A 72,089-nucleotide genomic window follows, 5' to 3' on the forward strand; every position below is an offset into this window, starting at 1 on the left:
GGCAGGTCTTGATCATAGGCTTGGGGCTGAGGTGATGAAGAGCCGCTGCCTAGAGAAGGAGCTTGGCGAGTGAAGGCCACCCTCCTAAAGGAGAGCAATGAGCACGATGCCCTACGCGTCGCTGTCTAGCTAGTCTGTGACAACCTTGAGATGGCCTCAGCATAGGAGACGAGCTCGCACATGGTCCGCATCGTCTGGATCACAGATTAGTCACGTGAGATGGTGAGGGACGCACTCTGCTTCAGCATTCATCGGTCGTTCGTGATCGCTCGTTCTCACTATGAGAACATTGATCTAGAGACGATGAGCTAGGGCTTCACACCCGGTTACTCCAACGCCAAGCTAGAGGACATCAAGAAGGAGGTGGCCCCTCTAGTGTAGGATTTATCTGCCAAGATAGAGGATGAGATCATCCTCCAAAAAATTAGTTAGTTAGGCCAAATAGTGACCTTGTTATAAATGGACAGATTTTAATTTCTACTATGGTTGAACAATCTTTTAGTTCTTCATGCTTTCTTTTTTTATATAAAAAAATTAATGTGTTCCAACTCTTTCCGTGGTTAAGGCTATAAAGCTTGTAATACGGGGGAAACAAGTCTGATCACGCTGGTGAGCAAAAACGCCGTAGCCGCTGGGGCGTAGGTTTCTTGCAGTCCGACCAGTTTTACTCAGGGTTTGTTTCCGCAACCTTTACTTTGCGATCTTAATGTAAGGGGGTGGGGCATAGAGAATGTCTCTAAGTAGATATACTCTTATTAGCCCCTGAGTGATGCCTGACCCCCTACCGTTGCCGGGGTCGGATGTCACTAAAGATAGAGGGAACGATAGCAAAATCGATAAGAGAAAACATTTTCATATTTTAGAAATACCATTCTTAAGTATACACATAGGCTAGGGGTAAAAGCAATGTAGCTACTCGATATTCCATGTGTTGGCAAAGACCTTGCCATCAATGGTCTTGAGCTTGTTGGTGCCTGGTCGGAACACCTCCACGGTGGCGTACGGTCCCTCCTACGACGGAGAGAGCTTGTGACGGTTTTTGTTGCTCTAGACGATGCAGAGTACTAGGTCCCCGACATTGAAGGCCCGACCCCGCACTCGATGGCTATGGTATCGGCACAACACCTGCTGGTACTTGGCTAAGAGGAGGAGGGCAATGTCACGCGCCTCATCGAGCAGATCCATGGTGTCTTCGAGGGATGCCTCGGCTCCCTACTCATTGTATGCCCTGATCCTCGGTGCCCTATAGTCAAGGTTGGTCAGGAGGATAGCCTCGAAACCGTAGACCATGAAGAAGGGTGTGTAGCTGGTGGACCGGCTGGGGGTTGTCCTCAAGCTCCAGAGCACTGCAGGAAGCTCCGTGACCCAACATTCGCCAAAATTGTTTAGCCGGTTAAAAATCCTAGGCTTGAGACATTGTAGGACCATGCAGTTCACGTGCTCGACCTGCCTATTCGTGCGGGTGTGCACCATGGTGGCCCAATTAATATGGATGTGGTATTCATCATAGAATCGGAGGAACTTCTTCCTAGTAAACTGTGTGCCGTTGTCAATGGTAATGGAGTTTGAGACTCCAAAGCGATGGACGATGTCGAGGAAGAATAATACGGCCTACTCAGACTTGATCACAGAGATCGGTCGAGCCTCTATCTAGTTTGTAAACTTGTCCATGGCGATAAGCAAGTGCGTGTAGCCCCCGGGTGCTCTTTTGAGAGGTCCGACCATATCGAGCCCCTAGACCACAAATGGCCACGTGATGGGGATCATTTAGAGTGCTTGGGCCAGCAGGTGGGTCTGCTGGGCGTAGTATTGACACCCTTCATAGCTGCGCACAATCTGCTCAGCGTCAGCCACCATGATCGGCTAGTAGAAGCCCTGTCTGAACGCGTTTCTGACTAGGGTTCTGGGTGTGGCATGATGTCCGTAGACCCTACTGTGAATGTCCTTCAGCAGTTGCCTCCCTTGTTCAGTGGGAATGCAACGCTGTAGGATCCTGGTGTGGCTTCGCTTGTAGAGCTCCTCCTTGATAATGATGAAAGACTTGGCTCGGCATGCGATCCACCGAGCCTCCATCTTGTCCATCGGGAGCACTTCGTGGAGAAGCCAATCGAGGTACGGTGTCCTCCAGTCAGCTAGAGGGTCGGGCTCTGCCACTGGACCTTCACCAAGCTCCATGACCAAGGCAAGCAGCTTGTCCTTGATCTGTCCCCATTCCTCATAGTGGACTGAAGGCTTGTGCTAATCACTAGTGAAGATGCCTATCGGCACCTGCTATCGGCTAGATGCCATCTTCTCTAGTGTGTCGGCCACCTCATTGAGTTGCCTTGGGATGTGATTGAGTTCGAGGCCACCGAACTTGCCCTCTAGCTGGCAGACTTTTTGGTAGTAGGCGGCCATCTTGGTGTCATGGCAGCTTGACTCCTTCATGATTTGACTGATGACCAGCTGTGAGTCGCCTCAAACGTTAAGTCATCAAATGCCCAACTCAATGGCAATGCGCAGGCCATTGATGAGCGCCTCATATTCGACCACATTATTGGAGGCAGGGAAATGGAAGCAGACTGTGTACTTCATGCGTATCCCGAGGGGCGAAATGAAGACCAGCCCCATGTTGGTGCCTCTCTTCATCAATGACCCATCAATGTACATCATCCATGTGGTAGAACCGCCTAATTTAATGCCTCACAGGAGTGCTTGTCTTCCATTAGACACTAAGCACTCAGGGGAGAACACTATATTACTCGGTTCCGTCGGACACACCCTAGGGGAGAACCTAAAAATCCACATTTTTGCCACCAAGATCACAAATGAGAGAATAAAGCTTACATCCTTCTTAACCATTTCTTACATCACTTTACGTGTACATCAGAATATAACATTTATTAATATAACAGCGGAATGAAATCATATTATCAGAGTTATAGACAATTTAATTGAACAGCGGAATAGAAACATGTGATTAGAATTACAGCGGAAATAAATATCTAATCATGGCATGATGAATTATTGATACGTAAATTATGACACAGTGGTAGTACTTTCATTTATAAAAGCATTTGGTGAGAGTTATAAATGACAACTACGATCGCATCGTAAAGGAAATCCTCTCTGAGCCCACCAGGAGGAATCCACACATAGAGGTCAACTCAAGCCTCCACTTGTTACCTGCAATAGGGGGAATGAAACCCTGAGTACTCAATTGTACTCAGCAAGACTTACCCGACAGGAGAAAAGAAAAGACTCCAAGGATATGCAAAGCTATTTGGCTTGTGGGTTCATTGCATTTGCAAGAAGCATTACTAAACGTGCGTCCTTATATTCGATTTTTATTAATAGCCGCATTGGTTCATTAACTAACCATTCTATGTAAGCACCTGTGCTACTTTCAAGCAGGTGGTAAGCAATCAGATTTCCTTTGTCCATCTTCCATCTTTCAGTTCTTACTACGATGCTAAACCGTAGACAAGCCGTACCGGATAGCCCGGCGATTCGCGAATCAATGCCCCCAGCTGGGTACCCCGAAAACACACACCCTACTTGTACCTCGGGCACAAGCAGGACCAACCCATCACTCTCCTGTCCCGGGTGTCCAGGTCCCCATCCAAACTGGGACTCCAAGCCCCCGCCCCTGAGTCCCGGACTCAGTGCGGTGCAAGGACCTCCTCCACCAAAACAAAACCCTGACAGTCGGTCCGGAAAGAGCCGGATCCATGACAAGAGAGTAACAAGTCTTCCAAGCGCCCATACACAAATATGTGCTCGAGATAATAAGTCTATGACCTGCCTAGAGTCATATGCAACGATCGGTCCTTAACCGACCAGACAGGGAAAAACGGTGTAACCAAGCTATGACCCGCCTCCGCGGCGACACAACTTCTTACACCCACCAATACCCAAACCACATCCCTGCCTGGTCACCATTTTCCTTTCCACCATTTTATATATTCCAAGTGATAATCATATAGTAACATATCTCCTATATCTCGCAAGTGACAGGCAATCACTCGACTTCTACCGGAGTCCTGTAGCATAGCAGTCTACACGATCCTGTCATACTAGTAAGACTCATAGGATAAAGATATATATGCAAGTGGGTTTCATTCAACTCCTTGAAACTTAATGCACAAATATAATTTAAACTGCAGAAAAGTAGGGGTTATGCACCGGGGCTTGCTTGGGAAAAATATAATCAGAAGTTAGCTTTCCATCATGGCGACATGATCTCCAAAAGCACCAGTTCTCCAGCAACTCCCGATGACTCCGTGATCCATCGACATCCCTACCATGATTTGCAATGTAACGAAATGCAAGGGTATGATCAACTGACTGCAATCGTGACTCGTATAAATACGCTCTATGTCTCTCAAGTGAACGAGCTAGTTCTAACGACGACCGTACTTAGGCTACATATCAATATTGTTGTATAAGACGTTATTTCTCAACAATTCTTTTAGTTATATAAACCAACGTTGTTTCTTCATTCCTTCTATCTGATATACTATATTCGGATTAGGACCTCATTGTCTATCTAGCAACTAATTATTGCTAGAAATCTACTGTCGAATTTTCAGAGCTAACACTATTACCAATTTACCCGAGAAATTCCTACAAGTTCATCTTGTACAATATTAAGCATTTTAAAATAATTATATAGCTCCCAAAAATATTACCAAACTATGTGAACAAAATATACTAACAGGTAGAGCATGATGTTTGGAGACTAACAAAACTGGTTTTGCTATTTTTGGACTCCTATGCTATGTTATATTGCTTTTACAACTTTAATTTCAAAACTAATTTAACAAATGCTTTAGAAAACTAAGAGGACCAGTGGGCTGGCAGCTCGAACGAGTAGGCAACGGCCTAGGCTGATGGGCACGCGGCGGCCCAGATGGCGAGCAAACCGAAGCCCAGCAATGCAGGCGGCGGCCCAGCAGGCGGCAGTGGCCGGCCGGCCCAGCTGCAGGCAGCCAACGGCCCATGCGCGGTGGTCCAGGCACGCAGTCACGGCAGACCGGCCCAGCGAGCCAGCCCAACACGGTTTGGGCACAGTGGCGACGACATAATTGTGAAACGACCCCTACGCTTTTCTCTAATCAATCCTAGGTCCATAGTACTGTTCAATGAGTCATGTATTTTGCAAAAAGGACCCCGTATAATTCTTTGACTTGGATTCTCACCCCTCACCTTCCTTCCCATTTCCAGAAACAAAATGCACAGAGCAGAGGAGCGCCGGGACGGACGCGGCCGGCCCAAATCCCGACCACCAGCATGGCATGGCTCTCGGTGGGCGCTGCGGAAAGGGCGAGCCAGAAGTGGAGCAAGGACCCGCGCAGGCACAGCGCACGGAAGGGCGGCTGTGCCGCTACGGGGCGTGGTGACCAGCGAAGATGGCCCGACGGCAGCGGACCAGCCATGGCCACACGGGCAGCAGCGGGGCCGAGGGCGTGGCTAGCGCGGACCAGGGTAGAGCCATGGAGGTCCATGTTCACACGTGCACGCATGGCCGGCAACGGTGTACGGCCCCGTGGGTGAGCAGCGCGCGGGCAAGGGACGTGCCTGGCCACGGTGGGGGACCAAGGCCGAGGGGGAAGAAGATGGATGGCGCCATGGGTCTCGCACACGGTAGTGGAGCGGGTCGTGGGTGGCGTGGTGAGTTGCGGAGCTCGGCGCGAGGAGGTGCGTAGATGCGACCTAGGCGGTTGCTTGGCCGGGCGACTCAGGAGCGCCGGCGCGCGACATGAGAGAGGTAGCGCAGAGGGCAAGGGGTGCGGCGGTGGAGCGACTGTGACGTGGTCGTGCGCGGGCTGAGGGCATGCGCACGGGGGACCAGCGGGGACCGGAAGGAGCCGCATGGCATGGAGCATGCGCGAGCAGCAAGAAAGAGCGAGGGGGGGAACCGGAGCTGAGGTGTCGGGGAAACTGATGACGGCGGACGTAGCCAAAAAAATGCGAAGCCAATGATGTAGGCTTGGGAGGACGGCCCGGGCAGTGCGGCCAGCAGCACGAAAGAAAAAAAAGGCGAGGCTTGAGCTAGTGCAGACGAACATGTTGTCCGGTCGGCGTGGAAAAACAATCGAAGACAGACAAGACAAGCGAAGCGGAGTGAGAGCAGCAGCTTTGATTGCTTGACATGCCAGGCAGCAGCTAGTCGTGGCCAAGCCCCCTCCAAAAGCACCACGTCTCGGTGCTTTCCATTAAAAATATTTGGACAAGACCAGCACACACAGCAGCAGCAGTAGTTAGGCCTTAGCGTTGCATCGCACAGGAAAATTAGTACATGGCAACAACAAGGACTCGCAACGGAGACAAGAAAAGGCAGACATAGATATTCATGACGCCACAAAGGAGCAGGTCAACAAGCACTGCTACACGTTCTTTATTAAAGTTACTGCCGTAACGTGCGTGTATATATATACATACATATATATACATACATACATATATATGTATATATACATATATATATTTATACTACTTTAGTCAATTTGCAACGTCTAGGCATAGGAAAAATTTCAGCAAGCTCGAATTTAAATTTGATTCTAAAGCTATATATATATATGTATATTGTTCTATTTATTAATGGATTTTATTTTATTGATAAACGTTGCTTTTCATGCTTAATCTAATAGAACGAACCGTTCGTTATCGATTGGCCAGAATTGTCGTTCAGCAATTCCTAAATATTTTTACGCACTGAAATTTAACCTGGACGTTTATTTGAGTCCGCGAAACTACGTCACACAGGATTCGTTTATCGCCTCAAGTACGTTTTAAATTAAAAATCCGATAAACTCGTTTCGAAGTTTTACTTACACCTAAATCACGGCGCTAAATAAGATCGTAACACCGGGGTGTTACAACCAACCCCCCTTAAAAAGAATCTCGTCCTGAGATTCGAAACTAGAACCAGAAGGGGAAAACACGATTACATTTCGTAGATCGGGGATTACACGACTTCGAATACTACCACACGGGGATCTAGGGATACATGGTTAAGAGCAACCTAATACAACCGAGACTTAATCCAGAAGTCGAGATAGACGAGGGCAATGGAGAAACAACAAGATAATGATTATCCAATTCATAGCGTAGCACCAACAAATCCAGAAACAGTCGACTGAGAAGTAAAACATCGTGAATCCTAAGGCCAACTAACTAAGGGAACTTGAACTTCTTCGACGAACTAGATCCTTTCTTCTTCTCAGATCACACCATCACCTCAGACAGACGAACTTAGCTTCACAACGTGTGACAGCGAGAGGGATTGGGATGAATAAGAAGAGCAAGGACCAAGGGTATTTATAAAGGCGAATGGAGAGGGGAAACAACGCACCGGAGGTGGAGGCAGAGTGAATGGGATACACAGATGGTTCATGCTGTGGGGATAAGCACCGCCATGGTGTGCTTCTTGCGTGGGGGGCGGAGGGGGAAATAAAGGAGAGTAGAGGGGGTCCGCTCGACGAGGTAGGCGTGCGGGCGGTCGCGTCACCAAAAGAAGAAGGAAAGGGAAGGGGAAATGGGGGGTCTGGTACGAGGGACAAGGCGTGAGAGTCGAGAGCCGACCGGATGCTGGGAAAAGGAGAAGTGCACAGTGCACAAAGATGGCGAGCACTGCACGATGCCACGGCCATGCGAAAATGGGGAGCTAAAGACCCGATACAGACAATGTTCGTAGGGCACGCAGCGAAATGACCCAGCATGCGAAGCATGGTCAACTAATAACAGGGTTGGGACATGATGTCCACTCTGACTTTTGCAACTACTCCTGACTACCCAATGCTAACCTTCCTCGACCACATCCGTCTTTTCTGTAAACCCAGATCATGTCATACCTTCTTTCTCCAAACCATCTCTTGTTTACCTTGAGAGAACACTTCTGTATCACCCCATTATGGATTTCCCGTTTGAACACCTGAACATTTCCAAGGAGAAAATTTTTAAAACAAAATGGTACGACGGTGTAACTCGGCAAAGGTACTTGGTTAACAACCTCGATACCAGCACATGCCGAGCAGCGTCACATGTGGCAGCTGTTCCACAGGGAGCCCTCAGTTTCATCGCGGCACCATAAGCTTTTAACCAGGCAACTATTACCAACTTACACGCCCAGAAGGCAGTGGGGTCATAGACCACAGAGTAAGGGGTATCGCATGGGAAAAATTCAAACAACAAAAGTTCCCTTCACAACAAGGGACAAGGAGTTCAAATCCAACGACGGATTTGTTTTAAAGAAATTCGAGTGTTCTGCTAGGGCATCCATAGTTAGTCAATACAGTGTCCAATAACATCCAATCACGGCTGATCTGCTTGGTATCCGAATGGCAACTTCTCTTGTAACTCACTTAACATCACCCTTAAAAACTTGGAGCACGTCTAACGAGACTTTAAAGTAAATGAATGCAATAAACACAACGAAATAATTTAAATGCATGTTCCAACGATCTTATACGGGTATAACGTATAGGCATTCAGGCTCACATTCACGGCATAGCATTCACCTACGGTCGAACAATCTCAACACTACGGATGACAACAACAGCAAGAGTACAATACCGGAGGATAGTGATGAAAAACACTACTACTATGGGCACAACGTCCCAAGGCAACTAGTCTACATCCTCGCGGGGCAACGGCTGAGCGAGAGGAATCAAGGGTTCTTCTTCGGATACTTTCGAGGGTGGAGGTGCGGGCGGTGCTGCAACACTTGTTCTTCTTCTTTCTAGCGGGTGGATAGGGATCCCTTCCAAAATCGGGGCATCCTGCCTTTCAACAGCCAGCGTCCTCCGCTTGGCCCTAGTGACAAGATAGGCCACCCATAGCTGAAGGACATGCCGATCTTCGGCCTCCTTTAGAGTTTCCTCCATGGCAGCCTCTCGGCTTTCAATAGCTGTAGCACTGGCATGCGCTTCAGCGAGCTGCACCTAGAGCATCCAGTTGAAGATCTCGGCTTCCTCGACACGCCGAAGGCACACCCTCAGCTCCAAGGCTTGACGGTCGTACTGCTCATCCAGAGCGAGTAGGTACGTGGTCAAGTGCACCACGGTGGGACTGTCCTCTTGCACATCTCATCCTTGCAAAGCCTCCATGCAGGCCCTCCATGCCCGCCGATTCTTGTCCAAAGGAGGAAAGAACCGCATGGGGGTACGAGCAATGGGCTCCTCATAGATCTGGCAGAGGTACCGCAAGGCTTTGCGGGCCACAACCTGGTAGGTGTCGACGAAGCGAAACCCGGTTGCGATCACACTCCAGGCTTCGGTGATGTCGGGGAACTCTTCACTCTTCCCGGTGTAGACGGTAACCTCACACCGCTCGGTGCCATGCTCCTCATACTCACGGCCCTCATACTCGGGGCGACCATTGACTCCGAGCTTTTGCAGGGTGGCATGCAGGATTCTGGGAAAACCCTCAACGTTCATGGAATAGGTACTAACCCAGGCTCCTGCCATCTTTGGCGGTGGTTGCAAGGAAGGCTGAGCGAAAAGCTGGCTCAAAGGAAAAGCTAAGCGAGCTAAAGTGCGCCGAGTGGTGGTACCAATGGCTAAGCCAGGCTTTACTTATAAAGGCAGAGCGTTCAGTGGTCCTAGCACGGTTCACAAGGGTTCCCATGCGAGATCACTACGGCGGATCAACCAAATTCCACGAGTTCGAGGCGAGCGACGTGCAATGCCATTACTGACTAGTACGACTGCAGGGCAAGGGTCCGACAAGAGCACAGAAAGGGATACGGGGAGACGTGGGTCACGACCGGCGTGAACCACGGGCGAACGTGAAACACGAAGCCACAGTTCAGACCTAACTCTAGAATAGGACGAGACAATCGTGCACAATACAACACGCGTGACACCTATGGATGGCGTATCTGCAAGCAACACGGCACGACAATGCACAAATAGGATATGCATGAATGCACGTCCTATACGTCCTTTCACTGTTGCCAACATATAGGGCAACCGTTCTCAGAGTTTTGGCACATCATTCTCTCCCTGTAACTAGCCGATACTATCGAACTATGCTCGAGTCAGTGTACCTACAGAAACTTGATCAATTCTATCTATGTCAGCAGAGTGCCATCTATCCTAGATACATAACCATAGTAATAGGGCTACTTATATAACTTCGCATACAAACATCCTAACTTTTTGCAACAATGGGTTGTCAAATTTTAGTTTAGAAAAGGTTTTTCGAAGCCTTGTTTACTCATTTGTGCTCTGATACCACATGTGGCAGAACCGCCAAATTTAATGCCTCACAGGAGTGCTTGTCTTCCATTAGACACTAAGCACTCAGGGGAGAACACTATATTACTCGGTTCCGTCAGACACACCCCAGGGGAGAACCCGAAAATCCACATTTTTGCCACCAGGATCACAAATGAGAGAATAAAGCTTACATCCTTCTTAACCATTTCTTACATCACTTTACGTGTACATCAGAATATAACATTTATTAATATAACAGCGGAATGAAATCATATTATCAGAGTTATAGACAATTTAATTGAACAGCGGAATAGAAACATGTGATTGGAATTACAGCGGAAATAAATATCTAATCATGGCATGATGAATTATTGATACATAAATTATGACATAGTGGTAGTACTTTCATTTATAAAAGCATTTGGTGAGAGTTATAAATGACAACTACGATCGCAACGTAAAGGAAATCCTCTCTGAGCCCACCAGGAGGAATCCACACACAGAGGTCAACTCAAGCCTCCACCTGTTACCTACAATAGGGGGAATGAAACCCTGAGTACTCAATTGTACTCAGCAAGACTTACCCGACAGGAGAAAAGAAAAGACTCCAAGGATATGCAAAGCTATTTGGCTTGTGGGTTCATTGCATTTGTAGGAAGCATTACTAAACGTGCGTCCTTATATTCGATTTTTATTAATAGCCGTATTAGTTCATTAACTAACCATTCTATGTAAGCACCTGTGCTACTTTCAAGCAGGTGGTAAGCAATCAGATTTCCTTTGTCCATCTTCTATCTTTCAGTTCTTACTATGATGCTAAACTGTAGACAAGCCGTACCGGATAGCCCAGCGATTTGTGAATCAATGCCCCCAGCTGGGTACCCCAAAAACACACGCCCCGCTTTTACCCCAGACACAAGCAGGACCAACCCATCACTCTCCTGTCCCGGGTGTCCAGGTCCTCGTCCAAACTGGGACTCCAAGCCCCCACCCCTGAGTCCTGGACACAGTGCGGTGCAAGGACCTCCTCCACCAAAACAAAACCCTAACAGTCGGTCTGGAAAGAGCCGGATCCGTGACAAGAGAGCAACAAGTCTTCCAAGCGCCCATACACAAGTATGTGCTCGAGATAATAAGTCTGTGACCTGCCTAGAGTCATATGCAACGATTAGTCCTTAACCGACCAGACAGGGAAAAATGGTGTAACCAAGCTATGACCCGCCTCTGCGGCGACACAACTTCTTACACCCACCAATACCCAAACCACATTCCTACCCGATCACCATTTTCCTTTCCACCATTTTATATATTCCAAGTGATAATCATATAGTAACATATCTCCTATATCTCGCAAGTGATAGGCAATCACTCGACTTCTACCGGAGTCCTGTAGCATAGCAGTCTAGACGATCCTGTCATACTAGTAAGACTCATAGGATAAAGATATATATGCAAGTGGGTTTCATTCAACTCCTTGAAACTTAATGCACAAATACAATTTAAACTGCAGAAAAGTAGGGGTTATGCACCGGGGCTTGCCTGGGAAAAATATAATCAAAAGTTAGCTTTCCATCATGGTGACATGATCTCCAAAAGCACCAGTTCTCCAGCAACTCCCAATGACTCCGTGATCCATCGACGTCCCTACCATGATTTGCATTGTAACAAAATGCAAGGGTATGATCAACTGACTGCAATCGTGACTCGTATAAATACGCTCTATGTCTCTCAAGTGAACGAGCTAGTTCTAACGACGACCGTACTTAGGCTACATATCAATGTTGTCGCATAAGACGTTATTTCTCAACAATTCTTTTAGTTATATAAACCAACGTTGTTTCTTCATTCCTTCTATCTGATATACTATATTCGGATTAGGACCTCATTGTCTATCTAGCAACTAATTATTGCTAGAAATCTACTGTCGAAATTTCAGAGCTAACGCTATTACCAATTTACCCGAGAAATTCCTACAAGTTCATCTTGTACAATATTAAGCATTTTAAAATAATTATATAGCTCCCAAAAATATTACCAAACTATGTGAACAAAATATACTAACAGGTAGAGCATGATGTTTGGAGACTAACAAAACTGGTTTCGCTATTTTTGGACTCCTATGCTATGTTATATTGCTTTTACAACTTTAATTTCAAAACTAATTTAACAAATGCTTTAGAAAACTAAGAGGACCAGTGGGCTAGCAGCTCGAACAAGCAGGCAACGGCCCAGGCGGATGGGCACGCGGTGGCCCAGATGGTGAGCAGACCGCAGCCCAGCAATGCAGGCGGCGGCCCAGTAGGCGGCAGTGGCCGGCCAGCCCAGCTGCAGGCAGCCAACGGCCCATGCGCGGTGGTCCAGGCGCGCAGTCACGGCAGACCGGCCCAGCGAGCCGGCCCAACACGATTTGGGCACGGTGGCGACGACATAATTGCGAAACGACCCCTACGCTTTTCTCTAATCAATCCTAGGTCCATAGTACTGTTCAAGGAGTCATGTATTTTGTAAAAAGGACCCCGTATAATTCTTTGACTTGGATTCTCACCCCTCACCTTCCTTCCCATTTCTAGAAATAAAACGCACGGAGCAGAGGAGCGCCGGGACGGACGCGGCCGGCCCAAATCCCGACCATCAGCATGGCATGGCTCCCAACGGGCGCTGCGGAAAGGCCGAGCCAGAAGTGGAGCAAGGAGCCGCGCAGGCACGACGCATAGAAGGGCGGCTGGCAGGGCGGCTGTGCCGCTATGGGGCGTGGTGATTGGCGAAGATGGCCCGGCGGTAGCGGACCAGCCATGGCCACGCGGGCAGCAGCGGGGCCGAGGGCGTGGCCAGCGCGGACCAGGGCAGAGCCATGGAGGTCCACGTTCGCACGTGCATGCATGGCCGGCAACGGTGTGTGGCCCCGTGGGTGAGCAGCGCGCGGGCAAGGGACGTGCCTGGCCACGGTGGGGGACCAAGGCCGAGGGGGAAGAAGATGGATGGCGCCGTGGGTCTCGCGCACGGTAGTGGAGCGGGTCGTGGGCGGCGTGGTGAGTTGCGGAGCTCGGCGTGAGGAGGTGCGCAGATGCGACCCAGGCGGTTGCTCGGCCGGGCGACTCAGGAGCGCCGGCACGCGACATGAGAGAGGTAGCGTAGAGGGCAAGGGGCGTGGCGGTGGAGCAACCATGACGTGGTCGCGCGCGGGCTGAGGGCACGCGCACGGGGGACCAGCGGGGACGGGAAGGAGCCGCATGGCATGGAGCATGCGCGAGCAGCAAGAAAGAGCGAGGGGGGGGGGGGGAACTGGAGCTGAGGCGTCGGGGAAACTAACGACGGCGGACGCAGCCAAAAAAATGCGAAGCCAATGATGTAGGCTCAGGAGGACGGCCTGGGCAGTGCGGCCAGCAGCGCGAAAGAAAAAAAAGGTGAGGCCTGAGCTAGTGCAGACGAACACGTTGTCCGGTCGGCGTGGAAAAACAATCGAAGACAGACAAGACAAGCGACGCAGAGTGAGAGCAGCAGCTTTGATTGCTCGACGTGCCAGGCAGCAGCTAGTCGTGGCCAAGCCCCCCTCCAAAAGCAGCACGTCTCGGTGCTTTCCGTTAAAAATATTTGGACAAGACCAGCACAGACAGCAGCAGTAGTAGTTAGGCCTTAGCGTTGCATCGCACAGGAAAATTAGTACACGGCAACAGCAAGGACTCGCAACGGAGACAAGAAAAGGCAGACATAGATATTCATGACGCCGCAGAGGAGCAGGTCAACAAGCACTGCTACACGTTCTTTATTAAAGTTACTGCCGTAACGTGCGCATATATATATACATCCATATATATACATTCATACATATATATATATATATATATATATATATATATATATATATATATATATATATATATATATATATATATATATATATATATAACGGTTTACTACTTTAGTCAATTTGCAACGTCTAGGCATAGGAAAATTTCAGCAAGCTCGAATTTAAATTTGATTCTAAAGCTATATATATATATATGTATATTGTTCTATTTATTAATGGATTTTATTTTATTGATAAACGTTGCTTTTCATGCTTAATCTAATAGAACGAACCGTTCGTTATCGATTGGCCAGAATTGTCGTTCAGCAATTCCTAAATATTTTTACGCACTGAAATTTAACCTGGACATTTATTTGAGTCTGCGAAACTACGTCACACATGATTCGTTTATCGCCTCAAGTACATTTTAAATTAAAAATCCGAGAAACTCGTTTCGAAGTTTTACTTACACCTAAATCGCGGCGCTAAATAAGATCGTAACACCGGGGTGTTACAATCCAGTACTCTTGGTCGATGGCTGCTGGCAGCATCTAGACCTCGGTCCATTCCGCAACGACATCGGCTAGCGCTTGGGACTTGATGGTCATCCGAGGGGCATACAAAATGCCCTGACCCATCAGCTTGAGTGCCCACTTGACGATTCTTCCTTTGGCATCCTAGTTTGGACGACCTCACCAAGAGGGAAGGATATCACGACCGTCATCGGGTGTGACTCGAAGTAGTGACATAGCTTTCTCTTGGCGATCAGAACGGCGTACAAGAGCTTCTGGATTTGTGGGTAGCGAATCTTGGAGTCGAACAACACCTCGCTAATGAAGTATACTGCGTATTGCACTTTGAGGGCGTGTCCCTCTTCCTCCTGCTCTACCACTAGGGCGGTGCTGACCACTTATGTGGTGGCCGTGATGTAGAGCAGGAGCGGCTCTCCATCGATCGGGGGGGGGGGGCTAGGATCCGGGCTTTCGTCAGGATTTCCATGACTTTGTCGAGTGCCTCCCGAGCCTCGAGAGTCCACGCAAACCGATTGGTCTTCTTCAGAAGTTGATATAGTGGGAGGCCTCATTCACCGAGGTGTGAGATGAAATGGCTAAGCGTGGTGAGGCACCCCGTGACTCGCTGCACTCCCTTTAGATTCTAGATCAGACCCATCCTCGTGATGGCTGAGATCTTCTCTGGGTTGGCTTCGATGCCACGCTCGGAGATGATGAACCCAAGCAGCATGCCCCTTGGGACCCTGAAAACATATTTTTCAGGGTTGAGTTTGATGTCGTTTGCTCGTAGTTTTGTGAAGGTCCACTCTAGGTCATGTATGAGCTGGTCGGTCTGTTTGGACTTGACCATGATGTTGTCTACTTAGGTCTCAACGGTTCGCCCGATGAGATCTTTGAAACACTTGAGCATACATCGCTGGTTTGTAGCTCCTGCATTTTTCGGACCAAAAGGCATCATGATATAGCAAAATGACCTGAACGGAGTGATGAAAGAAGTCACGAGCTAGTCCGACTCTTTCATGGCGATCTAATGGTACCCGGAGTATGCATCAAGGAAGCAGAGGGTTTCGCACCCTGAGGTCGAGTCGACTACTTGACCTATATGTGGCAAAGGAAATGGATCCTTTGATCACGCCTTATTGAGACTTATGTAGTCAACACACATTCTCCATTTCCCATTTTTCATACAAGGATGGAATTGGCTAACCACTCAGGATGATACAGTTCCTTAATGAATCCGGCTGCCAAAAGCCTTGTGATCTCTTTGCCGATGGCCCTACGCTTCTCCTCATTGAAGCAATGTAGGTGCTGCTTCATTGGCTTAGAGTCTGACCTGATCTTCAAGGCATGCTCGGTGACTTCCCTCGGGATGCCTCGCATGTCTGAGGGTTTCCACGTGAAGATATCTCTGTTGGCGCGGAGGAAGTTGATGAGCGCGCTTTCCTATTTGGAGCAAAGTGTGGTGCCAATGCGCACCACTTTGCCCTCGGAGCTACTAGGGTCTACGAGGACCTCCTTGATGTCCTCTGTGAGCTCAAAGGATCCGACCGACCGCTAGGAGTCGGGTGCCTCCTCGTCAGTCCCTTCCTTGATGATTGCGAGCTCCTCGAAAGCAATGATTGCCGAGGCAAGCTCGCAGCACTCAGCCTCACACTCATAAGCATGCTAGAAGGTGGCGCCAATGGTGATGACCCCACGTGGGCCTGACATCTTAAGCTTTAGGTAGGTGTAGATGGGGACAACCATGAACTTTGCGTAGCATGGTCATCCCAGGATGGTGTGGTAGGTCCCGTGGAATCCCACCACCTCGAAGGTGAGGGTCTCCATCCTGTACTTGGTCAGATCCCTTAAGGTGACATGTAGGTTGATCTACCTGAGCGGTACAACTTGCTTCCCTAGCATGAAGCCATAGAAAGGTGCCCCGGTTGGTTGGGCGCACGACCGGTCGATGCCATGGCATCAAGTGTCTTGGCGTACATAATGTTGAGGCCACTGTCTTCATCCATCAGCACCTTAGTGAGGCGCTTTGTGTCGACGATCGGGTCAACCACGACAGTATCATTTCCAACTATTTGAAATCTCTAATTGAAAACATTAGGATCTGTATCTCTATGAATCCTTTAAATCGATGGTGCTATTTTTTTAGCCAACGGTGGTATTTGGCCTAATGTGCCAAAATTAACCATCTAATTCTAAACTTGCCCTATTGGCTGTTGCACATGCTACACTGATGATCTAGGATTATATAGCATTTGATGAGTAGTAGCACCCTGAATTTGCTCAAATAAATTCTAAATTGCCTAGGTATCATCACTCTTAGCTAGTGCTGCTTGTTGATAGCTAGTACCGGCTTGATTAGTCCCCTGAGTCGATGGATGTGGAATATTATAATAAGCCGATCCAACCTGATCAAGTGGAAATCCATGAAACACCTCCTTCATGGTATTGTGGAACGTATTCAAGAAAGTTGTATTATGATTCAACATTGCATCATGAACAGATTTGTTGACAGCTTCTACAAATAAATGCCTATCATTAGCTTCGTCTATATCTGACTGTCCATGCATCAAAACTCTTGGCAGTGGATATTTCTGAACAACTTTATTGTCACGTGTTTTGGTGTATGACAACAAGCACTTGTTTTGAAACTCCTCTATAGCCTTATCAATGATATCTTTATCCTCATCAGGTAAGTCTTCATAAGGTACCATAAGAATGTCCTTGTTGTTGTGAACCGCCATGACGATTGTGGTCCCACTGGGCGTGCCAAAAAGTATGTTGACAAAAAAAGTGGTGATGTGATCAACACACAATAAGCCAGAGGATCTGAGTGGAACGAGACAAGAGATCTGCTTGGCTTCAAAACAGAACCAGCCGATTCTGAAAACTCAATGACGTGCTGGTCAATTTGACCTATAATTGACAAAGAGAGAAAATCCTATCAATAATTTAAGGTGAAACATGTCAGTGTTACACCAGACAGTTCTAAATGTACGGCTAGATAGCCAATTCAATAAGGCTATAAGCTAAATAGTCGATATCCGGCATATCCATGAAATGAAGAACTTTAAATCAAGGATCATTGGCTAATATTAAATGATAATGATATGAATCAAAATAACTGATACTCATGGATCATAACAGATTTATGATGACTGATTAATCTAGATAAAAACAAGTACAATACACCCAAATACAAAATCAGAAGATATTTCCTTAAAATTCCAATATATATGACCAAATGGTCGATTGATGTCATTGATCGATTAGAGAATTGATAATTAGCAAAGAAGCAATGTAAGAAAGCATCATCGGCTAAATAGAACATGATCGATATAAAGCGTTGAGCCGATAAGTTTGATGAAAAGAGTATAACATGTGAACAAATCGATTGTCTAATATAAATGAATCTACAAACAGTTTGAATCTAATCTATTATCATCAACAGTGAGGTTCGATCGGATCGATGTAGCTATGGTAATAACAACAAACTAAAGCCAAAGAATCTATACAACCATCTATATGTTGACAGATTTATAAAAACATGCTATATGCGTAAGAGTATAGGCAAATCGGCTAAAATAGCCGATGTAGTCATAGCAAACAAACAATGTACATATCTTGATCATAAACAAGATCATTAATCGATAATTTCTAATCTAAAGTCTTACCAGTGAGGTTTGACCGGATCGATGCAGCTATGGTAGTGTCGTTAGATTAGATCTCATTTACTAGTGAGTTTATTCAAAATTGAAACATGTATTTGGATGCATACTATGTTTGATTGGAATAGAGATAAAACAACCGATCTAGCGGAATTAAGCCATCAATTATAAGATTTAAAGCATGACCAGATCAAAGGATGACCAATTAAGATGATATGATGCCAATCCATCTCTGTCTCAATCAGATGATTTTGTTATAATTAATAAAATATTAATTATAGCAAGATCGATAACTGGTGAATCAACCAAAAACAACAACGAAAATCTTACTAATCTTAGCAGATTCGATAACTGGTGATATTGTATTAAACAACAGATTATTTAACATAAGATCGATAACTTTGATCTATATTATGATTCGTAAGAGATCAATCAGCTGATGCAGCATTACAAACTACGATACAGATCGATAACTAACTTATATTAAGGCTCATAAAAGATCAATCAGCTGATGTAGCTTTACAAGCACAATACAAGTTGTGACGGTACTCAGAAGCAAGCTGGAGATCGATCAGTCGATACAGCTCTGTTTGCTGAAGAACTCGCCGAGATCTACAGTACACCTACTCCTAATGCGATGACGAAAGCCAGAAAGATTGTATTGATTGAATGTGTTCATTTTTTTACAATAACCAGGGTCTAATATTTATACCCGAAACCAAAATATGAATCCTACTTAAATATGACTCATAACAATTCTTAGAACAAAAGAAAACTTCCTAACTTAATAGTAACTTGAACCCTAATTTTCCTTATTTGTAGAGTCTGACGCATCTTCCTAGCGCCATTCAAACATAGCCCATTGACGCCGTCTACTGACGTCATCTATAAAATAGTTGATTCTGATATCGCATCTAAATCAGCTGATACCGATTCACATCTAATCGATTCCTTGATGACATAATCCTAGAAGCTTCGATTTCCCACGTTCTTCTTCCCAAATTTTGGTGTAAACAACGGCATGGCCGGTTCAGTCGCGTAGACCTCGCGGCGTGCGATCTTTTAGCGGCGCTTGGAGTCATAGGCCACCATCCCACCAAACATCATAAGGCAGCCGCCTGAGGTTGGAAAGCCGCCATCCTTCCCCTTGGCGTCGTTTGCCGCCGGCTCAGGCTTCTTTCTCTGGTTCCCCTTATCGGAGCCACCGGACAGGAACCGCTTCATGAGGGTGCAGTCCTTATACAAATGCTTGATGGGGAAGGCGTGGTTCGAGCACGACCCCTCGAGTAGCTTCTCGAAGTGGTCAGGAGCATTCTCGGTGGGCGCCTGGCCACCTTTCCACATGGCAGCAGACACGAGCGAGCCCCTGTGCTGCTGCTTGTTCTTCTTCTTGTTCGGACGGTTAGAGGGGCCCTCACCAGAATCCTCGTCCCATCTCGCTTTGCCTTTGGAGCGATCAAAAATCACTCTGACCACCTCCTCGTCTGAGGCGTAGCTGATCATGATGTCGAGGAGCTCCTTGGTGGTCTGAGGGCCTTTACGTCCTAGCTTGTGGACTAGGGACTCATAGGTGGTCCGAGATAGGAAGGCTCCGATGACGTCGGCGTCGGCGACATCAGGCAACTCATTGCATTGTCTGGAGAAGTGTTGGATGTACTCGCGGAGAGTCTCTCTAGACTTTTGTCGACAATTTTTTAGATCTTAGGGGTTCCTAGGGCATGTGTGGGTGCCCTAGAAGTTTCCCACAAAGATCTCCTTCAAGTCTGCCCAACTTTGAATTCGGTTAGGCAGAAGGTGCTCCAGCCATATTCTCTCTGAATTGGCTAGGAATAAGGAAAGGTTACGGATAATGAAGTAATCACCATCTGCACCACCGGCTTGACAAGCAAGCTGGTAGTCCTCGAGCCACAAGCCAGGGTTCGTCTCCCCGGAGTACTTCGGGATGTTGGTCGGTGTTCGATACCGCGGCAAGAAAGCCACATTGAGGATGTGCCAGCCGAAAGCCTAGGGCCCCGGTAGGTCAGGGCTTAGGCTCTAGTCTTCGCCGCTGTCATAGCGTCCACAATGAGGATGGTATCCATGGCTAGCCTCCTCTCTCTTGTCATCCTGTCCACGCCTGCGGGTGTCTAGGGTGTTGCGTGCATCATGGTTGGGGCCAAGACGCTCATGCACCAGGACCATGGCAAGTCCCCCGCCGTCGCCTGGCGCCTGGTGGATGGACACGTCCCGGCCATGTCACCCCGAAGACACACACTGACTGGCATCGAGCTTGCGTCGCCGAGACAGTGAGCTTTCCGCCTGTTGCACCGCTGCTCGCTCGAGCAGTGTGCGGATCTCGTGGTGGGCCCGATGGTCTTCGGGTGTCATGGGCTCTGAGAGCCTTCGGAGTAGGGCCACCACGGTAGCTATGTTCTAACTTGCCTAGGAGAAGTGCGAGAGGCCTCCGTCGTCCTCGACGATCCTCTGGTTTACGTCATGGGCGATGGCGCATGCACGGCCACCATACCCACAGCGCTCGATCTCGCGTTCGAGCTTCACGCGCTCCTGCTGCAGCTGGAGGCACGCATCTTCGAGCTCCTGATGCTACGCCCTTAGCTGTTCCACCTACATGCGGGGAAGGGCCCCCGCATCTTCTTTGAGTTCATCATCGAAGTTGTTCGGTGGGGTAGCCCCTCCATCATGGACGCTTTCGACGTGTCCTTCGGGGCTACCTGCCATAAAACATTCTCGCGAGGGGTGATGGCTCCCCCTACTAGAGTCAGAGTTGGAGATCGACTCTAAATCTCCTACGAGAAGGTCGTGGAAAGACTCCATGACGTAAATTGGCCATTCCCACAAATTCGTCATCTGTGGGAGGCGGGTACGTGTGCTGTGCTGCGAGGTGACCAATGGTCCTCACGACATTATGCAGACCGAACGGAAACGCTGTCGGGGCATCCTGGGTGAGATATTCTGGGAAGAGCGGCTCTCCTCTAGCAAGCTGTGTCATGACGTTGGCGAAGAAGAAGGTGAGGCAGCGCACATCCTCCTGGGATAGTCGAGGTCCAAGGAAGACGTCGAGCTAATGCTCCAGCCTCTCGTAATCGAAGCCGAGGAGTTGGTAGCTTCCGGGGACACGGGCCTTCGGTGTGCGCAATGTTTTCCTAAATGGTAAACGGTCTTTACACGGTCGCTCTTCGTTTAGCGTTTAGGCTATTTACACGGTGTTTAAACGAAGTTAAACGGTCTAAACGGTTTTATACGTTTTAAAAAAATACATATAATTATATATGTGCATGTAAAAAATCAAGTATTCTAGCATTTATACATATTTATCCGAGTAAAAATCAATTATTTTGGTATGTATATATATTTATGCATGTGAAAATAACCAAATATAGATATTTATGCATGTAACATATCAAGTGTACACATTTATAAATATAATAAACTTAAGTATACAAATTTATCCATACAAAACCGAACTAGATTTATCTCGTGTTTGCTTAAACAACCGTTTAAATAGCTGTTTAGCCCGTTTAATACAATTTATCTCCATTCTGTTTAGGTCGTTTAGACCGTTTTTCCTATTTTTGACCGTTTAAATGGTTAACCGTTTAATTTCCGTTTACCCCCTAAACAAAATAGTTTACCATCATTTACCGTTTAGTGGCCGTTTAATCGGCCGTTGAGGTGAACACTGGGTGTGCGCAGCTGTAGCTTCTCAGGGGCTTCGACGGTTGCGTCGAGGTCGGTGGAGCAAAGAAGTTGAACAGGGCAGGAGCCCACGCCAGCTCTCCCTCTGTGGCGACGATGAAGTCTAGGCTCTCGAAGCGCACGTGTGCGCCCGGGACCCAGCTAATGCCGTGGCTAGCCATCCGTGGCCTGTTGTGGACGACGAGACGCGTAAAAGGCCCGGATGGCTATGCTCGGAGAACACAAGGATTTATACTGGTTCAAGCGGAACGTTCCTATGTCCAGTCTACTGCTGCTCGTATTACTGGCACTTGGTTCGTAGTAGGGGTTACAAACAGGTGAGAGAGGGAGAAGGTCCTAAGTCTTTGGTGAAAGGAGTGTGTCTGGTTGAGCTCTCTGTCTACTGTCGAGTGCCTAAGCCTTTAGCCGCTCAGACGTGTTAGACGCGTGGGAATCCCCCCCCGTGGGGTGCCATGTTTCCCCTTTTATAGACGAAGAGGAAGATGCATGTTACATTGGAGAGAGACGAGGAGAGGAAGGCTTCCGAGATTGCAATGTCTTTCATCTTTTTTACGTGGGTCCTGCCGACCCAGTAGATGACGACGGGGACGTCTCCATGTCGCGGCCCTGTTCGTCACTGGCGCCATACGCGAGCATCGTCAGCCGGTCGTGGCGCTTCATCCTGTCCCAGCAGACGGTATGGCTCGCTGATGCCTCCGCTGGAGGCCGTACGGAGCGTAGGTAGCACAACGCCGGCACACTCGATGCTGTTGGCGACGTGCGTCCTCAGACATGGCCCGTCGTGGCCGCGGGTCACGTCAAGACGTGCCTGCTCCCCTTCTGGCGTCAGAAGTTTAACCCTGGACTCGTATGTTTAGACCCGTAGTGGTTGGAGACGGTACGGACCTCCGTCGGGTGAGGCGAAGTCCGCGTCCTCGGGGTCGGGAGAGGCGGAGCTTGATCCGGAGTCCGCGCCCTCAGGGTCAGACGTGACGGGGCTCTCGCCCTCAGGGTCGGATGAGACGGAGCCCACGCCCTTAGGGTCGGGTGATCCGGATCCTGTATCCTTGAGGTCGGGCGAGACGGAGCCCGTGCCCTCAAGGCTGGACGAGACCAAGATACACTCTTAACCATCTGAGGGAGTTAGCGTTCGCGACCATTAACTTCCTTCTTCTGGGTATCCCTGATACTGATACCCGACATGCGGCGACGTGGTGGATTGGGACGGTTGGATGGCCGCACGGTGCCGTGAAGCCACGACGAACGAGTGCGGAGTTGGGGAGACGGGGAGACGAGCTTTGGTGAGGAGATTTAATTTTTTTTTTGGGTCCGCACGGACAGACGGACACTTGTATTAGCGATGTAGAATTCAAGCCCAACATACCCTGTTTCATGGCATGAGTCGGAGTGCATGACCCGCAAGGCCTACAACCCCAGGTCCTTCACGAATTCGCTCCAGCCCACAACTTCCTACAAGCCCAGCTCCCCAGCTTGTGAACAAAATCTCACCTGTTTCTAGAGGCCCATACGGCCTATGCGTTCTAGGTTTTCTGCGCTTCGCACCTCCCACAGGTCGTTTCTTCTCGACGCCGCCGCCAGGGAGACTATAAAACCAAAGGCCGCGCCAGCGCCAAGCCTGCCTCCTCATCGTCGCCTAGGGTTCCAAGCACCAGTCGCCGCCGCCGCCGCCGCCGCCGCTGCATCAGAGCCGACATCAAATTAACCCGCTCTTCCTTTTCTTTTCTCTGTTTGATTTGATTTGGATTGGTTTGAGTTGTTTGCATCGACATCGATCGCAGCGTTTCTGTTTCTCTCTTTGTTGGTAACGGGCGGGGGCACGAACACCTTCCGTGCGGCGCCGCGCTCGCAAGGAGGGGATAGATCGACGCGTCAAGAAATCCTTTCAGTTGCCATGCCTCCAGTAGGCAATATGATTGTTGCTTGACCACAGATTTGCGCGTTCCCCCTTTTGAATCATTTTTCTTTTCGTTTGTGATGGTTGCGATTTGCGATTCGAAGGATCTAGACTAGGTAGGATAGGTTGATGCACGGTGCTAACCCCGGGCTTGTCGGATTTCTACCCTTTGAAGAAGGAAGCCCCAATGCCTGTGCTAGATCCACCGTGTGCCATTCAGTGTTGCAGGCCCTGACGAATCTTGTGATTGGTCTGTGTCAAAGCAATGGATACAGATGTTCATAGCATCTCTTATCTCTGCGTGATTTCTCATCTCTGGACTTTTTGCTTTGCAGGTTCGTTTGATTGGTGGCAGTGATTTGACATTACCCGCGCTTCTGATCTTACCCGTGAAGCAAAGGGAAAAATAATGGTTGAATTTCTTAATATGAGCCGTCCTGAGATGTAGTCATCAGTCCCTTCATTTTTGCCGTTTGATATGCATCCGAATCATGTGATTGATCTGTCAGTGATGATACAACCATTCAGCTTAAAACGCCAGTTCTGCTTCTGAGAATTCATGACTGATAAAGCTGATTCGTATCTGAGCATCGATCACTAGCATGTCTTCGCACGTTCATACTCGCTATAGGATAAATTCATTCTCTCTGATCATAGTTTTTTTGTTTGCAAATCCCATTGGCCAGTGATGAAATCGCCCGATTGGTTTGAGGCTGCTGTCGTCTCCTAGTTCCTGCTTGTCAGGAAGAACCTACTTGGAGCCGCTGCACTCGCTTGATAACTCTGGGCAAATCTGAGGTCACTGATGTAATTTCTTCTGGTTTTGATTTCGTTGCTTGGTTAACAGTTGGATCTATCCAAAAAGTACTGCCGAGTTTAACTATCCTAGCGCAAGTGTTTCCTGAGTTGCGCGGAGGCTGAAAAAACTCGGACAGCGTGTGTTGTCATCAGCTTCGTCTCTGTTTATACTGTGAGATGGGAGTTAAATAACAGCACGAGATTCCATATTTTCTTGATTGATGAATACTTTCAAATATAATATCCTACAAATATTTGCAAATGTATCTTTATTTCGATGTAACAGAAATTTTACTCTTTCGCAAAACGACTCGTATACGTGAAAATGCAGGCAAGTTTCTCCAAGATTGAACGGGACTGGTTGCCCCTCACCAAGGTCGAACGGGACCGGTTTGTAACAGCGAAATAATAATGGATTCACCAAATTTACTTCATTTCAGAATTAAAACTAAAATTTGCGATAGAAATGCTGATACTAAAAGTCAGCAGATGGTTGAATCAGCCGCAGCATAGTGCAGCCGAACACATTTCTGCAGTTTCTACGCTTCCGAAGCACCTATCTCAACAGTTCCATAATCGTATAGAAAGAGGGCCTGTTGTGCCATAATCGGATAGGAAGTGTAGCTTCCGTGATAGTGGGGTCCACCGCTCACTGCTAGAGCCGAGAGCGGATTGGATTGGGAGCTGCCAAGAGCACTCGATCGCCTCCATCTCACCCCTTCATTCCAGATCCAACGACTCTATAGCTGTCAGCTAATTAGCTCAGTCTTAACTAGTTTTAGTCCACTGAATTATTCTCTGAACCACACCATTCACACGGAATTCTCACATATCCTGCTGAGCATACATGAAGCAACGATACATGGAAAAAATGCAGATATTTGATAAAGTAATTGACGTCTTCACATAGTCAACAATCAACAAATATAAAAAATATATTTTTTTTCAACAGTCACTGCTCCATTCACATAGTGCATAAGCACTAAACATATAGAATATTTTTGACATCCTGCAACGGCCACAAGTCATGGCTGATTTCAAATAGTCCACGGTCCTTGTTTCAGCTCTAAAAGTGACCTTGCCATCACATTTACTTGTGTGTCTTTTCCTCACATCAAAGCCTGTATGACCCCATATGCCACCCAAAACTGTCAAGCCTCATCTGGATTTTTGAATTTTAAACCAATTTTAGGTATCCCCTTCTGAACTTCTGTCATTGTCTTGTCAAATTCTGTAGCAAACCATAAAGTTCAATGCAATTTGAGAATGGCAAATGAATCTGTCCTTTCATCTATCTTCTGTCAAGCATATTCCAGTGTGCAATCCCAACCAAATACATAATACGTAATTTCTATCTAAGTAATTATAGCCACAGGATAAATAAAACAAGCAAAGCAACCCAGGTAGTGTTTAGTTCCCAAAATTTTGCAAAAAATTTCAAGATTCCCCGTCACATCGAATCTTTGGACACATGCATGAAGCATTAAATATAAATAAAAAATAAAACTAATTACACAATTTAGACGAAATTCACGAGACGAATCTTTTAAGCCTAATTAGATTATGATTGTACACTAATTGCCAAATAACAACGAAAATACTAGAGTATCATTTTCTAAAAAATTTCGCCAACTAAACGAGGCCCAGATGCAATCTTGGAGACGCACGAAGAGTTCACCTGGGCCGGTGCAGTTCTGAGCTCCAGTCTGTGTTGAGGATGTGGATGCGTGCAACGAGGACATGCGGGCTTGCGGCACGGCGATACCCAGGACGGCCGGCTCGGGTCTTGGGTCAGCAGGCGAGGCCACGCCCGGACGGCTGAAGCTGCAGTTCACGGCCAGCAGACGAGGCGGCGCGCGAGACAGCCACCGCGTCGCGCGGCCTGGCAGCGTGGACGCGGATGGCGTGCACCGCGGGACCGGCGGCCAAGCATGCGAAGCGGCGCGCGGGACGGCCAACGCGCGAGAGGAACTCCCGCGCAAAGCTGAGCGCTCCCGCCACCAGCATTCCGTAAAAAAATTCTATCTTTGGTGAAAAGGAGCACACAGCCCTAATTGCTTTAGAGTCGTTGGATCTGGAATGGAGGGGTGAGATGAGATGGAAAGTTACAAAGTCACTGAATCCTGATCCGGAGAAAATAACAGGCTCTGTTTGGAATTGAGGATTTTTTTTGTTTCTGTGTTTTCCATGGTAAAAAGAAGTGATTCTTTATGAAATTTATGTGTAATTCTTATAAAATTTCTGCGTTCTAAACAGATTTTTAAAATGATTGTGCAGGGTAATAACACTGGTTTAAGTATTTGGGTAGTTGGGCTAACCGATGAAACCTGCATTCCTATCTTCTTTACAAAATAAACTCACATTTCGCTTCTTGAATAGTCAAACATTTTAAAATTTTACCAAATATATAAAAAAGAATCATGGGATTGAACATGTAATATACATTTATAATACTCTCTCCGTTCCTTAATATAAGCCATATAGATTTCTAAAGAAAATTCCAAAATATAGGTACGTATCAGCTCCCATGCCGATTAGCTTGGAAACCTTCCCACCGTACATAGCACATGCCCCAACCAATCTCTTAGATTTAGGAAGCAATCTAATTGGGAGAGAGAAGATGGCCTGATTTTCTTTTTTTTCCTCGGTCTCACATTCTTCCCCAAGCCGTGCGTTAATATTGGTGCTAAAAACTATATGGCTTATATTAAGGAACGGAGGGAGTAAACCTTTTTGGAGAGGAGATGATGCGAAGATCTCTGGCCACTGGATTGAGGTGAAGCCTCTGCGAGATGATTATTAGCCATTGATTTAATAAAGCTGAAATGTATTAGCCCTTAATCAAGCTGAAATCTTAGTTACAAATTCTTTGGTGCGCAATTTAGAACATACTTAAGGATAATTTGGACTGTTCTTTATAGTGTTAGATTGATCTCCTGACCAATAAGCCCAACGGCCTATTGGGCCTTGGTCTCGCGCCCTGATCGGGGGCGCCCAACCCTACATGGTTGGTGGGCCCCCGTCGCACTGCGCTATATAAAGAGGTGGGGGCCGGCGGCTCAAAGCACGAGGTTCGCCGTGAGCCGCAAACCCCACCGACAAACCCTAATTCCGATCTAAGAGGGCACGCAGCCAGCGACGGGAAGCTCCGCTGATCCTCGCCGTCGTCACTGCTACGTCCGACCGCACTGCATCGACGTCCGTGCAACCTCTACTCCACCCGTCGCTGCCCGTGTGTTGCCTCCATCACCGAACCAGCGATGGCCAGCACAACCGCGACATCATCTGGAGGCTCAGGTTCATCACCAGCCCCTCTCTCCCCTATCTCCCTCTTGGTGTAGTGTTCTAGGTCTAAATGTGCATGTGTTTCATGGATCTATGAGTTAATCCGCCTAGATCTACCCTAGTCGATCCAAAGAAAGTTAACAATGGTACCAGAGCCTACTAGCACGTAGATCTAGAATGGGTACCGATTAGAAAAGGAAAAGTTGATTAGATCCAGTGTGGATCTAAGCAGAAAAGGGTCACCCGACGTTCGGTTGAACCCTAACTCGATCCGTCGGATCTGAGAAAAGATATGGTTCGGTTGAACCCTAACCCTAATGAGGTTAAAGAAGAAGAAGGGCTCAGTTTTCATGCAAAGATCGAACCCTAAAACCCGAAGGTGATTCGGGGAAAAGAAAACAGTGTCGTGACTAACCCTAACCCTAACCCTAATCGGGAAAATAGTGCAAAAATCCGAATCAAAGAAACCGAAAGGGGAAGAGGGTAGCATACCTCGCGTTTGCGCGGCACTGCAGTCACGCCGGGATCCGGCGCCCGCTCGGTGACTGACTGAGAAAGGAGAAGAACCGATTTCAAATCGGAAAAGCAAAACAAAACCCTAAAAGGAAGCCTACCTGGGCTTTTACCCACCGCCGGCGGCATCGCCACCGCGCGGAAAGGAGACCGCGGCGTCGCTCCAGAATGGCACGCGGGACAGAGCCGAGACGCACGCGCGGTCGCCGGCGGATGCGCTCAGGGCACCAACGCGAGGCCGCTCGACGGCGGCGCGCTCACCCAAAGGGGAGCGCGCGCACCGGCGAGGGGGCCCGCGGCGGCGCCATACTCTTTTTTCTCCGGCCGCCATGGACGGCTGACGCTGGTGCTCAGTCACTCGGATGCGGTGTGGAGAGAGAAGGGGAGGGAGAGAATGAACCTAGGGTTTCTGGAGGGGAGCGGCCGGGGCGTTTTTTTATCCGGCCGAAAAGCAAGGAGAGCCGTCGATCGGAGACGGACGGCCACGGGCGACTGGGCCAGCGCCGCAGCCCAGGCGGGATAGGGCACAAGGCCGAAATCCCGGCCCAGGCCCAGGTTGCGGCCTGGGCGCGAGGGAGAGAGCGCGCGCGGCTGGGCGCGGGGGTGCGCTGAGCGCGCGGATGGGCCGCGGCAGCTGGGCCGGTTTCGCTGGCGCGCGCGCGCGCGTGAGCAGGCCGTGGGCCGCGCGTGTGCTGGCTGGGCCGAAATGGTAAAATGAATAGAAAAGTCACAGTTTTTGTTTTTCTTATTTTCTAGAAAATAGTTTGATCAATTTGAATTGATTTTTTATGATAATTTTCTGTACAAAATTTATCCAACGATATTTTTTGTTCAGTAAATAGTAAATTTGCTTCTGGAAAATAGGAAAAAGATTATTAAATGCTAAAGTTTCCGCTGCGTATTTAAAGATGTAATTTTCATTATTAAATTCGAACCAACGGGAGAATTTAATTTTGAAAATGGATATGTTTTAAATTGATTATAATATTATTGTTATTCTGACCAACGTTGATTAATGGCAATATTATAATGTTTTTGTTATACATTAATTCTATTTCTGCCCAACGGTGATGTAGAATTAGTGTAGAAAATAATTGTATGTTTTAATTTTGACCAACGTTAAACTAAGGCATGCAATTATTGTTGTTATTTCTGTTCTCACCCTATTTGAATTATGTTTTCAGGAGGATACAACTTGATGAGTTGTATCAAAGAGATCCCCACTCTAAAAGGTGATAACTATATTGAGTGGAAGAAAAAGATAGACCTGGCCTTTATCCTCGCTGAGGTGGACTGGGTTGTCACCACACCGTGCCCCAAAGAATCTGTGGCACCGGTGAGGGAGACAGATGAGACTGATACTACATGGCAGAACAGAGAGCGGGATTTTGCTCCCGTAAAGATGTCCTATGACCTTGAGCATAGGAAATAGGTCACTGCCAACAAGAAGTGTCTGGCAGTGATAAAGAACACGATTGAGCCTGCTATTGTGGGCTCAATTCCAGACTATGACACGGTCACAGAGTACCTAGACAGAATAAAGAGTCAGTTCACTGGCTCTTCAAAGACATATGCAACCCAGCTGATCAAGCAGCTGGTTACAGAAATGTACTCTGGTGGCGGCAGTGGCATTAGAGAGCACATACTGAGAATGAGCAATCTGGCATCTAAGCTCAAACCAATGGATTTGGCACTCAAGGATGAGTTTCTTATTTATTTGATTTTTGCTTCTTTGCCCAAAGAATTTGACACATTTGTTGTTAATTACAACATACAGCCTGAAAAATGGGATTTAGAAAAGCTCATTGCCATGTGTGTGCAGGAGGAGGAAAGAATAAAAGTTTCACAAGGTGGTTCTGTCAACTACCTAAAAGATAAGAAAAAGAACTATAATAACAGCTCTTCCTCCAAATCATCTGGAAAAGGTCCCATGCAACAGTCTCAGAACCAGCAATTCCTAGTGGCTAAAGACCAGTGTCTCTACTGCAAGAAGACGGGACATTATAAAAAGAATTGTCCTGATTTCTTAAAGATGATAATGAAGAATAAAGGTGAGAACATTATTACGTTCGTAAATGAATCCTTGTATGTAAAGTTTTCAAAATCTACTTGGTGGATTGATTCAGGTGCAACTATTCATGTTGCTAATTCATTACAGGGATTCCGTTCGATGAGAACTTTGCAAAGAAGCGAAAGTTTCATTAAAGTCGCAAATGGAGAACAAGCAGATGTTGAGGCCGTTGGTGATCTTCCGTTAGAGCTTGCTGATGGCTTCATAATTATTCTTAGAGATGTTCTTTATGTACCTTCTTTGCAAAGAAATTTGATTAGTGTATCAAAGTTGGACCATGATGGTTATGATTGCCATTTTGGAAATGGCAAATGTCAGATATTGTTTAATAATAAATGTATTGGTCTTGCCTTCCGACAAGACGAGCTTTATTTGTTATCACTTCGTGAAAATGTTAATTCCGTATGTGATGTGAATGAAAATGTATCCTCATCGAACAATGGAAACAGAAAACGAAAGAGAGCTCAAGATGCATTGTCGAAATTATGGCACTGTCGTTTAGGCCATATTTCGAGGGGGAGAATAGAAAGACTAGTTAAGAATGATATTCTTCCTCCATTAGAGCTCTCGGAGTTAGAACAATGTAGAGATTGCATAAAAGGAAAGTATGTAAAGAAAATTAAGAAAGATGTCAAACGAAGCGCAGGAATTCTACAGATTATTCACACAGACATATGTGGTCCTTTTCCTGTGAAAAGTGTGGATGGTTATGATTCATTCATAACATTCACTGACGATTACTCTCGGTTTGGCTACATTTATCCAATTAAAGAAAGAACAGAAGCGTTGGATAAATTTAAAATATTTAAAGTAGAAGTTGAAAATCAGCATGATTTAAAGATCAAGATAGTCAGGTCTGACCGTGGAGGAGAGTACTACGGTCGGCATACCCCATATGGACAAGTTCCTGGACCTTTTACAAGGTTCTTACAGGAGAATGGTATAGTCGTCCAGTATTCAACACCGGGCGAACCTCAGCAGAATGGAGTAGCTGAAAGGCGTAACCGTACCCTGATGGATATGGTGCGTAGTATGATAAGTTACTCCACTTTACCCACGAGTTTGTGGATGGAGGCGTTAAAAATCGCCATTCATATTCTCAATAGAGTACCAAGTAAGTCGGTGCCCAAAACACCGTATGAATTATGGACAGGAAGAGTACCCTCACTTAACCACTTGCGTGTGTGGAGGAGCCTTGCTGAGGCTAAAGTTTTTAACCTAAACATTGGGAAGCTAGATCCCAAAACAGTGAGTTGCCATTTCATTGGCTACCCAGAAAAGTCAAAAGGTTTTCGTTTCTACTGTCCTAACAGACATACAAAGTTTGTGGAAACGAGACACGCTGTCTTCCTAGAGGATGAAATGATAAGGGGGAGCATGGTAGCTCGAGAAATTGACCTTGAAGAGAAGCGGATGTTTGCACCCACTCCGATCATTTATGAGCCATTTTTCTCACTACCTGCTGTTGCTGCACCAACAGTACAAGACACTGTGGTGCCAGCACCTGTTGTTATCCCGCCTGTGGCAACAATGAATGATGATGAGGAACCTGTGCCTCAGGATCCTATAGAACCTATTGCCACACATGAGGGGGAGCAGCAACAGCCTCAAACAGAAAATGTGCCGATTGAGGAGGCCCCTAGAAGGTCTCAAAGAGTTAGAAAATCAGCTATTCCTGCTGATTATGAAGTGTACAACACTAAAGAATTTCAAATGAAGGATGATCCCACCTCATTTGAAGAAGCCATGAAAAGTGATCATTCATCAAAGTGGCTTGAGGCCATGGAAGATGAGATGAGATCTATGAATGCAAATAAAGTTTGGGATTTGGAGATAATTCCTAAAGGAGCCAAAACAGTAGGCTGTAAATGGGTCTACAAAACAAAACTTGACTCTCAAGGGAATATAGAGAGATATAAAGCCCGACTTGTGGCAAAAGGCTTTACACAAAGAGAAGGGATTGATTACAATGAGACCTTTTCTCCAGTCTCATGTAAGGATTCCTTCAGAATTATAATGACATTAGTGGCACATTACGATTTGGAATTACATCAGATGGATGTAAAGACGGCATTTCTCAACGGAGACTTAGAGGAAAATGTTTACATGGCACAACCGAAAGGTTTTGTCATGGAAGGAAAAGAACGTTTGGGATGCCGCCTAAAGAAATCCATTTATGGATTAAAACAAGCTTCAAGACAGTGGTACTTAAAGTTTGATCAGACAATAAAGAATTTTGGGTTTAAAGATAATGTTGAGGACAATTGTGTCTACGCAAAGTTTAAGAATGAGAAGTTTATCTTTCTTGTCCTGTATGTGGATGATATCTTACTTGCTAGTAGTAATGTCAGTCTACTACTGGAAACAAAGAAGTTTTTGTCCTCAAAGTTTGATATGAAAGATCTTGGTGAAGCTTCGTTCGTTCTAGGGATCGAGATTCACCGAGATAGAAGTAAAGGGGTATTAGGACTATCACAAAAGGCATACATAGAAAAAGTCTTAAAGAAATTCAGTATGCATAAATATAGTCCCTCACCTGCTCCTATAGTCAAGGGCGACAGATATGGGGATTTTCAATGCCCCAGGAACCAATATGAGATCGATCAAATGAAAGTGGTTCCATATGCTTAAGCTGTCGGAAGCTTGCAATATGCTCAAGTGTGTACGCGCCCTGACTTGGCATTTGTTACCGGGTTACTTGGCAGATTCCAAAGCAATCCTGGAATAGTACACTGGAAATTGGTAAAGAAAGTCTTACGTTATTTGCAAGGAACAAAAGGCCTCATGATGACGTATAGAAGATCTGATTCACTCCATATAGTGGGATATTCAGATTCTGACTATGCGGGAGATAATAGAAAATCTACGTCTGGATATGTGTTTACTCTCGCAGGGGGAGCTATTTCATGGAAAAGCTCAAAGCAAACCGTCACTACATCGTCCACAATGTATGCCGAGTTTGTAGCATGTTATGAGGCAACGGGGCAGGTGAACTGGCTAAAGAAGTTCATACCCGGTTTGAAGGTGGTTGACGACATCAATAGACCACTGAAATTATACTGCGATAATAATCCAGCAGTACAGTATGCTCACAATAATAGGTCAAGTGGTGCTGCCAAACACATTGACATAAAGTATTATGTTGTGAAGGATAAAGTCCGGGATCAAATGATAAGTCTTGAGCATATATGTACCGAAAAGATGCTCGCGGATCCGCTTACAAAAGGCTTACCACCCAACGTGTTCAGAGAACATGTAGCCGGCATGGGTTTAAGGGAAAGCCTATGATTCCTGGACTATAAAGGGCCCAAAAGTTAAAGTAACTATTTCAGATCAGAGACGTGCATTGTAGCTGTTAAATCTATCGGCGATTGACCGTGACGATGAGACATGCTCTATGCATCATCTGTGAAGAAATGAGTAAGGATAAAAGGATTGAAGTTTAAAGTTTAAAGATAAAAGTAATAGTGAGATCAAGGGGAAGAATGTTAGATTGATCTCCTGACCAATAAGCCCAACGGCCTATTGGGCCTTGGTCTCGCGCCCTGATCGGGGGCGCCCAACCCTACATGGTTGGTGGGCCCCCGTCGCACTGCGCTATATAAAGAGGTGGGGGCCGGCGGCTCAAAGCACGAGGTTCGCCGTGAGCCGCAAACCCCACCGACAAACCCTAATTCCGATCTAAGAGGGCGCACAGCCAGCGACGGGAAGCTCCGCTGATCCTCGCCGTCGTCACTGCTACGTCCGACCGCACTGCATCGACGTCCGTGCAACCTCTACTCCACCCGTCGCTGCCCGTGTGCTGCCTCCATCACCGAACCAGCGATGGCCAGCACAACCGCGACATCATCTGGAGGCTCAGATTCATCACCAGCCCCTCTCTCCCCTATCTCCCTCTCGGTGTAGTGTTCTAGGTCTAAATGTGCATGTGTTTCATGGATCTATGAGTTAATCCGCCTAGATCTACCCTAGTCGATCCAAAGAAAGTTAACATATAGTAGACATAAACATTTGGCCCCAGCTTAGAAAAAGAAGACCACTCCCTCACAAGAGAAGTTTGAAAGGAAAAATATTCCGCATAATTGCCTTTTCCGCCTCCTTTCTCTTGGCTTGCCTTATAAACCAGCAGCCCTTTTCTTTACTTCCAAAACACTCGTGAGCTCCTCCACATTTGCGGATTCCAATGGCAGCTTACGCCATCTTCTGCCGCGTCCTGCTACTCGTCCTCAACGCGGCACCACTCCCCCACCGCCGCCTTCTCCTCCCACTCCGGCGCCGCGGCCGTCTCCTCCGCGACGCCGCCGCGATACTCATGGTGCTAGGGGCCTCGGCTATTATCAACCACGCCGTCGCCGGTCCCAACGGCGACACCGACGCCAGCCACGTCCTCGCTGCCGTGGGCTTCCTCATTTGGTTGGCCGGCGTTGCTCCAGCTGCTCGCGCTCACGCCCGGTCGCTTTCCAGGGGAACCTGCACCTGTCGCGGTTCAGCTCGTGCAAGCAGCAGGCGGCCGACGCACAGTTTCTGGCCTACGTTAGCACCGATGCAGGAAGCATACGAATATGTCAATACGCATGACGTTACGGATACGTTGATACTTTATTTTTCAAAATCCTAGATACGCCAATATGACAAGTATACAATACGGTATAATGAGTATTACTAATGTGTATTTCTCACCCAATAGGGTCAGTCCCAATTACAATTCCTCTAAAGTTTGAAATACTTCTTATGAATTTGGTTAAACTTAGGATGGTTTGACTCTCCAATATTCTTAGAATGACTTATAATTTAGGATTGAGGGAGCATGTACCAAAGTACCACTCTTAATCTCCGATTCTCCCTAACTCCACTCGATGACATACGGATCCCACTTGTCGTCTCCTTCCTTTCCCACGACAATCACTGACCTGTGCTCGCCGGCGACACACCCGTCCGGTGCCCGCTTGCCCCGTGCCCAAGCAACATGCCGGCTCCGCTCATGCTAACTCCACGGCCACGGGCGCTATCACACGCTCCAAGCGTATGCCGGCGACATACGGAGCGAGGAGGCGGCGAAGAAGTGGTCGAGCTCGGCGACGGCGAATGCCCCGCCCCACGGACAGGGTAGGGAGCTCTGACGTGGCATCCCCGTCAACGATGAGCGTGGACGCGAAGTGCCAGGTCCATAGCAGCTACTGGTCGAGGTGTGCCGCCTTGGCGACGGCGAGGTGGGCAACGTGTGGGTTTCAAGGAGGAGCGAGCGCAAGTCTTCGACGGTGATCAGGCTCTGAGCTGGATCCTACAGAGTACAGACCGAGCGCATTCCCCGGACTCCTCATGGGCAATCAATCATCGGAGAAATCTGGTGATCCCGAAGACCTTCTGCAGAAGCATTTCTGCAACACCAGAAAGGATTCAATATTTTCAGCAACAAAATGTTATTACTAAAAACAACCAAACATGCCCATCTATCTGTCATTCTCATACCAGCCTTCGCAAATTGAAACTGTTCTGTTTTGGCCTGATCAGTATTGGTTTTCAGAACCAGCCACTCAGCCACTAATTGTATTCGCAGACAGTCACCAACTGTACCCCGGATTTTCAACGATATTCTGATAGGTTAGCTAAAGAAACATAATTTATTTCCCTTCCTCGCTATGTACGCAAACCAATTTCTATCTCTGTACAGATGTCATTAGGCAGTATATATAGACGGATCTTTTTAGGTAGAGGATGGTGTTCTAGCCTTTTGCATCAATGTATACACTCCACCAGGCTGTATGAGCAGGCTTGTTTTAGTCTGCACAAACTGAAGCCGTCTAGTTTTCCTTTGTCACCCTCACCATTCGTCTTCAGAGAACCATACGCTGTTCGGCTGGGCAGCTTCCGCTGGCTGGGCTGGCTGCTCTCCCTCACAAGTTACTGTAGCCGACACCCAGGGCCAGCCAGCCGCAGCAGTAACTTCTCAGTATTTGCTGAAGGTGCTGACGTGAGGGTTGGTGACAGAAAGAAGAGCCAGAAAAAGGTCCACGGTCGGCATGGCATGTCGTTCGTCACAAAAGAATGCAGTGCTTGATAAGTAAACCAAACTAGAGACGTGGCCTCGAAAAATGTCGCACGCACCAGCATCTTTCTATATGTTTTATCATGTGTAAGTACCTGTACCATAGATGCATCAGATGGAAATAATCCATTTACAATGGATTACTTCTAAACGAACAAATAGCGTATGAATTTTACACGAATCAGTTTAATTTTACATGAAAAACACAGGAACGGGAATTCCCGCGTTCCAAACAGGCCCTTATTGGTGTCGATCTCAATTTTAAAATTACGCATCTTTATGCTTGTTCAGACTCTGTAGATACTTCCTGCAGTTGAGGCAAGGACGAACAGGAGTTGTCCTTGTTTGACTAGAGAGCGAGGTGGTGAGATGTGAGAGTGTCGCTGGACATGGGATAGAATGGATGGATGGATGTGATGAGATCTTGTGGACATATTATTACATACGGTTGGATTTGCATAGGAAGCCCACAACCAAATAGTAGGTTCTTTTTCTTACCCTTGCATATCACTTACCACATAGCAAGCAAGCATAGGGTGGAAAACACTGGCCAATACGACTCGTACTGATTTGTGATACAGGTGAGGAGCTCACGAGTACGACTTCACCGCTGACGGATGGGAGGATTAGAGGGTCTTGTCCAATGCTCGAGTCTGCCTGTGGAGTTGGAGTCTTCACCCACTAAGGCGCTAAGTCTACTTTGATGTTGTTCTGATTGTGTAAGTGTGTGATTCCGTCAATGTGGCGATGTAATAATTATGGGTAAATCTCTCTATTTGTAACCTTCTAAGACAGGTATTCACTATGTATGAATTGTGATATCAGTTCGACTTCGATAATGTGATGGCCTGATTTCCTAGGACTATCACATTATGGTTTATTTTGTAGATTTTTGTTTGAGAAAATCGTGGATCGTTTTAGGTCCCAAACCGGCTAGGTCGGTTTTGTGGAAGCAAGGGTGCTAGCCAGCCGAGTACAGGAGGAGAACCAGCCTGGTCGGGTCCCAAACCAACCAGGCCGGTTTTGTCGGGGCATGAGGGACGGTTGCAGTGCAGTGTAGGAGAACTGACCAGGCCGGCCCCGTTTCGCCTCCAAGATACAGATGCAGTGCTCCAGAATATTCCATGATCATCTTAGCGCCAGAGACATTGTTGCAAAGCCGTCTTAGCTCTTGGTCAAGTTTAGTCGTCAACACCAAAGTTCGGCTTGCTATGTCTATGTGCCATCCGATTGATCTGATCAACCGAAGTTCGGCTTTCTGCTGCTTACTATATGTGTTTATTGGATGGGAAACCATTCCGGCCCTCCGTGAGAAAACGACTCGCGTGCGCGTCGGAGAAAGCGTCCGAGAAAACGAGTCACCTGCGCGTCCGAGAAAATGACTCGTCTGCGCGAAGAAAACGACAGAGCTGGAAACTCGTCCTCACTCCTGCGCATTGTGATGTGCATGAAAATGACTCGCCCGAAACTTATCCACACAGACCTCACTCCTGCGCATTGTGCTCACAGACTTCACTCCTGCGCATCGTGTTGTGCATGAAAACGACTCGCCCGAAACTTGTCCTCACAGACCTCACTCCTGCGCAGTGTGCTGTGCATGAAAACGACTCGCCCGAAACTTGTCCTCACAGACCTCACTCCTGCGCAGTGTGCTGTGCATGAAAACGACTCGCCCGAAATTTGTCCTCGTAGACCTCACTCCTGCGCATTGTACCACGTACGAAAACGACTCGCTGGAAAACCATTCTGGTGGCTTGTCCTGCGTTGCGCATGATTCCTGCCCACTCCCGCGCGTCCTGGTAAAAGGATCGGCCCTGTGAATATATTTATTTCTCATCTATACGTTTTTATTAGAGAATGTCACTTATGTTAGCAATGTATTTGGAACTTATATTAATGTAATCATTTGAAAGCTATGTTGTTTTTCTTTAACCGGTTTTAAAACCCAAACTTGTACTATAATTTGTGAACCGATTTGTAATATTATTTTCGCTACAACTCTGTATACGTGATGTGTATTTGCTTAATCACGCGATTTTGGTTATGATGTTGATTTACCGAGGTCCTTCGTTATACTCGGCGGATTACCGGGTTTATATAAGTGAAAGTATGCGCGCGTCAATATGTTAAACGGGGACAGTACTCGGCGGATTACCGGGTTTATATAAGTGAAAGTATGCGCGCGTCAACGTGTTAAACGGGGACAGTCGTATTAAGTTAATACGACTGTCCCCATTTAAATACGACTGTCCCCGTTTAACACGTTGACGCGCGCATACTTTCACTTATATAAACCCGGTAATCCGCCGAGTATAACGAAGGACCTCGGTAATCAACATCATAACCAAAATCGCGTGATTAAGCAAATACACATCACATACACAGAGTTGTAGCGAAAATAATATTACAAATTGGTTCACAAATAATAGTACAAGTTTGGGCTTTAAAACCGGTTAAAAAAACAACATAGCTTTCAAATGATTACATTAATATAAGTTTCAAATACATTGCTAGCATAAGTGACCTTCTCTAATAAAAGCGTATAGATGAGAAATAAATATAGAGTCATCGAGCCCACCGGCGGTTAGCCACCATCTTCCTCAGGCCGAAAATTTCACCTGCAACATGGTGGGATAAACCCTGAGTACTCGAATGTACTCAGCTAGACTTACCCGTCATAAACCAGAAATAAAGTGACTGCCAGACAGTCCCGAATGTGCGGCTCTGAGAGCCGATATGAAAGGAGATCGACTAAATAGTCGATTCTAGCATATTCATAAGAATAAATCGATTAAAGCTCATGGGGTTGTGTAAGAAGAATCGGTTATCATTCTAGATGAATATCATTGTTTAGACAAATATTGGTCACTGGCAAAAGGATATCAACAGTAATTAGTTCATGCTAAGCCAATGACTGCAAGTAACCGAACCCCTTTTTATGAAAGAAACAGTTCATCATCATTTAACCATTTAATAGAGATAAATCTAATGAACATATTAGATCTCATCTATCGCTATGACCAGTGGGGCATGAGGCAGAATCATGCAGGCCGTAGAAACAACAATAGACTCGACGACCCTAACTTATTACTAATATCAGTGGGGCATGAGGCAGAATCATGCATGCCGTAATACAATAATAAGATCATGGGGCTAACACATCTTTCAACCTATCCCTACTTCAATGATCCCATGATGCGAACTGTTCGTGAAAGCGCTTGATATCGGCTAAAACAGTCGATTCAGGCATAGCGCATAGTTAAGGTCATGCCATCTTAGGAATAGATCTACCAAATAACGATCCCCACTCCACGGTGCTAACAGTGGGGTGTGAGGCAGAATCACACAGGCCATGATAACGGGCCATGGAACAGTTTTCGCTAGCTAATAGATCTACTCAAGATCAAACATGTCTTAACCGCACGCTATGCACGATGAAGATTGATGTAAAACAACCGATAAAACATAACTCATCATTTAAAGTGCAGATTAGATCAGTTTAGATTAACAAACGATGGGTTAAAAAAGATATAAGGCCGATCTAGATCTATCCCAATCGGACGAAGTGATATTGCTGTAATTAAATAAATAATGTAAGCAATAAGCAATATCGGTAACTTAATGAATCTATCCGAAGGAATGCCACCCTTAGATAGAGCCGATAACTTGACCTTAATCTATTTCGAGCAGTGGAGGTCGACCGGATCGATGCAGCTATACTTGAACTATACAAGAGTCGATAACTAACTTATACCAGAGTCGCAGTGGAGGTCGACCGGATCAATACAACCGTACGAACAGAGGTATGAGCCATGACGGTACTTACAGACAAGCAGTGGAGGTCGACCGGATCGATGCAGCCGTACTTGCTGAAGAACTCACCGAGATCTACTATACTCCTACTCCTAAGGGGTGGCCGGAGCCAAAAAAAAGTAAATAATTGGTGTTTGATTAATTGTGTGTTTTTTACAATAGCCGGGGTTTGATATTTATACCTGGAGCCTAAAAATGAATCCTACTCGAGCACGACTCAGTACAATCTTTGGTACAAAGAAAACATTCCTATTTTAAGATAACTTGGACTCTAATCTTTCCTCTTTTGTAGAGTCCAATATGTATCTTCTCGATGCCAATCATATCTCACCATCGTTATCTGCTGACATCATTTAAAGAGAAACGATCCCAGTGTCGCATCCGATTCGACAGATGTCAATCCTTACACAATCAACTCCTTGATTGGCACAATCTTGGAAGCCTGTGAGTTCCCGCGCTCTTCTCCCAAATTTTGATGTAAACACATGCCCCCCAATTTTGGGATAAAATGATTTTATCCCAAAATTCCAGTTCATTGGTTTACCATGTCGCAACTACTCTATCCCGAGATATACGCATGACTCCTGACTTCCTGGCCCGAGTTTTATATAACATCCCAACAGTATCTTTTCCAACCCACTCGGCCTGTTTGCTTTCTCCTTTCTTTCTCGAGCCAACTTTAACAGTCGACGCCGTCATCGCCAAGGCTCCAAACCCTAGCAAACCATCAGTTCCAATAAGCCATCATCCAAGCGATCCTCGCCAGATTCAAACCAATTTTTCGGGTGTAATGGCGACCATCGACCACGTCCCTAAGGCATGTTTCCAAGTTTCCACTCTCCAATTATCGGCCGATACCTTGTATTTATTTTCTCCTCAGACTAATTTTGTCCGATTTCTTAGGAAATGAGGAACAAAATCTTGATTCCATCAGCTATTGCCCCCAATATCTATTTTCTTGGGCCTATGGGCGATCCCGATCCATCTGATTTCATCCGCCAAGAAACCAATCAAATCCCCTTCAAACAATCTACAATGGATTTGTCCTCTTGGAATACCAAAACTCTATTCAGAAATTGGCCAAAGATACCTAAGGGATGGAGAAATTGGTTCCGTAGGGTGTCTGAGAAAAAGGGTGGAGATTGGGAGCTTTATGATCTGAATCAATGCCTGACCCTCTCGTTGTCTTGGATGGAGAGAAACGATTCACTCCTGATTTCTGCATCTTATTTCTGGTCCAATGCCCTGAATGCCTTTGTATTCGGTCATGGTCCAATGACCATCACTCTGGCTTATGTTTACATGTTGATCGGCCTTAGAATTACTAGATCAATGCAGCCTTACGAGTACTTGAGTGCTGGCTCCAAGAAATTAGCCAAAATTGCAGACTACGTAGGATGGGCCGGTTATATTCTGAACCACGTTGAAGATGGATCAGCTGTCAGCAAAAGGGAATACGTGGCCTTTCTAAACATGTGGCTAGAAAGATTCATTTTCTGCGGGTCATTCTATGGTCCAACCTACAATCACAAGCTCATGGCAGAGCACCTAGCATTAGGCAAGGATATCCCTCTTGGAAAGTATTTGCTAGGAGCTGCTTATCATCTGATGTACCAGGTGGCTGCCCAATTGCTGAAGAATGAACCAGTGCATACTGTCAGTGGCCCTTGGTGGTTAATACAACTGTGGCTTAACCTATATATGCTTAAGTTTGTGAGGCCTAATCTCAAAAGTCTAAGTTTTTCTTCTTCCAACTTTGATGAGGAATATAGAGGTAAAGAAGGAAGAACTTGGTAGTGCATGAGCTATGGTGAGGCTGCATCGGCCATAACAATCGATTTTGATATTGGCCATCTCTTCAAGAAGTTCTATAGAGGGTTTGGTGTAGACATCCTGACCTAGCTACAGTATGATGATGAGAATGATGAGCTGGCCTTCCCTTTCAAGTTTCGATTTGAGTCAGGTTGTTCGGACGATGTGGCGGCTACAATCGTCAATTCTTTTGTCAAACCCTGTGTTCTTCTAGCCGAGTTTTGTCATGGCCAAGGGAAAATGGCTACAGTCTCTTTCATTCTAGACAACCTCCCAACGTATGAATTTTACAACCCATCCTTTGTAGCTTGTCAGTTTGGTTTCAGCCAATTGCCTCCTCAGCTATTCTTCAAGAACATACTGAAGCCACAGGAAGATATCAGTGAAGTACTAAAAGCCGAAAGAGTTTTTTAGCTAGGATCATATCTTCCTTCCCTCTGTTTGCACGATTGAATTAGAGTCAGCCTCTCTTCTACTCTCTTCGACTCCTGGTGGCAAGAATGGTGTTCCCATCTTTTTTGTGGATCGGTCCACCCTTTGTGTATAGCCTGGATGGAGAATTTGCTTCTAACGGAGAGGTAATTTGCTATTTCTTTTTAAGAAAAATACTTGACGAATTCCTCCGCCAACTGTCCTAATCGACCTTTTTAGGACGTTGAATTTGATCCTCTGAGCTTGGATAGGAAGGGGCGTCCAGTAGATTACCAGCCACCGTGCCCGATTTCAAGAATGGGATCGGCTGCACATTCATTGAAAAATTTGATAAAAACTCAGGCTGCCTCTACTATCATGACGTATCAATCTTCAAAGCGCAAGGCAGCTCAAGGGACAACCTAGAAAACCACTACTAGGAAGAGACTCCGCAGAACGAGGCCATCAGCTGCTCAGGTAAACAATTCATCTTCTTCTCTAAATGATACCCCATTGCTAATTTCATTCCTTCACAGTTATCGAGCATTGTGTCTCAACCTGCCCTAGGTGCGGAACTGCTATCCTAGGCGTTCGACTCAGCATCAACTGAACCTCCATCGGCTGATCCATGAAAGGAGCCGATTTCGGTTGAAATAACCGATACTTCCACAACAGCAGAAATATGAGTTTTATCCTTGATGCTTATTGGGGTACTTTCTTTAACTTCCTTCATTCAGTTTTTTACCCTTCATTTGACTTCTTACTGCGCAAGATACTTCTTGAAGAAACACCCATGTAGGATCGGGAGCCTGACAGCCCGCTCAATGATCCTATCAACGTTGAAGGTGGTCTTGTTGCCGTCGACACTCAGACTGTTGATTCCCTAGTCCAGCAAACAACTGATGGTAAGGGAGTTATTTGCTCAATTTATCTCTCCGCAGCAAACATGAACTAAAAATCTTTCGATGCTTGCAGATGCCGATGTTGAGATTTCTGAGCCAATTCAACCAGATATTACTGGTGTATCATTAGCTGTTCCTTCCCTTCAGATAGAAGTTACCACAGAAAAGGTATTGTATCTCATTTTACTTGTTCATTCTATTATAAACTGATCCGATCCTTCTAATCAAGATTTCCATTATACATAGGCACTCGATCCTTCAGCCCGGAGCTACTCTTTCAATCTTGAGGAATATTTTGATGAAGATGAGATCAGATCGTCAGCCACTTCCTCTAATGAAGCTTTGTCGGAGGAGGCCAGAAATCGGCTAAGAAATATACTGCCAATATTTGAGAGGAATATAGCCGATTTGGTCCAAGATACTGATTCAATGTAGAGAGTCTTCTTGGCTATCAAGGGTGATCTATCCCAGCCCTCTCTAGAGTCTTGTCATCTTTGTCTATCTTTGAAGATCAGGCCCTAAAGGTGAAAAAGACCTAGAGGAACTTGTCCAATCGTGAAGCCTTGCTGGCCAAGGGGAATTCCAACAGGAATGAGTCTAAAGAGCTGACGCAATTGATTGATGATTTGAAGAACTCTTCCCTCAGGACCGATCTAGAGTTATCCCAACTGGAAATCAAGCATGCAGAACTTGAGAAGGAGCTTGAAAACGTGAAGGCTACCATTGATCATCGCAAATCCACTCTGGCCCAAATACCTGATGCCATCAAACAGAAGAAATAGGAACTATTGGCCAAAGTAAAAGAAAGCAGAGCCATCCGAAGTAGCCTTGAGAACACTCCTGGAACAGCCGAAGAATACGAGCAAAAGATTGCAGAAGCTGATGCTATCCGGCTGAAAGTTCTAAAAGTCATCCAGGATGCTCTAAACTTGTAATTTGTATGTTGACGCATATCTTGTGTAGAATCGATCGTACTCTTTGTTATTTATTTGTACTTCTTGTTTCGGCTAAAGAGCCAATTTGATACAGCCGATCCCAAACTTCTAATCTTAATCTAATTAAGTCTAAAAATAAGGCCTTCATTAAGCGAACTCCTCGATCTTCTGTCCTTAATCACCCAGCGCCGTATTCTCTTCGGACTTGATGAAGTGGCGCTTCGCCTTCTATTAATTGTGGTTGACTTTTGCGCGTCCCAAAGCATCCACCTCTTTGCTTCATGTCTTCAAATACCAACCGAGGGCTTCGTCCTCGAACACTTCTCCATTCACAACTGTTCCTTTGCTCTCCTCCGCCTACCAAAACCCTGTAGCATTTTTCTTTCTCCCTTCTGTAGATCCAATCATCTTTCATGGCCGGTAAGGACAACCGAGGCAAGCGCGTGGCGGAGGAGATCCCAGAGGAGAACATGCCGATGAACCAGCGTCTCTGACGCATGAGGTGAGATTGATGACTTCTGGTCACGGCGATGATCTGTAACCTTCTGCTCATAGTGATGAACTCTTCCATTTTGTTTCTAGGTTTGTCGTGAATGACAACCTTTGTCCTCTTCCTAGGGCTGGCGAGCCCTCTGATGCTGTGTCTTCTGCGCCTGCCTCATCATCGAATTCCTCCGATTCATACAACAGCGATGATGCCCGATGCTTCCTCTGGGAGTGGAGGGCGGCTCATAACCGCTATTCCGAGGCAACTCGGGAGAATGGCCAGCTCAAGATCTGCCTTGGGGTCTCTCAGGCTGCTCTTCATGCGGCCGAGGAGGAGGCCAGTGCCGTCCGAGCGTGGCTGGCCAAGTCTGATGCCATGGTGGTGGGTAAGATGAATTCCAGGAACGCCTCATTCCGATTTCTATTATCTTTATCTTGATAGTCTTTTTGTTCCTGTGATTGTCAGCCCTGACAGTACATTTGGAATCTCTCCAACTAGCGACGAACGCGGTTGTGGACGTTGTCAATGCTCAGGGTTCCCCCATCGCCGCTCGTCTCCAAGACATCCTGGCCCACGTTCAGGAGATTGCCCTCCATGGCGTTCGTCACGGTGCGGCGGTGGCGCTGACCGCGGCACAAGTCCAAACTAGGTACGAGCTCCATGCCATGGAGACTGATTTCCTAATGGGCGATGGCCCTAAGGAACATGAGGACCTGCTTGAAGAATTTGTTATGGCGGCGGAGGCCATAGTAGACATCACATCCGCCCAGGATGTGGTGAACAAGGTCTTTGATTAGATTGTATCTAGGGTAATCCGATGAACAAAGACTCCTATTCTTTTTATGAATGTGTCTCAGTGCAATGCTCTTGTGTATGACTATTTTTGTTTTTATTCTTTGCTCTGGAGGCGATACATATCGTATCGGCTTTCATGTCTTTTAAGTTTCTTCATTTTTTGAACTAGAGGCGATACCTTTCTGGTACCGGCTATTAGAGCTGACGACCAAACAAATTGGCTATCAAGTGTTGATCAAATGCTAGGATAACATCCCTTTAAATCTTTCACCGCAGAACTTTTCATACCAAAGGTTAAACGATTGATCAACCCAGGTCAAGCATCCCATTAAGTGAAACAGAACTTCCCTTAATAGATCTATTATAATTCAACTTAGCATTCACATACGTTGGCCTAAGCCCATTTCTAGGGTCAATGCTTATTCTTCCTTAATCCAATGGCCGACGTGAATCCATGACTATTCACTAAAACAAACTCTGAGAACCAATTGCTTGCATCGGCTGTTGGCTTTCACTACTGATCTTAATGAAACCTCCTTCCCATAACTTGCCAGAAAAGCATTCGAAGTCTCCTAGTTCTTAAAAGACTAGATTGGCTATTGCGATGCTCACAGATTCATCAGCGCGAACCACCTCAACATCATCTCGATGCCACTGAATCAAACACTGATGCATGGTCGATGGCACACAATAGTTCGCATGAATCCAATCATGACTGAGGAGCAAACTATACGACCCTTTTCCATCGATGACGAAGAACGTGGTGAGCAGAGTCTTACTCCCGATTGTTAGTTCGACATTTATTGCCCTCCGGGTCTTAGATGCATTACCTCCAAAATCCTTAAGCATCATGTCAGTCTACATCAGATCTCCTAGTCTTTTGCCAAGCTTACGAAAAGTGGTGTAAGGCATAAGATTGATAGAAGCACCTCCGTCCAACAACATCTTGTTCATCGACTTCCCATCAACAAAGCCTTTAAGTGCCGATGCTTGACTGGTTTATCAAATATTGCTTGCTGTACAATCGTTAACTTGGCAACTATTTCTTCATACTCCGATTCATCAAAATCTGAATACACTTCTTGATCTGCCAGAGCTCTAAATTCTGATGGCAATAGAAAAACCATTTGGATGTTAGCCGGTGGTTGCTTTCTATCGGCTGTTTGCTTAGTACGCCATACTTGAGGTTTGCTGGATGTCTGAGCCTGTTCCAACTCGTTATTCCTAAGGCATTGCACCCTTCTCTTCTGGCTTCTTGTCAAACCTCCTGGACACCATTGGCCTTCCTACCAAACATATTCTCTTTCGTTGCCTTCTTTTTCATAATCAGCCTAGTCCTGGTCAACAACTCTTTTTCCTAGCCGATTATGAACACTTCCATTTTTTAAGCGTCGATCCATGTTATTATGATGATATGCATCTTGAGTATGGATAGACCAACGGTTGGTTTGAGATTGCCTAAACTCCTAATATTGATTGCTGTATTCTGGACAATCATATCTCATAGGCAACTTCAAACCTTCATTCCAGCAATGTATGAAGAAAGAACAATTCCAATGTGATTCGGCTTGCTTCCTTTCATACCTCTCTTTTTCCAGTTGACGCTGGTATTCTTGATCCTTTAGCCAACGCTGATAATCCTTTTCCTTCTGCCGCTGCCACTTATTCAATAGGATCCGAGATGTAACTCGCGGCTTTGTCGCCCCATCTTTTGATGTTTCCCCCTGCTCATATCGGCTCTTTTGCTTAGCACGACGTCTTCTAATTTCTCTATACTCGTCGGCCGATATTTACATCTTGGGATCGACTATTCCAGCTTCTTTTGATTTGGTTGATGTTAGGACCTTAGTCTTTCCTTTGATCAGCCTAGCATCGACCATGTTTTGATCTCCTGGGAAAGGATTATCATCAACTTTCATTTTCCGAGGCATATCAAATTTGAGCCTCCCTTGCTGAATTGCCCTCTGTATATGCTGCCGGAAGATTCTGCATTTATTAGTAGAATGAGAAGTAGCGTTATGGAACTTGCAGAACTTCTTATTCTTCAACTGATCAGGGGGGCAACATAACATGACCATCGGGCAACTTGATCTGCCCCTTCTCGAGCAAGAAATCGAAGAGCTTGTCTGATTTTGTGACATCAAAGTCATAGCTCTCCTTGACTCCTCTTCCCCAAGGATTTGGCACCATTACTGTTTTCTTGCCCCAATTCTATTCAGCTGCAGCAACCTCTTCTTCATCTTCATAGCCGTCATCAACTGAGTATGGATTATAAGCTTTGGCCACTGTGGTACTCTTCTGAAATCAGGTATCTCTGTGCATACTCTGGAATTGGCTATTGAGCGCTGCCACTCGTTGAGCCAATTGACCCAAGTTGTTAAATTCTTATCCCAGCAGCTTTTCTTTCCGCATTGGCTGCATTCCTTGAACAGCTAAAGTAGCTAGTTGATCATTAGCCAAGTTTAATGAGAAGCACAAGTTTCTAGTCTCTCGGAACCTCTGAAGAAACTCAGTGCATGATTCATTAGTCTTCTGCCTTATAGTTGTCAAATTGGTTATCTTCTTTTTCCCAGCCCCAGTGTAAAAATATGTATGAAACTTCTTCTCTAGGTCAGCCTAATTGGCAATGAAATTTACTGGCAATGATGAAAATGAAGTGAAGGCTGGCCCTAATAGGGACAAGGAGAAGAAATGAACTCAATGGGCATCCTCAACTGATGCTTCACCCAATTGTGTAAGATACCGACTGATATGTTCTATCGTGCTCGTACTGTCTTGGCTAGTGAACTTAGCGAACTCTGGGAGCTTGTAATTTATGGGAAGAGCGACCAAATCATACCATTCTAGATATGGGCGTTTGTACGAGAAGGTCAACCCTTTTGGCTTCAGACCAAACCGATTCTTCATCTTCTCGGTCACCTTCAGCAGCAACTTGTCAGCATTTGAATTTGGATTTCTCTACACCTGCTGACCCATCTGTGGATTGAAATCCCATGTGCCTTGGTACCCTAGATTCAGAATCATGTGAAGGGTGTTATAATCTATGCCATAGTGATACCCTTGTGGAATCTCCATCTGCTGGGTTCTTTGCTGGCTTGCTGCTTGAAGTCTCTGATTATAGACATAAGGATCTATATCTCTATGGATCCTTTGAATTGAGGGTGCTATTTTTTGAGCCGGCGACGGTATGTGACCTGTTGTGCCAAAATTGATCACCTGGTTTTGACCTTGCCCCGTCAGCTGTTGCACATATTATACTGACGGTCCTAGATTATACTATATTTGATTCATAGTAGTACCTTGAGCTTGTTCAGATGGACCCTGAACTGCCTGGACATCACCATTACCAGCTGGTGCTACTTCTTGATGGCTGGTACTGACTTGATTAGTCCCTTGGGTCAACGGATCTGGAATGTTGTAATAAGTCAGACCAACTTGACCAACTGGAAACCCATGAATCGCTTCTTTCATGGCGTTGTGGAATGTGTCCAAGAAAGCTTCATTTTGGCTTGATATGGCATCACAAACAGATTTATCTACAACTTCCATAAAGAAACGCCTGTCTTCAGCTTTAGTTGTATCTGTCTGCCCGTGTAATAGAACTCTTGGTAGTGGAAATTTCTAAACAATTGTGTTGTCACGTGTTTTGGTTTAGGACAACAAACACTTGTTCTGAAACTCCTCTGTAGCTTTGCTGATGACACCTTTATCTCCATCAGGTAGATCTTCGTAATGTATCATAAGGATGTCGTTGTTGTTATGAACCGCCATAATGATTGTGGTGTCCCACCAGGCATGCCAGGAATGTGTGTCGACACAGAATTTTGTCCCATGCCGAGGGCACACGAGCAAGCCGGAAGGGTCCGCTCGATGAAGCTAGAGATCCACCTAGCTTCAGCGCAGGGGTGGTTGATCCTGCGCACTCCTCCCGAGATGTGCCAATCAATTTGACCCTGCAATTGACAAAGAGAGAAAGTTTATCAGTAATTAAGGACGGAATGTGCCGGTGTTGCCAGACAATCCGGAATGTGTGGCTCTAAGAGCCGATATGAAAGGAGATCGACTAAATAGTCGATTCTAGCATATTCATAAGAATAAATCGATTAAAGCTCATGGGGTTGTGTAAGAAGAATCGGTTATCATTCTGGATGACTATCATTGTTTAGACAAATATTGGTCACTGGCAAAAGAATATCAACAATAATTAGTTTATGCTAAGCCAATGACTGCAAGTAACCGAACCCCTTTTTATGAAAGAAACAGTTCATCATCATTCAACCATTTAATAGAGATAAATCTAATGAACATATTAGATCTCATCTATCGCTATGACCAGTGGGGCATGAGGCAGAATCATGCAGGCCGTAGAAACAACAATAGACTCGACGACCCTAACTTATTACTAATATCAGTGGGGCATGAGGCAAAATCATGCATGCCGTAATACAATAATAAGATCATGGGGCTAACACATCTTTCAACCTATCCCTACTTCAATGATCCCATGATGCGAACTGTTCGTGAAAGCGCTCGATATCGGCTAAAACAGTCGATTCAGGCATAGCGCATAGTTAAGGTCATGCCATCTTAGGAATAGATCTACCAAATAACGATCCCCACTCCACGGTGCTAATAGTGGGGTGTGAGGCAGAATCACACAGGCCATGATAACGGGCCATGGAACAGTTTTCGCTAGCTAATAGATCTACTCAAGATCAAACATGTCTTAACCGCACGCTATGCACGATGAAGATTGATGTAAAACAACCGATAAAACATAACTCATCATTTAAAGTGCAGATTAGATCAGTTTAGATTAACAAACGATGGGTTAAAAAAGATATAAGGCCGATCTAGATCTATCCCAATTGGACGAAGTGATATTGCTGTAATTAAATAAATAATGGAAGCAATAAGCAATATCGGTAACTTAATGAATCTATCCGAAGGAATGCCACCCTTAGATAGAGCCGATACTTGACCTTAATCTATTTCGAGCAGTGGAGGTCGACCGGATCGATGCAGCTATACTTGAACTAGACAAGAGTCGATAACTAACTTATACCAGAGTCACAGTGGAGGTCGACCGGATCAATACAACCGTACGAACAGTGGTATGAGCCATGACGGTACTTACAGACAAGCAGTGGAGGTCGACCGGATCGATGCAGCCGTACTTGCTGAAGAACTCGCCGAGATCTACTATACTCCTACTCCTAAGGGGTGGCCGGAGCAAAAAAAAAGTAAATAATTGGTATTTGATTAATTGTGTGTTTTTTACAATAGCCGGGGTTTGATATTTATACCTGGAGCCTAAAAATGAATCCTACTCGAGCACGACTCAGTACAATCTTTGGTACAAAGAAAACATTCCTATTTTAAGATAACTTGGACTCTAATCTTTTCTCTTTTGTAGAGTCCAATATGTATCTTCTCGATGCCAATCATATCTCACCATCGTTATCTGCTGACATCATTTAAAGTCTTAAAGAGAAACGATCCCAGTGTCGCATCCAATCCAGCAGATGTCAATCCTTACATAGTCGACTCCTTGATTGGCACAATCTTGGAAGCATGCGAGTTCCCGCGCTATTCTCCCAAATTTTGGTGTAAACACATGCCCCCAATTTTGGGATAAAATGATTTTATCTCAAAATTCCAGTTCATTGGTTTACCACGCCGCAACTGCTCTATCTTGAGATATACGCATGACTCCTGACTTCCTGGCCCAAGTTTTATATAACATCCCAACAGTATCTTTTCCAACGCTCTCTTCTCCCAAATTTTGGTGTAAACAAAAATATTATAGAACATGTGTGTGACACCTAAATAAAGTTTGAAGTGCAAACTTTGTAGATGATAATGCAACTCTTGCTATAGCAAAATAACATTGCTAGCTAGTATTTCTAATAGCTTAGAAATGGAACTTGAAATTGAATCCAGCTCAAGGCTTACAAAATTCCTCAAGTCTAAAGACAGTTAACAACACCATGTTTTGGAATTAATCCTGTGAAATTGAGTTAAGAGGTGATGCCATGTTTTAGCTCTGGTTGGTAGCCTAATAGGCCCTCTTTAGCATAGTGATGGCAGTTTAGTTTCAACTTCAATAGTTTAGTTTTTATCGACGCTTTAAAATTCATGCACGACACAGCCTCGGGCTGCCTGGTGCTGTGCACGCGGCCACCCAGCGTAGCGCACATGGCCGCATCCTGCGTGCCACGCTGCTATGCTGGGTCGGCTGAGCCTGCCTTGGCTTGGTTGAGGTCGGCCACAACGAGCCGCTAGCCACTATGCCCCGACGGCCACCGCTGCCGCTCTACCGATCTGCTGCCCCACCCACTACCGCACTACTATTGTGTTGTTGCCCTCCCTGCCGCATGCTGTGGCGCAGCCGCTGCCGCTACTACTCGCCTCGCCACACACATGGCCTTGTCCCTGCTATCGGTGCCATCATCTCACCATTAAAGGCGCTGTAGCCGCTCATGTCATGCCCGGTTGTGCACACACGCACATTTTGTCCGTAGTGCCTGCGCGTGTGCAGTCCTGATCGCTCCGCCCACATCCTGCCAAGGCAAGGACAAGCCGAGCTCTGACTTACCCCCCTTTCTCTACTACCTCAAGCGGCTGAACCCGCTCACCTCAATTCAGCATAGATAGGTCACCTTGGCTCTATTCGTCGTGTCTTGAGCTTCTTCATTAAGCCACCGGACCACCCCCTCGACCCCACCCCGCCTTGAATCGAGTCCGGCCAAGCTTCCATTTAGAGTTTTCCCCCGCCGTCATGTCGATAAGGCCAAGTTTGGCCATTGCCGAGGGTAGCCCTCCATCTGATCACCCTGAGCCAATCCAGATGCACCATTAGCTTTGCCTCAACCCCCCCTTCGCCCTACGCTCCTTAGTCGTACCTCTACCGCTACCCTAGCACTATGGACGCGATCGTGTCTACCATGGTGCATCGCTGCACCACTCGGTCGCGCATGGCAAGCCCTACTCGGGTAGTCCCTAGCCAAACCATCACCTCAGCCAGGTCCGCGGTAAGTCTCTGATGCTTCCTCGCTATCTCTACTGCTCAATTAGCGTCATAGCTCACCGAAACGCCGCTGTCGTCATCGCCGTTTGCCCGCCGACATGGAGGAGCCGCTCTAGTTCATCTTTGGTCTCCTAATCGCTACCCACTGTTGCGTGTGGGTCGGCAGGTGAGCATCAGCCTTGTAGACACGCCGTAGGGGTCCCCTGTTGGCTGGCGTAACTATCCAGTGTCGGCCAATGCCACGCCGACGAGCACGGGGAGTCCTAGGGACCTCTCTGATGCGAAGATGGGTTAATGCGAGGGCTTCCTTGCATAAGTCTTGTTAGTAAGAATAGTGCGCAAAGTGGTCGCGTTAGTATCGAATAGCGCAGGGCGTTTTTGCAAAAGCGCCGGCGCACGCGGGGGCTCCCTTGTAACACCTCCAGTGTTACATGAGCCTTTTAGTGCTAAACATTTACTTATTAACTTGTTAATAATAAATTAGAGCGCGATTAGAGTAGACGAGAACTCAAGAATAGAATGACATGAAGTACATTATTAAATAGAATGATATATATATATATCTATAGCTTTTGGATCTAATTTAAATCCAAGCTTTGTCGAAATTTTCTTGCGCCGAGATGTTGCTAATTGTCTAAAGTAGTATACCGTAAGATATATATATATATATATATATATATATATATATAGGTATATATACACTCACGTATTTTATTTTGATAAGCATGTTGCTACATTAATTAAAGTAGTGTACAAACTAATTTCTTTTCGAGTGTATCTCTATAGATAAGTATACGTCTAAACAAACGATAGATATATGCAAGTGTGTATGGATGTTAGTGATAAAGAAATAATGACATATTTGTAATTACATAATAATTTATATATTTAGTAAAAGAAAAAGGAAGAAAATGGCGAAACACACGCACGCCACGCTACGTACTGCGTTGGCCATGTTTTGCAGTGCTCTGCCCATTGTCTTACTGCTGCGGCCGGCTGAGGCCTACGGCACCACTGCCATCCTCACCGCTAGACGACGTGGTGCGTTTCCCCCGCTCGAAATCAATCATCAGAGTTATTCGTGTCGCGTCGCATTGTCGGGTCATGTCGTCGTGCCGCTGCTCCCTCTCCCTCGCGTCCTTTCTCGGAGTGCGCTTTAAAGAAGTTGGCCGGGCTATTGCTGCCATGTACAACTGTCTCTCCCTTTCTTTTTCTATAGCCGAGGAGAGGCACCCCAGTTCCTGGTCGCCTGCCCCGCTGGCCCTCTGTTTCTCTACGTGCCTGCCTCTGTGTGTCTGTTTCTCTGCTTGATATTGCTGCTGTACGGGACACGCAGTAGGCCACGTGCGCTTGCTTCCTCGTGGCCTCGATTGGGAACGTCCTATAGGAAGACTGTCGAGTCGCTCCTTGCTTTCCCTCCCTCACTGCTTGCCTCCATCGTTTCCTATGCCGCTGCCCCACTGCACGACGCTGAGCTACTGCTCGCTCTGTCCCCTTGCCTCTGCCTTTTTCTTGGCTGCAGTACCACGCCGCCTTCCATCATGCCTGCTTTTCCTTACCTCCATCCGCTTTCCCCTCTCTGCCTCTTTCCCCGACCATAGCCACCATGGCCGTAACGATCGGAGGTCGAGACCGTGCCAGCCACGGCACCACCATGGGTCGCAGTGGTACCATGACCACGTGCACTGGCACCCACATGTCTTCACTTCCTCTTCCACGCCAGTGCTACAGCCCCTGCTTTTTCCCTAGCTCACCTCCTGCTACTGGCCTCGACAAGTCAGCGCAAGTCATGCCGCTGCCCCGCGGCACCCGCCTGGGCCACGCCCGCCATCGCCCTGCCTCCTTGGCGAGCGGGCTCATGCCCCAGCCCTGCACTGGACCTGTGGCTCCTTGGCATGCTCGAGCCACAGTGCTAGGTCACCATCCTCGCCAGTATGGTTTTGCCACCGTAGCCGCTTGTTTCGAACCTCCTCTGCGCTGCCGTCGCCCGGCCATGAATGCCTCTATGCCGACCGCTATGACGAGGATGCCTAGGTGGGCCACGCACGCACCGGTGCCCCTGCTATGTCACCCGTGCTACCGCGCCCCGCTGCTGCGCCACCCCTTATCAGCGTCAATCATCCACCAGGGCACCACCTCTCCTCGCTGTGTCCGAAGCGTAGCACCACGACCGCTGTGTGGCCGCCGTGCCATGCTCCGCGCCGTGGCCTGGCCGAGCCCGGTCGTGGCCGCGTACCTCCCTGCGTCGCTCGGTCGTCGCTGCCATGGCCCCCGCGAAAGCACCACCGCCGCATCGGCCGGCGCTCTGCTCTCCTGTCCGTGCTCTGCTTTGAGGATGATGAAAAGGTAGAAAAGGACTCAAGCGTAAATAGCACTTTTTACTGTGTTTTTTTTGCAAAAATGCTAGACTCATAGGTTTACAAATAGGGTCTTAGTTGATTTAGAGAAAGTTCAGGGGTCTTTATGCAAGTTGCCACCGTGTCTGAGCCTGTCCATGCGTGGGCCGGCCTACACTCGCGCGTGGGGTGGCCGCTCATCACCCGCCTGGGCCGCTCGCGCCTGTGTGCGTGCTCGTCCCCACCTGGGTTCTGGCTCTTTCTGGACCGACTGCCATGGTGGTTTTTCGGTTAGGAGGTCCTTGCACCGCACTAAGTCTGGGACTCAAGGGCGGGGGCTTGGAGTCCCAGTTTGGACGGGGACCTGGACCCCGTGACACAAGGGTAGTGGGTTGGTCCTACTTGTGCCTAGCGTACAAGTGGGGCGTGTGTTTTCGGGGTACCCAGCTGGGGGCACTGATTTGCAAATCGCCGGGAAATCCGGTACGGCTTGTCTAAACTCTAGCACCGTAGTAAGAACTAGAAGATGAAAGATGGTAAAAGGAAATCTGATTGCTTACCACCTGCTTGAAAGTAGCATAGGTGCTTACATAGAATGATTAGTTAATGAACTAATGCACTGCTAATAAAAATAGAATATAAGGACGCACATTTAGTAATACTTCGTGCTGATGCAGTAAACCCACCAGCCAAATAGCCTTGCATATCCTTAGAGTCTTTTCTTTTCTCCTATCAGGTAAGTCTTGCTGAGTACAATTGAGTACTCAGGGTTTATTTCCCCCTATTGCAGGTGACAGGTGGATGCTAGAGGTAACCCTTGTGTGTGGATTCCTCCTAGTGGGCTCAGAGAGGATTTACTTTATGTTGCGATCATAGTTTTTTTTCTTATAACTCTCACTAAATGTTTTTCTAAATAAAAGTTTTATAATCTATTGTCGTAGTTATATATCACTACTTTATCTTGTCATGAATAGATATTTATTTCCACTGTAATTCTGATCACATGTTTATATTCCGCTGTTCAATTAAATTGTTCATAACTCTGATAATATGATTATATTCTGCTGTTATAATAATAAATAGTATACCCTAATGTTGTATTAAAAGTAATGTAAGAAATGGTTTAAGAATATTATAAGCTTTATTCTCTCATTTGTGATCCTGATGGAAAAAATGTGGATTTTCGGGTTCTCCCTTGGGGTGTGCCCGACGGGACCACGTAATTTGGTGTCCTCCCTTGAGTGCTTAGTGTCTAACGGAAGATGAGCACTCCTGAGAGGCATTAGATTAGGTAGTTCTGCCATAGGTGGTATCAGAGCATAAATAAGGAAATAAAGCTTCAAAAACCTTTTCTAAAATAAAATTTAACAACAAATTCTTTTCAAAGAATAGGGCGTCTTTATGTGAATTTATATAAGTAGCCCTATTACTATGGTTATGTACCTAGGATAGATGGCACTCTGCTAACTTAGGTAGGCTTAATCTAGTTTTCTGTAGGTACACTGACCTCGAGCATAGTTCGATAGTATCGACTAGCTATAGGGAAAGAACGATGTGCCAAAAATCTAAGAACGGTTGCCCTATATGTTGGCAATAGTGAAAGGACATATAGGACATGCATTCATGCATATCTTGGTTGTGCATTGTAGTGTCATATTGCTTGCAGATACGCCATCCATAGTTGTCACGCGTGTCGTATTGTGCACGACTGGCTCGTTCCGGTTCTGGATTTATTTCTGCACTGTGACTTCATGCTCTGTGTTCGCCTATGGTTCACACCTATCGTGACCCACGTCTCCCCGTACTCTTTTCTATGCTCTTGTCGGACCCTTTCCCTACAGTCGTACTAGTCAGTAATGGCCTCAGACGTCGCTCGCCTCGAACGTGCGGAATTTTGGTGGATTCAGTCGTAGTCATCCTGTGTAGGAACCCGAGTGGACCACGCTAGGACCATTGAACGCTCTGCCTTTATAAGTAGAGCTTGGCTTAGCCATTGGTACCACCACTCGGTGCACTTTAGCTCGCTTAACTTTTCTTTTGAGCAAGCTTTTCGCTCAGTCTTTCCTCACCACCATCGCCAGGAATGGCAGGAGCTTGGGTTAGTTGCTACTGCCTAAACATTAAGGGTTTTCCTAGAATCCTGCATGCCACCCTGCAAAAGCTTAGAGTCAAGGATCATCCCAAGTATGAGGGCCATGAGTATGAGAAGCATGGCACCGAGCGGTGTGAGGTTACCGTCTATATTGGAAAGAGTGAAGAGTTCCCTGACCTCACTGAAGCCTAGAACATGACCGCAACTAGGTTTTGCTTCGTCGATACCTACCAGGTTGTGGCCCGCAAAGCCTTGCGGTATCTTTGCTAGATCTATGAAGAGTCCATTGCTCGTACCCCCATGAGGTTCTTTCCACCTTTAGAAAAGAATCAACGGGCATGGAGCCTTTGCAAGGATGGGATGCGCAGGAAGATAGTCCTACCATGGTGCACTTGACCATGTACCTGCTTGCTCTGGATGAGCAGTATGACCGGCAAGCCTTGGAGCTGAGAAAGTGTCTCCATCAAGCCGAGGAAGCCGAGATCTTCACCTAGATGCTCTAGGTGCAACTTGCCGAAGTGCATGCTAGTGCGGCAGCTGCTGAGAGCTAGGAGACTACCATGTCGGAAGCTCTAAAGGAGGCTGAAGACTAGCATGTTCATCAGCCAGTGCGGTAGCTGCTAAGAGCCAGGAGACTACCATATCAGAAGCTCTAAAGGAGGCTGAAGACTAGCATGTTCATCAGCTGGGTGAAGCCTATCTAGTCACCAGGGCCAAGTGGAGGACGCTGGTTGCGAAAAGGTAGGATTCCTCAGTCTTGGAGGGGATCCCTATCCACCCACCGGAAAGAAGGAGAACTGGTGTTGCAGTGCCGCCAACACGTCCACCCTCGAAAGTGTTAGAAGTAGAGCCCTTGATTCCTCTCACTCAGCCATCGCCAAGAGAAGAGGTAGATCCATAGCTAGGGCGGTGGAAGAATCCACCGAGCCAGGAATGAAGATGCGTGGTCCTGAGTAGATTAGTTGCCTTGGGATGCTATACCCATAGTAGTAGTGTTTTTCGTCGCTGTCCTCTGGTATTGTACTCTTGCTGTTGTTGTCATCCGTAGTTGTTGAGATCGTCCGACCGTAGTGAATGATGTGCCATGAATGGGAGACTGAATGCCTGTATGATGTACCCATATAGGACCGTTGGAATATGCATTTTATTTATTTCACTGTGTTTATTGCGTTAATCTACCATTAAGTTTCGTGAGACATGCTTAGAGTTTTCAAGGGCGATGTTAGGCGGGTTATAAGAGAAGTTGTCATTCAGATACCAGTAGACCAGCCGTGAATGGAGAACATTGGACCCTATATTGACTAATTGTGGATGTCCCAGCAGAACACTTGAATCTCTTTAAATCAAATCCGCCATTGGATTTGAATTCCTTGTCCCTTGTTATGAAGGGAACCCTGGTTGTTTGAATCTTCTCTTGCAATACTCCACTTAATCGTTGGTCTATGACCCCACCGCCTTCATGGCGTGTAAGTTGGTAATTGTTGCCTAGTTAAAAGCTTATGGTGCCACGACGAAACTAAGGGCCCCTGTGGAACAGCTGCCACATGGTGACGCTACTTGGCACACGCTGGTATTGAGGTTGTTGACCAAATACCTTTACCAAGTTACACTGCGGTACCGCTTTTGCTACAAATAATTTCCTTGGAAACATTCGAGTGTTCAAATGGGAAATCCACAACGGGTTGATGAAATAGTGTTCTCTCAAAGTAAACAAGAGGAGGTGGTTTTGGAGGAAGAACATATGGCATGGTTTTAGTTTATATGAAAGACGGATGTGGCCAAGGAAGGGAAAGCAAAAGAAGAGTAGTAAGGAAAGTTAACTGGGGGTAGGCGAGGGTGATTGGAGAAGCCTGAGTGGATGTCATGTCCCAAGACTTGTGTTTAGTTTGACTGCGCTACGCATGCTGGGTTATTTCGCTGTGTGCCCTACAGACGCCGTCTGTGTTGGGTCCATTAGCACCCCATTCTCACATGGCCACGGCATCATGCCGTAGTCACCGTCCTCGTGCACTGTACAGTCTCTTTTCCTCAGCATCCGGTCGGCTCTCGACCCCCATGCCTTGTCCCTGTACCAGACCCCCCCGTTCCCCCTCTCTTCTTTCTTCTTTTGGGGACATGGCCACCTACATGCCAGCCTCATCGAGTGGACCCCCTCTCCTCTCCTCTCCTCTCCTCTCCTTTATTTTCCCTCTTGCTGCTCGCATAGGAAGCGCACCATGTCTGACCTTATCTCTAGTGAATGAACCGCCTGTGTATCCCATCCATGCCATCTCCACTTTGGTGTGTTGTGTTCCACCTCCGTTCGCCACTATAAGATGCCCTTGGTCCTTCCTCTTCTTCTTCACCCCATTCCCCTCGCATTTGGAGTAGAGCTACGAGATCCAGTCATTATTGTGGCGCTAGGTTCATCAGTCTGAGGTGATGGTGTAATCTAAGAAGAAGAAAGGATCTGGTTTTCGAAGAAGTTCAAGTTCCCTTTAGTTAGTTTGGTCTTAGGTTCATGATGTTTGATTTCTCAGTCGACTGTTTTTTGGATCTGTTGGTCATACGCCATGTTTTGGATAATCATTATCTTGTTGTTTCTCCATTGTCCTCGTCTATCTCGATTTCTGGATTAAGTCTCGGTTGTATTAGGTTGCTCTTAACCATGTATCCCTAAATCCCTGTGTGGTTTAGTATTCAAAGTCGTGTAATCTTTCGTATAATTCTTGATCTACGAAATGTAATCGTGTTTCCCCTCTTCTGGTTCTTGCTTCGAATCTCGGGATGAGATTCTTTTTAGGGGGGTTGGTTGTAACACCTCTAGTGTTACATGAGCCTTTTAGCGCTAAACATTTAATTATTAACTTGTTAATAATAAATTAGAATGCGATTAGAGTAGACGAGAACTCAAAAATAGAATGACATAAAGTACATTATTAAATAGAACGATATATATATCTATAGCTTTTGGATCTAATTTAAATCCGAGCTTTGTCGAAATTTTCTTCCGCCGAGATGTTGCTAATTGTCTAAAGTAGTATACCGTAAGATATATATATATATATATATATATATATATATATATATATATATACTCACGTATTTTGTTTTGATAAGCATGTTGCTACATTAATTAAAGTAGTGTATAAACTAATTTCTTTCCGAGTGTATCTCTATAGATAAGTATACGTCTAAACATACGATAGATATATGCAGGTGTGTATGGATGTTAGTGATAAAGAAATAATGACATATTTGTAATTACATAATAATTTATATATTTGGTAAAAGAAAAAGGAAGAAAATGGCGAAACACACGCACGCCACGCTACGTACTGCGCTGGCTACATTTTGCAGTGCTCCGTCCGTCCTCGCCGGTACGGTTTTGCCGCCGCGGGCGCTTGCCTTGAACCTCCTCTACGCTGCTATTGCCCGACCATGAACGCCTCTGTGCCGACCGCTGTGATGAGGTCGCCTAGGTGGGCCACACGCGTGCCGGTGCCGGTGCTGTGTCGCCCGTGCTGCAGCGCCCTGCTACTGCGCCACCCCTTGTCAGCGTCAATCATCCTCCATGGCACCACCTCTCCTCGCCATGTCCAAGCGTAGCACCACGACCGTCGTGCCATGCTCTGCGCCATGGCCTGGCCGAGCCTGGTCATGGCCGCGTACCTCCCCTCACCGCTCGGTCTTCGCTGACATGGCCCCTGCGACAGCACCGCCGCGGCATCGGCCGACGCTCTGCTCCCCTGTCCGTGCTCTGCTTTGAGGATGATGAAAAGGTAGAAAAGGACTCAAGCATAAATAGCACTTTTTACCATGTTCTTTTTGCAAAAATGCTAGACTCATAGGTTTACAAATAGGACTCAAGCATATTTAAAATGTTTAACATTGCTAAAATATAAACTTGATGGAATTTTGGTGATAAATCGGTGATAGTGTTGACTCTAAAATTTTTACAGTAGATTACTAATATTATTAGCTGCTCATTGTAATTTTTGTAGCTTCAGAATAATTAGTTTGCTAGATAGATAATAATACCCTATTTCAAATAAAGATAAAATCGATAGAATAGAATAAAGAAACAACTTGGGTTTGTATAACTAAAATATTTGTTGGAAAATAACACCTGATTTGACAACATGGATACGTAGCTTAGTACGTTAGTCGTTAGAACTAGCTTGTTAACTTGAGAGGCATAAATTGTATTTTATGAGTCACAATTGCAGTTGATTAATTATGTCTTTGCATTGCATTGCATTGCATATCATAATAGGGACGTCGATGGACCGCGGAGTCATCAAGAGTTGCTGGAGAAATGGTGCTTTTGGAGATCATGTCGCCCTAATGGAAAGCTAACTTTTGGTTATATTTTACCCAGGCAAGCCCCGGTGCATAACCCCTACTTTTATGCACTTTAAATTATATTTGTGCATTAAGTTTTAAGGAGTTGAATGAAACCCACTTGCATATATATCTTTATCCTATGAGTCTTACTAGTATAATAGGATAGTGTAGATTGCTATGCTACAGGATTCTGATAGAAGTCGAGTGATTGCCTGTCACTCGCGAGAGATAGGAAATTTATTACTGTATTATTATCACTAGGAAGATATAAATGGTGGAAAGAAAAAATGGTGACCGAGCAGGGATATGGTTTGGGTATTGGTGGGTGTAAGAGGTTCTATCCTGCGGACAATGGACATAGTTTGGTTACACTATTTTCCTTGTCTGTGTCGGTTAAGGACCGGCCATTGCATTGGACGCTAGGCAAGTCATAGACTTATTATCCCGAGCACATACTTGGATATGGGTGCTTGGAAGACTTGTTACTCTCTTGTCATGGGTTCCGGCTCTTTCTGGACCGACTGTCATGGTGGTTTTTGGGTTAGGAGGTCCTTGCACCGCACTAAGTCCGGGACTCAGGAGCGGGGGCTTAGAGTCCTAGTTTGGACGGGGACCTAGACCCCATGACAAGAGCACTACTTATGCCTAGTGTACAAGCAAGGCATGTGTTGTCAGGGTACTCAGCTAGGGGCATTGATTTGTGAATCGCCAGGAAATCTGGTATGACTTGTCTAAACTCTAGCAACGTAGTAAGAACTAGAAGATGAAAGATGGTAAAAGGAAATATGATTGCTTACCACCTGCTTGAAAGTAGCATAGGTACTTACATAGAATGGTTAGTTAATGAACTAATGCACTGCTAATAAAAATCGAATATAAGGATGCACATTTAGTAATGCTTCCTGCTGATGCAGTAAATCCACCGATCAGATAGTCTTGCATATCCTTGGAGTCTTTTCTTTCCTCCTGTCGGGTAAGTCTTGCTGAGTACAATTGAGTACTCAGGGTTTATTTCCCCCTGTTGCAGGTGACAGGTGGATGCTAGAGCTGACCCTTGTGTGTGGATTCCTCCTGGTGGGCTCAGAGAGGATTTCCTTTACGCTGCGATCATAGTTTTTTTTACTTATAACTCTCAGTAAATGTTTTTCTAAATAAAAGTTTTATAATCTGTTGTCGTAGTTATATATCACTGCTTTATCATGTCATGAATAGATATTTATTTCCGCTGTAATTCTGATCACATGTTTATATTCCGCTGCTCAATTAAATTATTCATAACTCTGATAATATGATTACATTCCGCTGTTATAATAATAAATGGTATACTCTGATGTTGTATTAAAAGTGATGTAAGAAATAGTTTAAGAATGTTGTATACTTTATTCTCTTATTTGTGATCCTAATGGAAAAAATGTGGATTTTCGGGTTCTCCCTTGGGGTGTGCCCGACGGGACCACGTAATTTAGTGTTCTCTATTGAGTGCTTAGTGTCTAATGGAAGACGACCTGGGAGGCATTAGATTAGGTGGTTCTGCCACATCCCTGCCATGGGCCATCTCACATGGGCCGCGTCTGCGCATTTGTGGGCCGCGAGGTCGATTTCGTTTTTCTTTTTCTTAGAAATAGGTAATAGCTTTCTATTTTAATTTCAGAGCTAGATTTGTATAATTAATACAAATTCGTATAGTTGTCCCAAAAATTGTGAAACTAATTTTGATAGGTTCCTAAGATTATTGTCTACCTGTTAGTATAGTTAGTTCATGCATATCTGTGTTGGTACTAAGGGCTATTAAATCATTTTAAAGTGCTTAATATTATTAGGATAATTATTGTGAAAATTTTTATGGTAAATTGGTGATAGCTTTAATTCTAAAATTTTTACAGTAGCTTTATTGTATTATTATGTGCTCACTATATTTTTTGTGGCCTTAGACTAGACTAAATATTAGGGTAGTTAAATGTTCTTTGTTTAAATATACATTAAATCTTTAATAGAAATAAAGGCATACCATTGAGTTGCAAAACTAGGTGCTTGTCAGTTGAACGCAACACTTTGCTTGACGAAGACGATAGTTAGCTTAGTATCTTAGTCATTAGAGCTAGCTTAGTAGCTTAACATGTGTATTCTTATTTTAAGAGTTGTTGTTGCCTAAATACTAAGTTTTTGCATCATCATCATCGCATGCATATAGAGAATGAGTTGGCGGAGATTGTGACCACCAGCGAGCACGAGTTCGAGGAGATCGTCGAGGAGTGCGAGGAGGAGATTCTCGTGCAGGATGAGGTCCTAGAGCCATCATTGACTGACTCAGCTGACACCGCACCTGCCCAAGGCAAGCCCCGGTGCATAACCTCTATTTTTCATATTCACCGTATATATATATATATATATATATATATATATATATATATATATATATATATATATATATATATATATATATATGTGTGTGTGTGTGTGTGTGTGTGTGTGTGTGTGTGTGTGTGTGTGTGTGTGTGTGTGTGTGTTGTGCATTTACGTTGCAAGAGTTTTATAGAAACCACATGCATATATATTTTGAGTATCTGCTATGCTTAGGCTATCGGTAGCATGGGTAACCTGTCGTTACTCACAAGTAGGGAATATTCTTATTACTCTCCTGATAAAATGATGGAAAGAAAATGGTGACCGGGCAGCGATATGGCATGGGATATTGGTGGGTGTAACAAGTTATGTCCCACGGCAACGGGGCTTAGCTTGGTTACATTGTTTTCCCTGTCCGTGTCGATTGAGGACCGTCCATTGCTGTGGATGGTAGTCAGGTCATAGACTTATTATCCTGAGCACATACTTGCTTATGGGAGTAGGAAGGTTCGTTGCTCTCTTGTCGTGGGTTCTGGCTCTTTCTGGACCGACTGATTGGAGGCGGGGAAACCTGGAGGTCTAAGCACCACACTAAGGCTGGGTCTCAAGTATGGGGGCTTGGAGTCCAAGTTTGGATGGGGACCTAGACCCCTCAACAGGAGTGGAATGTGAAAGGACCTTGATGTCGCCTAGAGGGGTGGTGAATAGGTGCTTCTGAAAATTAACAACAAATAAAACTTGCAGCGGATTAGTAGAGTGTGCGGCACTGCTGCTTCATCGCGCGACACTGCTGCATTGTAGCACCGCCTCACTGAGAATGTGGCACTACTGTGCCTATGCAAAGAGCTTCAATAGTAGCTATGCCTCACAGAAAATTCACGGCACTGCCGCAACTCCCAGAAACAACACCGGTCACCTCACAGAAAAAGGCATAACTTTTTACTCCGAACTCTATTTTCAGTGATCTTGGACTTTCCAGAAAGCTTGTTTCGAGGGCTATCCAACCCAATAGAGAACAAGCCCCAAGATCAACAAGTGTAAGTGTTGTGCTAATGTGTTTATCTCATGTTAGCACTTAGGTTTGGTTAGTTTGAGCACTTGAGACTTGTCTATGATTCGTATTGCATCCACCTTGATAGTACGGCATACCTATACTCAAGATCAAGAGAATATAACTATTTTAACCACTTGAGTCTTCAATGTCTTCATATGCCATTTCTTCTCAATATCACTTCTTAAGGGGTTGCAATCATCTTTATCTCATCTATTCGAGTAAACACACCTTGAGCATGTGACTTGAACCATTTCCATACATATGAGTTCACCTCAATGGCTTCAAATAACTTTCACTAATGATTTGATCCTCAACACAATATGACTCCTCATAGCTTGATTAGTTCCTCGACTCAATGCAAGTATTCTCTTCTTCACCTTAGCCATGGTACCTCGGCCCTCAAGCCATCGCTTGCCCTTCACCTTCCCTTAGTCCCTCGAAGCCCTTTCCTTGCTATCTTCACCTTATCAAGCCATACTCAAGTCACATCATATTAAGCATCCATTAAAAAACCATTTCTTCAATAGTATGATCCTTGCTTGAATATCTTCTAGATATGAATATTGAGATCAATCAAGCTTTAGTTTGATTCACATAAAGACATATATGAATCAACATCAATATGGTCAAGCCAATTCATGATTCCTTATATCCTCTGCATCTTGGCTTAACACTCCTAATACTCACTTCAATATCTATCTTCATACTTCTAGCTTGATTAAATCAATGCAAAGTGATTTTCCAAATCTTTATCCATACGAGCAAACCAAAGTAGAGACCATCTTATATCCAATATGAGTTGTGTCCTTTGTCATTTGACCTTTCCTTGGTATGTCCTCACTTATGCACCCTTAATTCATTCTTCAATACTTGATCAAAGCTAATCCACTATCAAACTCTTCTTATTCATGCAAAGCAAGCCATTATTGAGACCAATCCAAAATCATCAACTCATGTCTCTTTTAACATTTGCCAAATATGCTTGCTTTCTCATGATACTATGATATTCCTCAACATAGAAGCCATTTCATCAACTCCATCTGCATTGTTGTCTTTCTCTTGAACTATATTGTTTTCGTGATCTTTCAACACAACAATACACAATTTTGGCCTTGATTTGAACATTATATGGAATATCATCAAGTTTGCCTTCTTGTTAAACCTATATACACTTCTCATTCCACAATCCACAAGTGTATGCAATAAACTCAATTTCCTGTTCAACAGTTAGCAAACTTGTTAGACCTTTAATGGTGTTGTCATTCAATTCACCAAAACCCACTAAAGGACTAGATGCACTTATGTAACACCCTTGGTGTTACACCCTAAATAAATTACTAAAATATGTCATGAGCATCATGTTTCTGTGTTAATACATGTGATAGAATGTATTGATAAAGTTCTTGTAACTTAAAATGATCAATAAAAATGTTAAACGAAAGTTGATTCAATAGTTCAGGTATATCAAGTAGGGTTTAAAACCAATTTTTGTTAAGCAAAAATACTATAGAACATGTGTGTGATACTTAAATAAAGTTTGAAATACAAACTTTGTAGATGATAGTGAAATACTTGCTGTTGAAAAATGATATTACTAGCTAATATTTTCACTAGCTTAGAAATCGCAAATTGAAATCAAATTCAGCTCAAAACTTAGAAAAATTTCCAAGTTGCCAACAACTAGACATTGCTATGTTTAGCAAATTATTTTGAGAGATTGGGTTAAAGGGTGGTGCAGTGTTATATCTCGATTTGGTAGTCTCATATGCCATCTTGAGCATGGTGAACATGGTTTAGGTCCAGAAGCGACCGTTTAGTTTTTATGGGCGCTTTGAAATTCATGTGCGACACAGTTTTGGGCTAGTTGGCCATGTGGGTGAGATCACCATGCTCGGGTGCTCGGCATCACCATAATGACTGTCCCATGCGTGGCCGGCCATGGATGCTCTAGCCTAGGCTGTGGCCTAGCACCGCTGGCTCCTGGCACACGGAGCCGCTGCTGCTGCTTGCGTAGCCAGGCGGTGCTGGAGCTAGCCTCGTTGCGCTGCTGCACTACCGCTCTGCACCACGATGCAGCCACTGCTGATACCATCGCCTCGCCATCATGTCCATGCCTCCCTCTACATCTCTGTGCTGCTGCTAGCCTAGTGCGTTGCTGTCTGTGCCGCGCGCACGTGGATAGGCTTGCCGTCGCCTTGTCATTAATGGCACTACCATGTGCGGGCCACGCCGGTCGTGAACGAGTGTGCCTATCTGCTAGCGCCTACATGTGGGCCTCCACGATCACGTCGACCACGTTCCGCCAAGGCGAGGATGAGCCGAGCACGCCTATCGTGCCTCGTCTCTCTTTCTCTCTTTCTCCCTCTGATGCCGTCGTCGAGCCGCGCCATCAAATTACCCTATGAATGATCACCTCCATTCAATTCGTTGCATCCATGGCTTCACCATCATGTCCTCTCACTGCCTAACCCTACCTAGCCTTGAAGCACGCTCAGCCAAGCTCTAATTTTGGAGTTTCCCTATCGCCATGCCGATAAGGCCACGTCCGGTCGTGGATGTGGGCAGCCTTCCTACCGTCTCTCCCGAGCCAATTTACTTACACCACCAGCTTCACTTCGCTTCCCTCTCCACCTTGCGGATGTTAGAGGAACCGCTACTGCCTCCCCATCATCGCTGACGCGACTGTGCCACCATGGTGGGTCGCCGCATTGCTCGGCCGCACATGGCCAGCCCTCCTCCGTCATCCTCAACCCCAACTATCACCTCGGCCTGGTCCAAGGTGGCCTCCTGATGCTCACACGCTAACCAATTAGGCGTGTAACTACCCTAGCCCACTAGAACAGTGGCACCACTATCGTGGATTACTACGCGCCGCTACAGCCTTCCCTAGTCGGTCATCTCACCCTACACCGCCGCTTAGCGTAGCCGCTCGGGTCAGAGATGGTGATCGACCCATTAGGTGGGCCTGTGTAGGTCCCAGGTGGTCGGCGTAGGCGCTCAGTGCTGCCGCTCACCATGCTACCATGTACTGAGTTGCCGGGGGTGCATGCAGGTGAATTAGGTAAAGGCCAGGGGGTTAAGTGAGAAGTTCTAAGAGAAGGGGAAATAGCGTTAGGACTTAGTTGTAATTCGGGAGAAGAGCGATGTCTCTTTTGCAAAGTTGTCGACGTGCGCGGGATTCCCTAGCGCGGGCCATCTTCGCGTGGGCCGCACCGTGGGTGAAAGGTCCTAGTATGGCTAGAGGGGGGTGAATAGCCTATTTAAAAATCTATAAATCAACTAGAGCAATTTGATTAGTATGACAAAAGGCGAAATGCAAACTTGCTCTAGCTCTACAAGGGTTGCAAGCCACCTATCCAACAATTCTAGTTGCAATGATTACTAGGCACACAACTTGCAATGTTACTACTCACTAAGAGCTCTCAAACTTACTACTCTAAAGAGCTCCACTAGATGAACTTAAAACAACAAGGCAAGCTCTCAATTCTAATTACACTAAAGAGCTTGCCACAACTAGTTCACAAGAATATAAATGAGTGAGTAGGATGATTATACCGCCATGTAGAGGAATGAACCAATCACAAGATGAAGATTAAGCCAATCACCGGGAGAATGCAAATGACAAGAGACAACCAATTTTCTCCCAAGGTTCACGTGCTTGCCAACATGCTACGTCCCCGTTGTGTCGACCAACACTTGGTGGTTCGGCGGCTAAGAGGTGTTTCACAAACCTCGTCCACATGATTGAACACCACAAGAACCTCCCCACAAGTGAGGTAACTCAATGACACGAGCAATTTACTAGAGTTACCTTTCGGTACTCCGCCGGGGAAGGTACAACTCCCCTCACAATCACCGAAGGCGGCCACGAACAATCACCAACTCGTGTCGCTCCTCGACCGATGCACCAAGCCATCTAGGTGGTGGCAACCAACAAGAGTAACAAGTGAAATCCACAGCGCAACATGAATACCAAGTGCATCTAGATGCAATCACTCAAGCAATGCACTTGAATTCTTTCCCAATCTCACAAAGATGATGGATCAATGATGGCGATGAGTGGGAGTGCATTGGCTAAGCTCACAAGATTGCTATGTCAATGAAAATGTGCAAGAGTTATGAGCTAGAGCCGGCCATGGGGCTTAAATAGAAGCCCCCTTGAAATAAAGCCATTGTACCCCATCACTGGATACTAATCGGGGTGACCAGACGCTCTGGTCCTACTAACCGGACGTAGGGCTCAACGTTCAGTCGCCCGATGGCGGCCACGTGTCATCCTATGTTCAACAGGAATCGTCTGATCTCAACGGTCGATAGTTGACCGGATGCTCTATCAAAAGTGACCAGATGCTGAACCATCAGCATCCGGTCATTTCCAGTAAGCTCCCAAAGACTAAAAAACTTGACCGGACGCGTCCAGTGGTACTTGACCGGACACAGCCAGTGTCCGGTCAGTTATCCTGACATCTGTGCAGCTACATTGGCTTTGACCGGACTCACCCTTCCAGCGTCCGGTCAGTCAGAGGCCCAGTGTCCGGTCATATGACCGACGCTGGGGTATCACTGCCACGCCTGACCGGACACGCTGGTCTCTCTAAGACCAGCGTCTGGTCAGTTGTAAAATAGCAAGACTGACTCTCTATCATCTCTATCTTCTTCACCCTTGCTCAAATGTGCCAACCACCAAGTGTATCACCTTGTTCACATGTGTTAGCATATTTTCACAAATATTTTCAAGGGTGTTAGTACTCCACCAGATCCTAAATGCATATGCAATGAGTTAGAGCATCTAGTGGCACTTTGATAAACACATTTCGATACGAGTTTCACTCCTCTTAATAGTACGGCTATCTATCCTAAATGTGATCACACTCACTAAGTGTCTTGATCACTAAAACAAAATAGCTCCTTCATTTTATACCTTTGCCTTGAGCCTTTTGTTTTTCTCTTTCTTCTTTTCCAAGTTCAAGCCTTTGATCATAACCATACCATCACCATTGTCATGATCTTCGTCATTGCTTCATCACTTAGAATAGTGCTACCTATCTCATGATCACTTTGATAAACTAGGTTAGCACTTAGGGTTTCATCAATTAACCAAAACCAAACTAGAGCTTTCAATCCCCCCCTTTTTGGTAATTGATGACAACCCTTACACAAAGATATGAAATAAGATTCAATTGGATTCATGTTGCTTGCCCAAGCATATTTATCATATGTAAAGTATATGGACAAGTTTCATGAACTCCATATGGTAGCAATTGCTCCCCCTACATATGTGCTAAGAGATTGGATTGTAGCTTTGCACATATGCTTAGATAGGATATATAGGAGACAATTTCTACCAAATGATGCTAAGTTATAAGAGATGGACCTTTGAAGCGTGATACCAATCGGAGTGCACCATTATACCATCCTTAGCACCATTAGTAACTAGACATACATAAAAACTAGGATACCCCATGAGATCAATATTACAAGTAAGGGTCTAGTTTCCATATGATGAACATAAGTCTAATTACTTTAGCTAGATACCACTTGATAGCTAGATACCACTTGTAAATACTTGGAAATGAAATCATTAGATATCCTATGCATGCTAGTTTTTCATTTTATCATTCAAACCTACAACTAGCATACAGCACACAAGCATGGATATTTGAAATTTAAAATTTGTGCTATGCAAGCAAACATATGAAATGCACATTCAAATGCACATACAAGTTCATGAGCTTGCTCCCCCTACTTGTGTGCTCAAAATTTTAATTGATCCCCTTCCTTTGTCATATCTTATCTCTCTACACTATTTCTCCCCTTATCACTTATGTTTGTTTCTCTCCCCCTTTGTCATTAATGACCACAAAGGCTTAAAGTATAGATAGGTTCAAATTATAGATAGGTTGGGGTGAAACCATGTGAAATGAGGATCATTTTTCAATTTGGTTCAATCTAGTTTACTTGCAAAAGATATTTAACTCGGTTAGATCCAAGGACAAGCTTCTTCACACCTCCAAATAAGGGTTATCTTGTACCATGTTGAGTCAAACACTTATAGCTCATTTTATAGATCAAACACTAGGTTTACAAGCCCACAAACATGTTATATGCTACCACTAGATCATTTCAAACATATAAGCAATAGTGGTAACATACAAGCATCAAATTCATTTGATTTTCATGAATGAGCCTATTCAAATGTGGAATATGTCTAGATGCACTAATCATATCTTTAACAAGGATGTATGTCATGCCAATCAATTTATACCTTGTATTGCTCGAAGGAGAGGCATGTCATATAATGGGGGTGCATCAACACATATTTGTGAAGTCAAGTATGTTCAATTCATTTCTTAGCTTGCAAAACCTCTTCTCATTAAGTGGCTTGGTGAATATGTCGGCAAGTTGATCATCGGTGCCCACACTCTCTATGCAAATGTCCCCTTTTTGTTGGTGATCTCTTACGAAATGATGGCGGACATCTATATGCTTTGTTCTTGAGTGTTGAACCGGGTTGTTTGTGAGTTTGATGGCACTCTCATTGTCACATAGCAATGGCACTTGCTTGATCCTAATTCCAAAATCACTCAAAGTAGCCTTCATCCAAAGTAATTGAGCACAACAACTACCGGCCGAAATGTATTCTGCTTCGGCGGTTGAAAGTGCTACACTATTTTGCTTCTTTGATGACCAAGATACAAGTGATCTTCCTAATAGTTGACATGTGCCCGATGTACTCTTTTCTCTCAACTTTGCATGCCACAAAATCGGAGTTCGAATATCCAATCAACTCAAACCTTGCTCCTTTGGGATACCACAACCCAACATTTTGTGTATGCTTCAAGTACCTCAATATCCTTTTAGTTGCCTTCAAATGACTTTCTCTTGGTGAGGCTTGAAATCTAGCACACATGCATACACTAAACATCACATCCGGTCTTGATGCGGTCACATAGAGTAGGCTTCCAATCATAGACCGATACATCTTTTGATCCACCATGTTGCCACTTGCATCACTATCCAAGCTTCCACTTGTCCCCATTGGTGTACTAATAGCTTTACTATCATCCATTCCAAACTTCTTAAGCATGTCCTTGATATACTTGCCTTGACTCACAAATGTGCCATTCTTCATTTGTTTGATTTGAAGACCAAGGAAGTAACTAAGTTCTCCAATCATGGACATCTCAAACTCACTTGCCATCATCTTGCCAAACTCCTCACAAAAATCTTGATTTGTTGACCCAAATATGATATCATCAACATAGATTTGCATTACAAACAAGT

General features: G+C 45.7%; 2 long non-coding RNA genes and 6 other non-coding genes across 8 annotated transcripts; all 8 read left to right on the plus strand.

The window, feature by feature from the left end:
* Window positions 1–23,455: 23,455 nt before the first annotated feature.
* LOC136529492 (uncharacterized) lies at window positions 23,456–24,746 on the plus strand. Its single transcript, XR_010777339.1, has 2 exons — window positions 23,456–24,006; window positions 24,092–24,746. It is a non-coding gene; the product is annotated as an uncharacterized lncRNA (long non-coding RNA).
* Window positions 23,664–23,792, plus strand: LOC136530215 (small nucleolar RNA snoR111). Its single transcript, XR_010777700.1, has one exon. It is a non-coding gene; the product is annotated as a small nucleolar RNA snoR111 (small nucleolar RNA).
* LOC136530231 (small nucleolar RNA snoR134) lies at window positions 23,886–24,033 on the plus strand. The gene has a single exon (XR_010777715.1). It is a non-coding gene; the product is annotated as a small nucleolar RNA snoR134 (small nucleolar RNA).
* On the plus strand, window positions 24,106–24,191 carry LOC136530224 (small nucleolar RNA U36a). The gene has a single exon (XR_010777708.1). It is a non-coding gene; the product is annotated as a small nucleolar RNA U36a (small nucleolar RNA).
* Window positions 24,257–24,351, plus strand: LOC136530077 (small nucleolar RNA Z223). The gene has a single exon (XR_010777584.1). It is a non-coding gene; the product is annotated as a small nucleolar RNA Z223 (small nucleolar RNA).
* On the plus strand, window positions 24,438–24,556 carry LOC136530108 (small nucleolar RNA Z278). The gene has a single exon (XR_010777609.1). It is a non-coding gene; the product is annotated as a small nucleolar RNA Z278 (small nucleolar RNA).
* Window positions 24,653–24,759, plus strand: LOC136530200 (small nucleolar RNA snoR97). The gene has a single exon (XR_010777686.1). It is a non-coding gene; the product is annotated as a small nucleolar RNA snoR97 (small nucleolar RNA).
* Window positions 24,760–30,311: 5,552 nt separating this feature from the next.
* LOC136526920 (uncharacterized) lies at window positions 30,312–30,801 on the plus strand. The gene is made up of 2 exons (XR_010776634.1): window positions 30,312–30,403; window positions 30,511–30,801. It is a non-coding gene; the product is annotated as an uncharacterized lncRNA (long non-coding RNA).
* Window positions 30,802–72,089: the final 41,288 nt, after the last annotated feature.

This window comes from Miscanthus floridulus, chromosome 19 (assembly GCF_019320115.1).
Source record: "Miscanthus floridulus cultivar M001 chromosome 19, ASM1932011v1, whole genome shotgun sequence".
Taxonomy (NCBI): domain Eukaryota; kingdom Viridiplantae; phylum Streptophyta; class Magnoliopsida; order Poales; family Poaceae; genus Miscanthus; species Miscanthus floridulus.